This window comes from Pelodiscus sinensis, chromosome 1 (assembly GCF_049634645.1).
Source record: "Pelodiscus sinensis isolate JC-2024 chromosome 1, ASM4963464v1, whole genome shotgun sequence".
Taxonomy (NCBI): domain Eukaryota; kingdom Metazoa; phylum Chordata; order Testudines; family Trionychidae; genus Pelodiscus; species Pelodiscus sinensis.
Window position 1 is genome coordinate 283697742 of NC_134711.1, and position 68508 is coordinate 283766249.

Below are 68508 nucleotides of genomic sequence, written 5' to 3' on the forward strand. Positions count from 1 at the left end.
ACTTAGCCCAACTCCTCTGTGGAAACTGTTCAACTTTCTTTCCCTTTAGCTTGTCATAGTGAAATAATACAGACATTGGTGCCTCAAATGGGATAGCCTGCCATGCTATTATAGTTCTACAGCTAAGGAGAGCTTCATAAGCCTTTGATACAGTCTGATCTTTGAAACCTTTCCAAATCTCCTCAAGCTTATGCTAAATCCTATTTGGAACTTTTTTGCCTGCCTAGTGCCCAAGGCTCAAGAAAGCCACTTGGGCAGTGACATGCATACTAAAGCATCCAGGAATATCTTCTGAAAGGCAAATTACAGCTCTGATCACAGGATCTCACATGAGTAAAACACAATTATGTGCACAAATTTGAATAAAATCAATTTTCAGTTAATCCTTCAATCTCGTTTAGGGGCTTGCTCTGATGATCAATACAGAAATCAACGGAAAGGCAATCAACCCCGCTATATATGCATTGAGCAGCACTTTATTAATCTATAATCATAGGCTGGGGCACACAAAGTACACATTCACACTCACAGGCAACCCAAGCAAGCTATTTCTCTGCATTTTTAAGTTACTAGCTCAGAAGAGCAGATATTTGCACACAAGGCACCTGTTCAACAGCAGGGTGCTGTAGTGGTACAATTAACAAAACAGTCCGCGCATTTTACTCCACGCTCCCCGTGCCAACTCATTTGCAGCTCGCCTTCAAAAAAAAGAGTTAAAGAAAACAAAGAAGAGATTCCCTAATTTTCCTTTCTTGTTTTCCTCTCTAAGCCTTTTCCACATTAAAGGGATTTTCTGGGAGGCAGTGTGAAAGGAGAGGGGGAGAGAGAGAGAGAGAGAACAGTGTGAAAAGAGCGTCTGCCATTGGCTGCTCGGTTCGGTAAAATTTGCATATCCGCGTCTATTTAAAGGTCTTCAAGCGGCGCGCTCGGATTTAGAAGCTGGATAACTCAGCCGGGCGCCCCGGCATCGCTGGCACCTCTCGGGCAACCGTAGGCGATCGGCACATTTGCCTCGCAGAGCAAAGCAGAGCATGCATGATCTGCACCGGGGAGCAGGAGAGTCACCCTCCCATCTCCTCCTGCTTTAGGAGCTGACTCGCTCCCTACCCGCTGGAAAGCCGCTTCTCCGCATCCTCAGCCCCTTTCAGGTCAGCAGCTCGGTGCAGGTGCCATGGGTCCCGCTAGGGAAGGACGCAGCCTCTTCTCTCCGCCGCGCCTCTTCTACCTTTGCTGGCTGCTCTCGGCCGCCCTGTGCAAGACGGTGCGGTACCGCACGTACGAGGAGGACCCGCCGGGCACGGTCATCGGCACTTTGGCTGAAGAGCTGCACGTGAAAGCGCCCGGCGAGATAAGTTTCCGGCTGATGGAGCAGTTCAGCAACAGCTCGCTGGTGCGGGTGCGGGAGGCGGACGGGCAGCTGAGCGTGGGCGAGGCGGGCCTGGACCGGGAGCGGCTGTGCGGCGCGGCCCCGCAGTGCCTGCTGGCGTTCGACGTGGTGAGCCTGTGGCAGGGGCAGTACCGGCTGGTGCACGTGGAGCTGGAGGTGCGGGACATCAACGACAACGCGCCGCGCTTCCCCCAGGCGCACATCCCGCTCGAGGTGTCCGAGAGCGCCGCGCCCGGCACCCGCCTGCCGCTGGAGCTGGCCCTGGACCCGGACGCGGGCTCCAACGGCGTCCAGCGCTTCCAGCTCTCGCGCAACAGCCACTTCGGCGTCGAGGCGCAGGCGCGGGCGGACGGCGGGAAAAGCGCCGCGCTGGTGCTGCTGCAGGAGCTGGACCGCGAGCGCCAGGCCGCCTACACGCTGGAGCTGGTGGCGCAGGACGGCGGCAGCCCGGCCCGCGCGGGCACGGCCACGGTGAGCGTCCGGGTGCTGGACGCCAACGACAACAGCCCGGCCTTCCCGCAGGCCGCGGTGACGGTGGAGCTGGGCGAGGACGCGCCGCGCGGCTCGCTGCTGCTGGAGCTGGCGGCGGCCGACCCCGACGAGGGGCCCAACGGGGAGATCGTCTACGGCTTCGGCAGCCAGGTGCCGGCCGAGGCGCGGCGGCTCTTCCGGCTGGACCCGCGCTCGGGCCGCCTCACGCTGGAGGGCCCGGTGGACTACGAGCGGCAGCGGACCTACGAGCTGGACGTGCAGGCGCAGGACCGGGGCGCCAGCCCCCTGGCGGCCACGTGCCGGGTCATCGTGCGCCTGGCCGACGTGAACGACAACGCGCCGGGCATCAGCGTCAGCCCCCTGAGCGGCGCCCCCGCCGGCGCCGGGGTGGCCTACGTCAGCGAGGCGGCGGCGCGCGACAGCCTGGTGGCGCTGGTCAGCACCTCGGACAGGGACTCGGGCGCCAACGGGCAGGTGCGCTGCGCCCTCTACGGGCACGAGCACTTCGCGCTGCAGCGCGCCTACGCCGACAGCTACGTGCTCGTCACCGCCGCGCCGCTGGACCGCGAGCGCGTCGCCGAGTACAACCTGACGCTGGTGGCCGAGGACCTGGGCGCGCCGCCCTTCAAGACCGTGCGGCACGTGACGGTGCGCGTGAGCGACGAGAACGACAACGCGCCGCGCTTCACCAAGCCCGCCTACGAGGTGGCGCTGCTGGAGAACAACCCGCCCGGCGCCTACGTCGCCACCGTGGTGGCCCGCGACCCCGACCTGGGCCGCAACGGGAAGGTCCTGTACCGGCTGCTGGAGAGCCAGGTGCTGGGCGCCCCCGTCTCCACCTACCTCTCCGTGGACCCGGCCACCGGCGCCGTCTACGCCCTCAGGACATTCAACTACGAGATCCTCAAGCAGCTGGACCTGAGGATCCAGGCGAGCGACGGGGGCGCCCCACCGCTGTCCAGCAGCACCCTGGTCAAGGTGAGGGTGGTGGACCAGAATGACAATGCCCCGGTCATCACCCACCCCGTGCTCACCAATGGGTCGGCAGAGATCGAGGTCTCCAGCAAGGCACCCCCCGATTCCCTGGTGGCTCAAATCAAAGCCAGAGACGCGGACGATGGGGTCAATGCCGAGCTCACTTTCTCCTTCGTAGAGGAGCAGCAGCCAGAGCTCTTCGCCATCAACAAGAAGACGGGTGAGATCGTGCTCCGGGGGGACCTGTCTGAAGAACTGGGGCAGGTATTCAAAGTCATCCTCACAATTACCGACAATGGGAGGCCCCCTCTTGCCACCACAGCCACAGTCAATTTCCTGGTGACTGCCACCGCACCCTCCAGCAGCCAGGAGATGGCCAAGCCCAGCTCCTGGGAGGGGAAGGCTGTGGAGTGGGACATTCCCCTTATTGTCATCATCGTCCTAGCCGGGAGCTGCACCTTGCTGCTGGTGGCCATCATCACCATTGCAACCACCTGCAACAAGCGCAAGAAGGAGTCCGAAATCAAGAACAACAGCCCCCTCACAGAGCAGACTGACATCTCCCATCTAGAGAAGGGAAGGCAGGAGGATGGCAGCCCCAGAGGGAATGTGTTTGAAGTGCAGTGCTTTCCCAGCAAAGCTTCTTTCACCAGCCCAACCCCCTCTCCACCTGCAGAAGAGGTCTCCTCTTCTGAGACCAGCACTGTGAATACCTGTCTCTATGAGGGTCAGAAACGACTAAGGGCGACTGAGGTAAGAGCCCATTGTATTTGTTCATGCTCTAGCTTGCGGAACTGGAGGGCGGGATGGGGCAGTTTGGAAGACGGGGTTCTTGATAAGGTTGTGATGTTGACATATGCTTTTATTTCTCCTACATTCCCTTCTTATTTCCTCCAGCCCTATGCTTCTGCTCCAAATTATAGCAAAGAGTCTGCCCCCCCTGTGGCCATCTGGAAGGGTCATTCTTTCAACACCATATCAGCCCGAGAAGCGGAAAAGTTCAGTGGCAAAGACAGTGGGAAAGGCGACAGCGACTTTAACGACAGTGATTCTGACATCAGCGGGGATGCCCTGAAGAAGGACCTCATCACTCACATGCAGAATGGTAAGGGTTCGGTCCTTTTCGCAGCACAGACTGGATGCAGTGAAAATAAAAACTGGCCCAGGAATCAAAGCAGCTAAGGTACATTGAGCTGACTGGACCAGTTTGATAGCAGTCACACCTTTTACATCTTTCCCAGGCAGTGCTCACTGCAGGAGTAGCCCTGCCAGCATTTTCACAGCACGCAGCTTAAGTATCTATGTGCATGTCAAGCACATAGTGCAAATTAGAAGCAGTCATCCTATTATAATGTTCATTTTCAAAAAGCTTTTCCTGCTGAGGCTTGCTAGCTAAATGAAATGATAGCTTGCAGAGCGTGCTTTGCAGCAGTATCCTGAAGTATTGCTTCTCCCCTTTTCTCTTCCCCTTCTCTCCTTCCCCCCCCCCTCTCCACCGTGCTCCCTCCCCTGCACTAGTTTCTAAGGTTTGGATGATAGGGACAATTACTTTTTGTTGAGCTCAGAATTATGTGGTTGTTTTCTGCAGTGAGCCATAGGTCTAACTTTTTGTTTATATTTTTAGGATTATGGGCTTGTACTGCTGAATGTAAAATCCTGGGCCATTCGGACCGCTGCTGGAGCCCATCCTGTGGTCGATCCAACCCTCACTCTTCTCCTCATCCTTCAGCTCAGCTGTCCACCTTCTGCAAAAGCACCTCCTTGCCCAGGGACCCCCTTCATAGGGACAACTACTACCAGGCCCAGCTGCCCAAGACAGTGGGACTGCAGAGTGTCTACGAGAAAGTGTTACACAGAGACTTTGACAGGACAGTCACATTGTTATCCCCTTCTCGCCCTGGGAGGCTTCCAGACCTTCAGGAGATTGGGGTGCCCCTATACCAAGCTCCTTCAACTAGATACCTGGCCCCCCAGACTGACACCACTGAGAAGGTTTAATGCAGCACGCTCCCCATCCAAACACACACATACACCTACACTACCAGGTCACTCTCAAGAGCCCTTAAGTTATTGACCAGATTCAGTGTTGTAGATATAAATATGCAAGATGTGCCTTAAAAATGAAGTTGTTGGGAAAGATTTCCAATCACGTCAGTACTGTTTGGTATTTGCAAACAAAAAATTGTTTGTAGTTAATGTAATTTTTATGAAATGTGCAGTATTTAATTTTTTTCCCTATCCCTGTTCTTTTGCTTTTAGTTCACCTCTGGCCTGTTATTTTTGTAGTGTTTTTAACCTGTATATTGTGTAATGTAATGTTTGTATATAAGGAAAATTTGTTATATTTTTATATAAGAAAAGCTAAAAATAAAATTATTGCCAAAGGACTTGTCTGAAAGACACAAAAAAATAATATCCTGAATACTTTAGAATCAAGTAAGGGAAATTCCTCCTTCAAAGTGTAATAAATAACCTAAGCAACCCAGTGTATTGAGAAGTTTGCCTTGCCAAGTGTGACTTGTATTTCTTAAGTCTGTGGTCAATTTCAAGTTAAATGTTATTTAATTCCATTTGGTTTCTGTAATCCATGTCACCAATAAACACACTAATAAAGGTTTTGTGATGTGTTTAAGGGGTTTGCTTGTGGATTTCATCCTTCAAAGATTACAGCCCTCTACATGTATACAAAATCTACATCTGGCCCACCAAGCAGGTTGATCCAGCTGCGGACACCCTGCCACTCCCCCACCCTCAGGCCAATCAGGGACTGGGGACTAGGGAGCATGTGAAGTCTCCTCCTCCCCTCCCCCTCCTTGGTGTGCAGCACTTAGAGTAAACCACCAGCTGTTCAGCTGGCAGTTCACGCTAAGCGCCACCTGCCCCTTGCAGGGCGGAGGCAGGGAGCGAGAGACTTCACACACTCCCCCGCCCCAGGTCCTGATTGGCTTAGGAGCTGGGGAGACCACGTGAAGTCTCTTTCCACCCTCCAAGGGATGTGAGTTGCCAGCTGTTCGGAATAGCTAGTGGTTCTCTCTGGAGGGAGCGGGGCAAAGACTTCATGTGCTCCCTCACCCCCAGGCCAATCACAGTCTGTGGAGGAGGAAGCATGGAACTGTTCTGGCCCTGCCCATTCCGCCTGAGGCTCCGCGCCTTCCATGGCAGCCTGGGGCCACTTCAAAAATGTGTACAGTGGTTCGCCTTTCTAAAATTATTGCCCATCCCTACCTTACTCCATATTTAGCCCCATTGATTACAGTAGCACCACTGGTGGACAAAGATGCTATTCAGTAAGACCAAGAAAGGTAGAATCTGGTCGTAACTTAATGTTTGTACAATCTGTGTCATCTCAATGGTTGACAGCCAGACCCTTAGTGATGTAAATCAAGTTACACGTTGTACCTCCCTGATCTGGCACCCTCGGGACCTGATCAGTCCCAGACAAAGGAGTTTGCCAAGCTAGGGGAGGTCAGACCCCCAGGCTTGGAGGAGAGGGGGACAGGGCACCAGTCTCTCTCCCCCCATCCCCCGTGCTTCCCTCCCTAGCCATCAATCTCTGCTGCACCCAGCCATCCTGGTCCTGGCTCCACTACCTCTGGCATTGCCCATCCCAGCTCTGCTGCTCCGCCCCCATGAGCTCCACAGATTCTACTGGCCCTGCAAGCTTCACAGCCCTACTGGCCCCCCCAGCCCAGCTCTGCTCCCAGCAACCTCTGCCACTGGAGCTCTCTGGGCCTGCAACATCAGTGGTCCAATGTTGCTTGGTCAGAGAGTCCTGGACCAGAGAGGGTCACCCTGTAGTTCCATTGAACTCAGTGGAGCCATGCTGCTTTCCAGCAGTTGAAGTCATCCTTGTCTAAAAATGGCTTAGGATTTGAGCGTGCAAACACTTACACACAAAACTAATTTTACTCACGTGTGTAACTCCACTGAATCATTGGGCTTACTCATCTGAGTACATTCCTGTGTGCTTGTAGGCTTGGATCATTTTTACAGAGCATTATTGTGAATACACTAGATTTAGAACGCAAGACAGCCCGCCATATTTGTGTGGTAATATATCAAAATATATATGTAATAAAACTTTTTTTCAAGAAAAAGGAAAGTTGTATTTCACTTTGAATATTCCCTGCCTGCCATGATTTGCATTCTCAAATTAACAAATGTTCTTGAATCTTAAATGGAATGACATTTAAGAAATACCAGGGGTGCAGAATAAGCTTGCTTTATTTCCCCTACCCAGTTGTTCAAAATGACTTAATAACCTTTAATACCAATGTTAAATTTGCCAAGGACTCTGTTGCATACTCTGAGATAAGTTATAAATGTACACACATTTTGCATCAAATAGCAACATTTTGTTTTAGAACATTTAGAAAAGGTAATGCATATTGGTTTTAGTTGGAGTTCTTCCGTTCTAAAGCATAATATTAAAGACTCTAGTCATAGTCTCACACAGAAAACTTAATGGCCTTTCAGTTAAAAATACGAAACTGTATGTCCCATGAACACAAAGGAGAAGTCATACTGTCATCAGTGTTCCTTCTCAGACTCACACAGTTCCTTTCCAGTCCCATAATGTACGTCTCTACACCAGCATGCAAAACAATGTGTTATATACTTACCATATAAACCTATTTGTGTGTTTTGAGAGTTAATACAGGTTTCATTCATTACTAGGTATGTAGATTTAATACATGACATTGCCTGTGATTTTGTAGCATTGGCTGTGACGTAAGTGAGGTGCGGAATTACAAATGCTAATGAAGAGGTTTCGCTTTAAGGCAAGGGGTGGGCTTGTTTTCAATGCTGTCATCACGGATTTCTACCCAGGGGACTAAAAGCCACTTGTGAGATGTGTGTTAAGTACAGGGGGCATGTGGCTAGAGGCAGAGGGGGCACAGCCACCACCCCCAAAATCTCTCTTCTGTCATTTTCTGAGCCACCCACCACCAGCAGGCATGCCCAGCTCAGCAGTCAAACCTCACCTTCTTCCTGGCCCTGGAACCACAAGGTGCAGGATGAAACACCATGGGGAGTAGGGGCCCCACCTACATGGAAGATGATGTATAGGAAGGGGGCATCCTGAGGTGATTTGAGGGCAGAAGTGGGGATCCTAGGGAAGAGGAGAATCCTGAGGTGATAGGGGGAGAAAAAGATCCCAGATGAGGGATGTACGAAATTGTTACTCACCTCGTGCAGTAACATCTGTTCTTCGAGATGTGTCCCCCCGTGGGTGCTCCACTATAGGTATCGGGCTCGTCCCAGCACCACAATCCGGAAAGTTTTCGCCAGCAGTAGCCCTCTCCAGAGGACTGCGCGTGCACAGAGGTGTCTCGCACCGTTCGCGCCTTTTCTGTATCACGCGGTCCGATGAGCCAGTTCCTCCTAGCCGGAACATCTGAAACAGAAAAAGACAAGAGCTCCGAAGCAGGGAGGAGGGCAGGTCGTGGAGCACCCACGGGGACACACATCTCGAAGAACAGATGTTACTGCACAAGGTGAGTAACAATTTCTTCTTCTTCCAGTGATGTCCCCATGGGTGCTCCACTATAGGTGAGTATGAAGCAGTAATCCAAACGGCTGATCATGCTTCGGAATTATCTGTGCACAGAGGAAAGGACTGCTTGAGGGACTGCTAAGTCCGTAGCTCTGAGACAATCAAGGGCATAATGCCTAGCAAACGTGGATGACGATGACCAGGTTGCCACGCGGCACATGTCTCGTAGCTGGACGTTCTTCAGGAATGCTGTGGAAGTAGCCATGCTCCTGGTCGAATGTGCCATTAGTGCACAGGGCAGAGGCCTGCCCTTAAGGGTGTAGCAGCGAGTGATGCTGTTAACGATATGCGATGATATACGTTATGACGACAGTTGCTGACCTTTAGAACGGGTCACCACTGATAATAGTAATCCTGGGGACTTCCTGGGGACTTCAGCTCTCGGTGCGGGATCGGTCATCAGTGCCGACTCCGCCCTGGACGTCTGGTCAAGTCCCGTATGTGGCAACGGTGCCGGGTGCATCGGTGCCGAGGACCACACCGTCTCTAGCTGCGGTGCCATGTGGAGATTCGGTGCCGCAGATGATGGTGCCAATTCCGGAGGGGGGAAAGGGCCAAAAAGGGGAATGGGGCAGTGCAGGGCCTCCACAAGTGATACTGTGGCAGACTCCTCCAAGTCTGTGAGCAATGAGAGTCAGTGGGTCAGAGCTGAGCCCAGCCTCACAGGACAGGAGGAGAACACTGCAGTTAGTGTGGGCAGTGGCCCAGCAGCTGTGGCCACATGGGGTCCCCTAGAAAAAAATCTGACACCAGTAGTGGATGCCCAGTCCCCCAGCCACCAGGCAGAAGGGGGGGAAGCCCCTATGTCCTGACCCCACTCCACAGCAGGAACACTGGGCGTGGGAAGCTCCTCCCTCTTCAGTGGACCCTGACCTCATTCCTGGCAGTAGCCATGGAGTGAGGGAAGCCCCTGCCTTCCTCAGAAGCCCCTTCCATCCCCAGAAGCAGCCACAGAGTGGGAGAAGCCCCACCCCACTCCAGTGGACCCTGCCACTATCCAGGCATCCAGTTTTTGAGCAGGGGTCCCGATGGCTCCAGTGGGCACTGCCTGCCAGGCTGTTAGAAGTCTGCTCATCAGTGCAGCGGGGGTTTGGGGCTAAGGCTCCTGGCTCCATTCAGATCCTGGAAGCTGCTAGCAGCTCCTGTGGCTGTTAGGGACAAAGAGGCACTAAACACTGCCCTCATCCCTCGTGCCAGCACTGCAGCTCCCATTGGCTGAGAATCATAACCAATGGGAGCTGCAGGGGCAGCACCTGTAGACAGAAGGGCAGCAAGTGGAGCTCCCTACCCTTCTACCTAGAGGCTGCAGGATCCTGGGAGGCACTTCCTGGGATCACTGTAAGCTCTGCGGGAACCCTGCACCTTCTCATCAGTCACAGCCCAGAGCCACTTCCTGCACTCCAAACCTCTCATCCCAAGCCCTCACCCCCCCCCCCCACTCCAACCCTCTGCCCCAATCTGGTGAAAGTGAGTGAGGGTGGGGGAAAGCAGTCCCCACTGCAGCCCATGGGCCATGGCGCAGAGACATAGCTGCTCCAGTCTTGGGGCTGCAGGAGGACGGGAAGGCATTGCAGGATTACAATGGGGGAGTAGGATTGGGAAGTCTCTGAATGGAACACAGGCAGGTCCTGGGGAAGAGGCAGAAAGGGGTGAGGTTGTGGGCAAGGCTGCAGGCTGAAGGGGTAGAACACTTGTGGGTCTACAGGCAGAAGGGGTGGGGAGGGCTCCCCCCTCTTGTTCTGTCCAGGCCCCAGGAAACCTTACTCCACTTCTGAGTGTGGGCAAAGCTTGCAATGAATATCATTACCAGTGAGTAAAATAGCATCTTTGTAAAGCAGATTCGAAACAGACCATTAATTCATAGCAAGATCAGGGAGGCTTGTAGAGCATTTTCCACCAAGCAAGCTCTGAATAATAACTGCCTTTAGAAGCACTCTTTATGAAACCCATCTCCTTTATATGGGCGGTTCTAGGTGGCATACATGTAGGATGTGATATATTTTAGAATATAGGTTTGCAGTCCCATATAAGGACAGAGCCAATGCTCGTAAACTGTGACCATTAATTCCACTGGCTTAAATGATTTCCAGTTGGTGGGATTTTCAAAAGAGCTCCCCATTTTCAGTGGGTGGGATTTTCAGAAGAGCTATCCCCATAGGTCTAATTCTGCTTCCAGTCTCACTGAGAACACTTAACTGAGTATAATGGAGACAAAGGTTTCTCATCAAAGCTAGTGCCCAACAATTTTCAATAGCACCAGGCCAGGCCACTAGAAAGCAAGCAAACTCTCACAGCAATGTCTACACAGCAGTGTTGTGTCTACAGACAAAGCCATTATTTCAAAATAATGGAGAGCTGGAGGACTTCTTACTCCGACTCATGGTAACCCTCATTTCACAAGGAGTAAGGGAAGTCCACGAGGAGTAAGGGAATGGCTATTAGCTAGGATGGGTAAGGAATGGTGTCCCTAGCCTCTGTTTGTCAGAGGATGGAGATGGATGGCAGGAGAGAGATGGCTTGATCATTACCTGTTTGGTTCACTCCCTGTGGGGCACCTGGCATTGGCCAGTGTCGGTAGACAGGATACTGGGCTAGATGGACCTTTGGTCTGACCCAGTATGGTCATTCTTATGTTCTTATGTTCTAAGTCGATGGAAGATTGTTCTTCCTTTGACATTCTGCTGTGTAGACCTCACCAAAACCTGAATTAAGCTATTTCGACTTAAGCTATGCAATTGACGTAGCTCAAGTTGCATAGCTTAATTCGACTTTAGCCCTCCTGTGTAGACATGCCCCCATGTCAATTTATTGCAGAATTAGAAAAAATCTACACTGAGGAATAAGGAAATCACAACATGGAAAAGGCAAACACCAAGCAGTATTTTATTTCTGGTTCTTCCATAAACTCTTCCATGTAGCTTTGAGCAAGACACTTAGGTCACGTCCACCTGTACTAGGCCACCTGTGGCATTGAATCTCAGATCCTGGGTCACTTGAATCAGGCTTAGGCTGCAAGATTAAAAATTATAATGTAGATGTTTCAGATTCAGGCTGGACCCTGGGTTCTGAGACCCAGCCCCTTGCAGGGTTTCAGATGAGCAAAGTCAACTTTGGGAGAATATCTAGAGGCATAAAATGCTTGCCTTCACTCTGTACCTATGAAGTAAACAGCTCGTTTGCATTCATGAAAAATGGGAAAAGCTTGGGAAAAGCTTGGCTGGAAACATAGAAGAGGATTCTAAGAAAGATACATTTTAATCAGGAGGTTAAGCTGCTAGTTAAGTTTAGTCCTCAGAAAGCATGTTATGATTGTGTCTGATACGTGGCCATTTGTTTCCAGTGTTCTTACGCACCATCTCCTGAATCTCAGGCCTTTGATAAATAAATTATTCTCATTTTCACTACATGTATACTCCAGTTCTGTGGTGGCAAACAAAGTCCTGGTCCCGAGCTGAATCTTACAGCCTGGCACGTACACTATTCCTCTGGGAACAGCAGGCCTGGTATTTCTGTGTTCAGTGGTTTAGGGGGTGGGCACCACAGGTAACTCTCAGAGAGGGCTGAGGGCATGTAATTGAATTGCACATGGGAAGCAAGACTTGTGAAGGCCTGGACACCGTGTATGTGCTGCCAGAAGCTAATGGCCTTGGGGAGCTGAGTTACAGCAGGCACAGAGAACACTGCTTCATACTAAGGGCAGGAAATGGTGAGATGCCTGAAAACCTGGGGAGCATCGCAGGATTCACTGGGATTCAGAAATGGAAGAAGAGAACAGAGCAAGGACCAACACACAACATATAGCTCACTGAGCAGACTTGAATTTATTTGCACTGATATATGTTACCTCTCCTTGGCAGCCCTCTTTCAGATGGGATAAAAGGGATTGGTGACCATTCTGACAATGTATATCATTATTGCTGCCTACTCTAGATTCTATAGTTAAAAAGCCAGTGGCAAAACCCAGAGGAAATGGCCTGACACTCACCAGAATAGATATAATTCCCCTCCAACAGCTGATGGCTTAAAGGCCCCTAAAGACCAATATTATTTTGTAGAACTGTCTGCTAAAAATAACCCTCAAATCTTGTCAACTTCATCTGACCACCAGCAAAGACAAATAGGCTCTATTTCTCCTAAAACGAAAAGCTTTCTTCCTTTTTATGCAAAATGAGTCAGTTACATTTGTGGACTACTCTACCTGACCCTTCCAAAATCTCTGTAGCAAACCATAAAAGCAGCTTTGCTTGACCACTAACTAAAGGCTGCATCAAAAAGCAGTAACAAACAGCAGTGTTTGTCAAGAGGCCTGGTTCTGAAACCTTTTTGCGTGTGAATCTCCCATCGGCCTCATCCCAATTGCTACTTCTGGAACTACTACGTCATCAGCATTTGCTTCCAGTCCAATTTCATTCATGCCTAAGAGGCACATTTTTGAGAGGCACAACTAGCCTACAGTGAGACTGCCCAGGGACTCCAAAGATCCCTCCAAGCTGTGATACAGAGAGCATGGATCCATTTGATTTGTGGCTTTAAGACTTGATTGTGCAAGGACACCTAGCCTCAACAGAACCCACAGATCTATCAGGAAGACCTCATCACTGGGAAAAATGTGGGACTAGGTGACATAGGAATTAGGATCCTGCTGGGGATGATGCCAAGGTTCTCTCTAAGATGTGCAGCAGCATGGCCCTGCATCTGCTTAATGAGCCCCACCTAGGGGCTGCATGGCAGGGCCCATTAAGCAGCTGTGAGGCTGTTCTGCCACACAGCTTAGAGGGAACCTTGGTTGATGACAGCTACCTTCTGTTGACTTCTGTGTATGAATTTAGCATGCTGCTGAGGTGTGCCTGAGGAGTTTAAAGCTGATACCTCCCTCCCCATAATGCACAGCATGGCAGCATGCTAAATTGAAACATTAATTAATAACATCTAGGTCTTACATAGCACTTTTCATCCATAGATCTCAGATTATTTTACAAAGATGGGTTAGTATTGTTAGCCTCACCCTACACAGGTGAATGCTAAACCACAAGAAGATTAAGTGATTTGCCCAAAACCTACTGTAGGCCTGTGACTAGCAGCGGCAGATTTAGGGCAGGGCGAGAGGGGCAGCTGCCCCAGGCCGCGCACTTCCCGAGCCCCCGCGCATGCGCCGTGGCGCCACAGAGCATGCACCGTGTCAAAGGAGGGGCCCCGCGAAATTTCGCTGCCCGGGGCCCCATGGCGCTGCCCTGGGCCCCGCAGCACTTTCATCTGCCCCTGGTGATTAGAACCAAGGTCTCATCATGTACAGGCCAACATGAAGTCTACTGGGCCACAATGCAGCCACAACCGAGAATAGAGGCAGTTGGGTCCACCAGAGAATTACAACATGAAACAGTAGCAAAGGGATTTCTGCCCTCTTAATCTGAAGAAAAGAAAAGACCATCCCCATAGCATGGTCCAACCCAGCTAAGGTCACCCTCAGAAGCTCTTGCTCTCTGCTTGTTCTCCTAGACTTCAGTTTTACAATCTGATGCTAATAGGCATGTTTAGTCTAGACATTCAAACAGGCTTATAAATTCTGTTCTGGACCCCACTGTGGTTAAGTCTTTGGTAGATTTTATCAACTCCACATGACCTGATTTTTATTGGGAGTTGTTTTTTTTTATTTATTTAACTGCAAAACTGATTATCCATGTAACAACTTTAATCAATTATCTGTGGCAAAGAACTTCTATGCAACTTAATTAGCAACGTTCTTCCCTGACCTAGCTGTATCTGATTGCATCATAGAAGAGCTTAACTTTGAAATGGCAACACACTTAATTAAAAATAACTAATAGCTTCAGGGTTTAAATATGTAAATGTTCATTTTCTTAATGAGAAAAAAAGAAGTGGAGACACACAAGATTCTACCTGCCTGTATTCATTATGCTAAGAACACATGGGATGACTCACATTTGCAAAACTCAAGTTTAATTAACAGGCTTATTTTACAATGATATTTCTCATTACACTAAATTAAATGTTTAAACATCCAGTGCAAACATTTTGATCCAAGACAAAAAAAATTCTTGCATGGTGCTAGTTTAAGCACTGAATTTATTATAATCCTTTTCATAGTAAATGCCTTAGAAGTTGGTTTTTGCACCATGAAAGGCCATTAGTATTATTTCCTCTGGTCATGTTTAATCCAAAACAATCAAAAATGTTAGGCGTGAATGAAATTGGACTGGAAGCAATGATGATAACTGAGATAGTAAAGGCATTTTCCTTCTTCATTGGCTGCTCTAAAGCCTGTAGCAGGTGCCAGTTTTGTAGCTAAGCTAAGCTCTGGCAAGCTTTGTTGCCATTGAGAGATCAGACAGAAATTAATCAAATAATGTGTGTGAGTCAAAACTGTGTTTTTATTCTGTGATCTCTTACCTTCACACCCATCTACCCTACTTCTGCTTCCCATGGGGACAGTTTCGGGAGGTGTTCTCATTCAATTAGTTTGGTTTATTTTAAAACTCTGTAATCAGTAAAATTCCAAAAGGGCTAATTTGATAGCTGTAAATCGCAATGAGACAAGAAGCACAAAAAAGCAACATCTCAGTAGTGGGGGTCCTGGGAAGGAATAATGTTGCTATTGGGCAGATGGAAAAACCTAACCGCCCCGCTTGCTCCTTTCAGGGATACACAAGCCACTAGGTGGTGCTGTAGTGCTTGCAATTTTTCACCCATTTGACAGGGACAGTCCAGGACACAAAGGAGGTGAGAGGGTTTATAACTTACAAAAATAATAGTAGTAATAATAATTGAAAAAATGAATAGAGACGGCGTCATGAGACTTTTGCAAATTCTACTACATGAAAGCTGAAAAGCAAAGTCATAGGTTATGCAAAAGCAAGTATGTTTTATTTTTATTATGTCTTCCCTTGACTGAATTTGTGGGAGATGCTAGACAGACTGTAGTGAAATCAGAACCCTCTTCGGGCCCACAGAACAGATGTAAGTTTCCCCTCAGTGCCCCACAAGTGTGTCTTCATTCCTGGAGATATCAGCACTAGATCAGTCTCTTTGTTAAGTCTTTGGTCTTTCTCGTGTGACTGCTGACAAATGTGATCGTTTTTTCTGTGTGTGATTTGAACACCTGAGTCCCTTGACTGTTATTGACTCAATCGCCTGTTTTTGCACAGGCCACCAGACAACTGGATGGTAACAACTAGAGAGAGATCAAACCAGACCCTTGGTTGGTTTGGATAAGACAGGCCCCAGATCTGAACCAAAGCTTCTTAGCACAGCTCTAACACAAACATCTGGTCACTACCAACTTGGCTTGAAGTTGTCTCTTAAACAAGGGTGCTATTTCGAGTGGGGGGGGGGGGCAGCAGTTGTAAATCAATAATAATTCAACTGAAGTTCAAGGAGTTTCCCTGGGATAAAATCAGTGTAAGTGGGATAAGTACCCAAGGGGAGAATGCTCAAATGGAGTTAGGAGCCTAAGTAGGAGTTAGGAGTCTAACATCAATGGAAGTTAGGATCCTGACTCCTTTTGAACATTCCACCCCAAATTCCTAATCTTTGTCTGTAAAGTGCCATACACATCTGCAGCACCCTTTCCTCCAGGCTCCAGGAAGGGTGTTTGACAAATCCAGAGTACATGCTAAGGAAGAAACAGACATTGGACAGGCAAGAGTGAACTGGCAGGACATGCACTGCCTTCCCCACAGAGATTCCCAAGAAAAGATCACACGTGAGGGCAGAGATCGATGACCTCTCAAGGTCCCTTCCAGTTCTAGTGTTCTATGATTCTATGATCTGAACTCTGCTGAGCCACCCCATTCAGCCATGAGGATACAATGGATCCAAGCTACCCGGAGCAGGATAAGAAGAGAAGCAAGGAATCAGTTGAGCTGAGGAATATAACCTCAGATGCCCTACTAGGTGCAGGAGGAGGCCCTGAGTCTTATTTCATGGGAGCAGGAATCTCCTTCATCCTCTAACAGATAAATAGCGGAAGGAGTCAGCAAGAGAGTCCTCATAAGCCCCTTTCTTGTGAAATTTCTGCAAGAAAGGGTGATCTGGACCTTACACCGCAATGCCCCATTGGACCAACATCAAGCCATAGCAGTGCCAACAGAAAGAACAGTGTCATTTATCAAATATTTCCCATTCAAGGAAGGGTAAGTGTACAGACATGAGGAATTTAGCTAAAGGTTAATAAGGTTCTTATATGAGATTCATCAGACAGTGAAATACAGTGGGATTAAAGCTGCAGAAGAGAGATGTGAAAGTGTGTTGGGGATCTAGTTTTGCTGCTGATACCATTTTCTGGTTTTCTATCCCATTTATTATTTTCATTGAGTTTTGCAAGCATAGACCATGCAATATTATGCAGTCATGTCAAGAGAACGACCAAAAACTGATCAAACAACTAACTATGAGACGCTATTTTTCCAATAAAATATTAAACTGAGATAGGCAAATGAAAGCAAACAACCCAGGTTTCATTTTATAGGAAAGATAACGGCTTTGACCAGCATCATTAATTCATGCTCTCTCTTTCTCTTCCAATATATAGCCTACAGCCACAAATAAACTGGCACTGATGTACATAATTCTAGCTGTGTGTAGTATTTTGGTGCTGCATAAAACCTGCTGAATTTGCCTGCAAAGTCACTCCAGTTTAGTACATTTTTAAAAGGTTCACAATCAAAATTAATTAGTAAAGCCCTTTAGAGAGTCTAATTACATTGCAAAGAGCACTATCAAAATGCAAGTTGTTGACCTATTTAATCAGGTAACAATAAACTAGCAACCAGTCAATTAAGTGTCTAGTTCATGGTGAATTAGCCCTCAGTGAAGAAGAACCAAATAAATCTTTCCTGGCTTTACCTATGTTAAATGATTACACACCAGAGATGTCGGGTTTCTTCGTTTGTTTTAAACAGACATTTTAAAGATTCAAATACAAAACTACTCAATCTACCCAGACTGCAAAATTAAACTCAGGATCTGTTTATGATTCAAACAAATATTCTTCCAACAGATCTCCATTTATTTTTCATTTCTTTATGCTTCATAAATCAATGCTTTAAAAAAACTAAGGAGATTAACAAGCTGATCCCTCTGCTTAACTAATTAATTGGGAACAGCAAAAATACATTCAAGTTGGTAAGACAGCCATTATAAAAATATCATTTGAGGTTGAAAACTGAGGGTACAGATTTTTTTTTCCTCAGATACTCAAAGGGCAACTTTATCTAGGCCACAAAAGGCCTTAGGTATTTCTTAGTGCATTCAGGTTTATTCATCTATTGTTTCCTTTATATAGATGTTCAGCATATCTTTCCAGCAGGCAAGAAACTGGGACTTCTGTGTACAAGTTTCATCTGCTTAGACAGAGAAAAAATACCTTTAGTAACATTCTGGTATAGTAGAAGCAAAGTGTGAAACACTCCAAATATGTATATTTAAAAATAAAACAAACACCTCTTTCTTCCCTACAAGGTATCTGGGAAGATGAGTGGGCTACAGAAGGTCTAGACTTTGATTGTTGAGTAAAAAGAAATGGTGCCCTGGGGTCATTTTAATCAGGTTGCAAGTCAGCTAGCAAAATCTCTAAATTAGCTACTGCTTGAGGAGATAAAGATGTTTTGATTTCTTGAAGAATGCAAACAGATTGCTGTGACATGTTCTCAGTCATTATGACAGATCAGATCCACTCTTTGTGCTGTAAGTCTGGGGAAAAAATCAGACACTCTGGTGATTCCCACTGAGATTTGGGTATCTCCCAATTTGTACGAGATGTTGATGGAGCTTATAAAAATCTTTCTGAAGTTGAAGTTTATATGCAAAGACTCTGATAAAAGAGGGATTGACCTTAATTGGGTACCAAGTTTCTTTCACATTTTTATTAACCTCCAGGCCTTCATAGCAGTCTGATGAAAGGGAAGTTGTGAAAGAAAACAATCTGTATTTATGAAAAAATTCTATCATATCTTGAGTTGTGCAGAAAATGGCAAGAAACCACTTCTGCCTGTAAAAAAAAGGGATTAATTTGTCATTTTCTTACTGACTTTGTAAAAACAAAATCTTGTGGGTGGATTTCAAGTGAGCCAGGGTAGTTTAGTTGATAGATTAGCCAGTCTCAGGAGTCATAAGACCTGTGTTCTGTTGTGGACTCTTCCCCTTATCCAGTGTGTAGTCCAATTTTCATCTGCCTTACTGAAGAACCCTAGGTCTATATTTTCAAAAATGACCTGTGACTGGGGGTATCCAATTTGATATCTCATCCTGAGCACAAAATCTGAGGTATCCACATTTTTTAAAGCTGCGGCCCATGTCTTAGGTTCTCAGTGCAAAATGGGGATGATGATATTTATATACCCTTACAAAGAGCTTTGAGATTTATGGAGAAAAGTAGAAGGTCCATGTCAATCATTATCATTTGTTATTATGTATTTGATTTTTCTTTTGGGTTACTCCTTTCACATGTTGTGCTCCTATCCGTGTATAGCTTCCCTACAATTAGCAGGGAAATAAGTTGTGGGGGGAAAAGTATGTTTTAATCACAAAGGGCAAGGCAAGGAGGAAAGTCAGGAGTGGTAGAAGTGGCTATTTTCAAGTATACTACTAACAGACCACACTGATGGGGCAACAGAGTGTGAGTTCAGGATTACAGATTACAACTAGTTAACCAAGGGCTGAGTTCTGACTCATACTACTGTATGTACTTATGAAAAGGAATAAAAGCCTCTCCCCTTATGTCTCTACACAGGCCATAGGTGCTAGATCTAGTGTGATGGTGGTGCTGCCGCACCTGCTGGCTTGGACTGGTTTCTATTATATACAGGGTTCACGGGTTGGTTCAACCCCCACTACACAAACTGTTTCAGCACCTCTGGAATCTACCCAGAATCTGGGTTTAAGTCTGTCAGAGAGAGCAGGCCTCAACGCATTTGCCCAATTACTCCCTTCTCAAAGCACCTCAATGGGGAGGTGCAGAAATGAATGGGGAATGGACAAAGTCTTGGCTCCATCCACTATCTCAGGGATGAGGAATTTATGGCCCACAGGATGGATTTGGCCCACAACTTGCTTTGATCCAGCTCACGAAGCTCAGAGCTTCCCCTTCCCGTGTGGCTAGGAAGAAGCCTCAAGCCTCCCAGGCCAGATCTATACAAGCCGCAGACTGGATGAGGCCAGTGAGCTCTGCCTGGAAGCAGGGAGGAAGCATCCTGTGTGCTGCTGTTCCCCCTCCCACTCCAGCTGGGGGAATGGCAATGAAGGGAAGTTCGGTCGCTGTGCTGGCCTGCAGGCTCCCTCTGGCTAGGAATCGTGGCCACTGGGAGCGGTGGAAGGGGCGTACCTGTATGTGTACAATGGCATGGAGCCACCTGGGAGCTGTGCCAGGTAGGTGCCCCAGTTCCCTGCCCTCTTCCACCTCTCTCCTTCCACCCAGATCCCACATTCCTACCCCCAGCTCCTTTCCTCACCCCCCCACCCAGACTCCACATTCCTATCCCAAACTCCCTTCCACACCATTCCTGTCACCCAGACCCCACTCCTGCACCCTACCTCCTGCCCAGACCCCCCCCATCCCCATCTCCAGCCTGTTTCCCAGCAGACCCCTCCCACACACTGAACCCCTCATTTTGGGCCCACAAAATGACTAGACCCAGGCCCCCAGAAGAGTCAATTTGGCCCTGAGGAGAAGCCCTGAGCCTTGGCGTGGAACCATGAGGTTGGAGTGCAAACCCTGGCACCCAAGTTGCATGAGTGAGGTGAGTGTCTCTCTTTTTTTTCTGCTTATTAGTTGTGGTACCTGAAAAAGGTTCTGCACCCCTGCTGTATATGGTGGCCAGAGCAGCTTTATTGTACTGCGACCCCCCTTCTGACAACAAAACTTACTACCTGACCTCAGGAGGGGGGCCTGAAGCCTGAGCCCAACCAAGCCCTTCTCCCCCATGTAGCAGGGGTTAGGCTGAAACCTAAAGGTTTCTATCCAGGTGAGGGGTGAGGGGCGAGGGGCATGTAGCCTAAGGCCAGCTTCCCAGGGCTGAATCATAGAATCACAGAACACTAGACCTGGAAGAGACCTCAGGACATCATCAAGTCCAGTTCTCTGCCCTCACGGCAGGACCAAGCACCATCTAGATCATCCCTGAGCCTCGCAAGTCTAATGCCAGCCCTGGCAACCCCATTAAAACAGGATAGTGACCCACTTTGGGGTCCCAACCCACAGTTGGAGAACTGCTGATGTAAAGAGATACACGTCCTGGGTATCTTCCTTGGGAAAAAGCAAGAAGCAGGAGAGGAGTTGTGATGCCAAAGTGTGTTTGAAGCATAGTGCATCCTGGGAGAAGTGAGGTTCTACACTACTCTTTGCACAGAGCTACGTGAAGCCATAATCTAGCCCCAAGGAGGGAGAGTGCTACATGGAGGGATAGTTAGAAGTAATACGATTCAATTAAGAAAAGAAAAACAAGGTACCACAAAAAGGTTACATGAGTGTGAAACGGTTGTATTCCGTTATCAGAGCCATGCCAAACAAGTGGAATAAGCATCATCCTTTGGGATTTTTTGGAGGCGGTGCCAGAGAATGTGCTGTGGAGACAAAACCACATTGGATAAATAGTCCAACAGATTGGTGGTTAAAAAATCTCAGTGGAGTAACCATGGGTATGTCTACACTACAAAGTTAATTCGAACTAACGGACGTTAGTTTGAATTAACTTTGATAGGCGCTACACTAGCGCTCCGCTAGTTCAAACTTAATTCGAACTAGCGGAGCGCTTAGTTCGAACTAGGTAAACCTCATTGCACGAGGACTAAGTCTAGTTCGAACTTACTAGTTCGAATTAAGGGCTGTGTAGCCCCTTAATTCGAACTAGTGGGAGGCTAGCCCTCCCCAGCTTTCCCTGGTGGCCACTCTGGACACCACCAGGGAAACGCGTATGCCCCCCTCCCGGCCCCGGAGTCCTTAAAGGGGCACAGGCTGGCTACAGGGCCCGTGCCCGGTGCAAGCCTGCCAGCACCCAGACAGCAGACCCTGCACCTGGCACGCCATGAGCCAGCCACCCGATGCCCCCCAGCCCTCCGCCTCTTCCCGGGACCAGGCTGGCGGCTCTCGGGAGCCTGGCCAGGACCGCAAGAGGCGGGCACCCGCCTGGTCTAGTGCAGACATCGTGGACCTCGTCCATGAACTCCGCACTAGGCACAGGAAAGTGGCCGTCTAGAGCAGGATAGCTGCCAGCCTGGCCACCCAGGAGCAGGTTTGCATGAAAATCAAGGTGGTCCACTGAGATCCCCCGACCCTGAGCTTACAATGGCCGTACTGGGTCAGACCAAAGGTCCATCTAGTCCAGTAGCCTGTCTGCCGACAGCAGCCAACCCTAGGTACCCTGAAGGGGATGGACCAAAGACAGTGACCAAGCCATTTGTCTCGTGCCATCCATCTCCAGCCTTCCACAAACTTTGGGCAGGGACACCATTTCTACCCCCTGGCTAATACCACTCCGTGGACCCAACCTCCATGACTTGATCTAACTTCTCTTTAAACTCTGTTCTAGTTCTAGCCTTCACAGCCTCCTGCAGCAAGGAGTTCCACAGGTTGACTCTTTGCTTTGTGAAGAATAATTTTCTGTTACTAGTTAGAAGCCTGCTACCCATTCCTTTCCTTTGGTGTCCTCTAGTCCTTCTATTATGGGAACTAATGGAGAACTTTTCTTTATGCACCCTCTCCACACCACTCTTGCTTTTATAGACCTCTATCATATCCCCCCTCCATCTCCTCTTCTCTAAGCTGAAAAGTCCCAGTCTCTTTAGCCTCTCTTCATATGGGACCTGTTCCAAACCCCTGATCATTTTAGTTGCCCTCCCCTCTCCCACCTCTTTTTCCCAGTCTCCCCCAGTTTTGTTCAATAAAGAACGATTCTATTTTTGAACGCACGTTTTCTTTATTTTGTACATCAGGAAGGGGGGCTAGGGAGGGGTAAATGGAAGGAGGTGAGGGAGGAATGGGGTACGCGCCCCCGATGGGGAGGACTGGGCTGGCTCTGCGGGCTTCTCGGGGTGGAAGCTCTCCTGCAGCCCCCCCGATTGCCCCCTCCCTTTGGATGGCAGCCCGTGGCAAGTGCAGCCAGGGTGATGGCCGAGTACTGTGATGTTCCGCGTGTGGGCACTCAGGGCACTCCAAGCCAGGACTGCTTTGCAAGTGGGGAACCCTGAGAACTGTCTGTCTGGGGTGGGGGTTGGGTCCCTTTAAGCACAGCCCTCGGCTAGCCTGAGACAGCAGCTCCACGCTCTAAGTCCTCATCTGATGCCCTGCCGGCACTGCTTCCGGCCATCCTTAACCTCTGTTCAGGGTCCACTCTGTGTGGACATGCTAGTTCGAATTAGCAAAATGCTAATTCAAACTAGTTTTTAAGTCTAGCTGTGCTAATTTGAATTAGCTTAGTTCGAATTAACTAATTCGAACTAAGTTAGTTCGAATTAGCCCTGTAGTGTAGACATACCCCATGTTAGACTGTAACTTCAGAAATAATCAGTGGTCCTGTGATGAAGTGGGTTTTGCCCATGAAAGCTCATGATTCTCTCTCTATTTCTTTGGGTTAGTCTCTAAGGCTATACGGAGCCATGTAAAATAGTTTATTCGGCATAGTCAAAGAAGCAGGGATTTAAATAATCCCCGCTTCATTAAAATAAAAATGGCTGCCACGCTGTGTTGACGATCAGCTGATCCGGTACAGCGCGGCAGTCTAGATGCGGAGCAGTCGACAAAGGAAGCCTTTGTCGACCGCTCTGGTAAACCTCATTTCACGAGGCTTCCTTTGTCGACTGCACCGTGTCTAAACTGCTGCGCTGTGCCGGATCAGCTGATCGTTGGCACAGTGCGGCAGCCATTTTTATTTTAACGACGCAAGGATTATTTAAATCCCCGCTTCTTTTACTATGGCAAATAAACTATTTTACATGGCTCTGTTGACAGAGCCATGTAGTCTAGACGTAGCCTTAGGGTGCATCTAGATAGCATCACTATTTCGGGATACTTCTAGTATACCAAAATAGTGTTTTCTGCATCTTGACAGTGTGCCCGTTATTTCAAATAGCTTTCAAAATAACAGGTGTGCTATTCTGACATCCCTGTAAACCTCAGTCCATGAGGATTAAGGGACATTTCAGAATAGCACTCTATTTCAAATTTAACTCAAAATAAGCTACCCAATTTGCATAGCTCAAATTGTGTAGCTTATTTTGAACTAAGGGTGCAGTGTTGACGCAACTTATGGTGCCACAGGACCACAGGTTGTTTGTTCGTTTTTCCATTTTTCATTGTTTCCTCCTGCTACAAACTGCCACTTGCTTTCTCCCAAAAGCCCTACCAGGGACAGCAGAAAATCCTCTTCCATGTTACAACAGCTTTAGGATTTTTCTTTGGCTTTCTGCCAACGTCTCTTGTGGGAACCTAGGGCAATGAGGAAGTGCTACAACCCAGATGTCATTAATTCAAAGAGACAGTCCCCTGGGGTAAGAATCCTGCTGAAAGTTCTCCAATTAGGAGACTTACCTTATACTTTTGCCTCTGCAAATCCATTTTGGAAGGTGAACCTAAAGCATTTGAGTCATTATGTGTTGTCGTTACATTGCTGGAAAGCGTGGGATGTGGGGAGAGGTTACAAGTTATACAATATAGTCCAGCACTCTGACTGATAAAGTTTTGCTGATAAAGTTGCAAGATAAATCTTCTGATTCTGGCACTAGCCCCATGAAGCCCTCTGATGTTGAAGTCTAGTGACTGGAGCAAGGGTTTGGGAACAGAGATCCTGGGTTCAAATTTTAATGAGTCTCCTCTTCAGTGTATTAGACCTCAGGCACTTGTACCAATACCTACTTCATTCAACTCAGCTGTGAAACTGACTATAAGGTCGACCTCATGGAAACCAGATGCTGCATCTGAGTGGAGCCTGGAGTTCAGATTTTGTGAGTAAATAAAAAAGAAAAATCAACCATTTTAATTTAAGTCTTTAGTGACCCTGATACAGTGTCATTCTAGTGTCAGTTTTTGCCATTTCAGTGGTAGTCTTGGAGGGGGGGGAGGCTTTCAATTTCAAAATAAAATTAAGTGATCCGAGAAAAAGCTATAAAAGAGTAAAAGTAAGGTTACATAAAACTGCACAGACAAGGCCATACAGGATCCTGAGCTTAGGCCACCTTGTGCCTAAGCGTTTCTGCACGTGCAGAGCTCAGTCCTACTCTGCCCAATGCAGAGATGAGCAACAGAGGTGGAACAAATTCCAGTATAAAGGGAGTCTGGGATACAAGTTCAGCCTCCTGTGAGCTTCATCCAACCCATTCCCAGTTACTGCTCTGCTCCTGCCCTGTTGTTGGTTCTTGCCTTGCACCTGCTCTGTTCCTGATCTTTGCCCTGTCTCTGGCTCCCACTCCTGGCTCCATTCTGACCATTGGCTACCAGTCCTGGCTCTGATCCTGTCATAGCTTCTGCTTACCAAATCCAACTTAGCTCCCAACCACTTAGCCCAGACCTTCGCATTGGGACAGACTGCCTACGGCCCAGTTCCTAGCATTAAGTTTCTACCATGAGAGGACCTGACTTTGTAGAAGTCCACTCGGGGCAGGGGAAGGGGGAGAGAATTTCCCTGCAATGTTACACAACATACTTTGCTGAGGGAAAGAGATCTTCATGATTCAAGGGGAGATCTCGGAAGGACAGTTGCATTAGGGACAGACTTATGACTTAGGGGAGTCCAGTCAAGAGAGAGGCCTCCAACCAACCATGAACTGACTCCTGATCTACTTTGGCTACCAAAGCTGGGTATGTTTGGTAGTGAGATAATTCTTCTGCCTTCTGCCCAAGGTAATGATTGGGCAAATGGCATGGGATGTGGGTCCTGCCAGTGCCCATCTCCTTTGCTTATGCTTAAGATTATCCCCAAGTTTAATATAAATATGGAGATATACCTATCCTATAGAACTAGAAGGGACCTTGAAAGGTCATTGAGTCCAGTCCCCTGCCCTCACAGAAGGACTAAGTACCATCCCTGACAGATTTTGCCCCAGCTCCTTAAAAGGCCCCCTCAAGGATAGAGTTCACATCCATGGGTTTAGCAAGCTAATGCTCAAACCACTGAGCTATCCCTCCCCCTTTACCTAACACATGGGCTACGTCTACACTGGCCCCTTTTCCGGAAGGGGCATGTAAATTTCACGAGTCGTCGTAGGGAAATCCGCGGGGGATTTAAATATCCCCCGCGGCATTTAAATAAAAATGTCCGCCGCTTTTTTCCGGCTTTTAAAAAAGCCGGAAAAGAGCATCTACACTGGCCCCGATCCTCCGGAAAAAGTGCCCTTTTCCGGAGGCTCTTATTCCTACTTGAAGTAGACGTAGCCATGGAGAGTGTCTCTTACTAGTCATAGCTCCTTTCTGATCAGTATCCGCAGTTTCAGTGGGGGTGAAAGGCCTTATTCTGTCCTCTCCTGAAGGTGGCTAGCAGTAGCAGCAGCAGTTACAGCAGGAGAGATGTATTCCCTCCACTGCAGCCCATCAGTTCAGCCTTGTATCAAATCAAGGCAGTAAAGAAGCGGGCTCCATGTAACAGGGTCGCACAACATCTCAATACAGAACTGATGAATATTGTAATTTTTAAACCTCTCCCGGGTCTCCTTTGCAGTCTGTTTAGGCCACTGCCATATAATGGCTAACCTGTTAGAAAGCTGTCAGGGCTATGTGTGCTTAAATAACACATCTGTTTGGAGAACAGTAATCATTCTCTTTCAGTACCTAGGGCACATGTATTAGCTACAGCCGGAGTCTGTGCCCCTGGTTAGCATGTGTTACTCAGAAACAGATGTGAACAGGCAGCTAATTCTCTAGAACAGCTTGCTTCCTATTTAACACCTTCTAGGTTTACTGGCTGAGAAAGTGAGCTAGACCATTGGGCGAGACGTGTCCAGCACCTGTCCACTACAGATGAGGAAAATCAGGGGTATTTTTTCCCCAAAGTAAAAAACTTGCTAAACATCACGGGCCAGATTCTGGGCTGGTGTACATAAGCCAGGAGGATTTGGCCCCTTTACTGTTCGAGAAAGCAGAGATGCTTCAGCACGCATTTAATTCCACACTCATGGAAACTGGAGGGTTGTTGATTTCAAAGGGTGCAGGATCAGACTCTATTTGTCCTGTTTGACTTTCCATTTTGGCTTTGGAAGTCGTAGAATTTAGGGCCAGAAGGAACCACCAAATCATCTAGTTTCACATCCCATGTAGCATAGGCCACTAAACTTCATCCAACTGCTCTCCCACCCCCAAAGCCCAGAAGCCAGAATTAGATACAAATATTATTGCCTTCAGGAGACTAAACTATTGTTTGCTGCAGGCAGTAAACAGGAAGGACTGAGGTGCACAGTTCCCGGAGACCCCAGCAATGGTAAGGAATTGATTAGACGAGATACACCCAGCTGGCTCATGTGACCCCATGCCACTTGCTGCAGAGGAAGGGGAAAACACCCAAAGTTTATGACCAATCTGGTATGCAGAAAATTCCTTGCTCTCCCCACATATGGCTATCAATTAGGCCCCACGCATAGGGGCAAGACACACCAGTGAGTAATACTTTGCAAAACAGTATTGACATGGTCAGTCAGATGAACCAGACACAGTAGCAGTGGTGCTGGAAAATTTTTAATAGTGGGGATGTTGAAAGCCAGCCCTCTTACCCTTGAGCCCTCCCAGAGCTGGGGTCGGGGGCAGGGCTGTGTCTCTGGGAGGTGGGGACTGGGAAAGGAATAAGGAAGCCAATAGTGGGGCCAGCAGCCAGAACTCTGGATAAAGGGCTGGCAGCTGGGAAACTCAGGCACAGGTCCAGAAGTGGAAACCGTGGTGCGGGGCTGGTAGCAGGACTCTTGGATGCAGGACCAACAGCAGATCACGGGAACAGGACCAGAAACCACGACCCTATATGAAAGGCCAGAAACAGGGCACAGGGCCAGGAGCCAGGATCCTGCTTATGGGGCCAGAAGCAAAACCCTGTGTAAAATCTGGGGGTGCATCAGTACCCTTAGTTCCTGTCCCTATGCCTATTAGCTCATCTGGTTCAAGCACCTGCCAGTGCTGAATTGTTCTCCACCATTCCCTAGAGCTTTGCCATAGTCTAACATTGGTTGGGCTGGATTTTGAGATTGGGTGAGTAAGGTCTCTGTTTTAATAACCCTCCTCTATATCAAGCACAAACCAATTACCCACAGCTTATTAGTTGGAACATTTAGGCATCATAGAAGAAGTAGGGCCTGAGGCTGGATTAGAAGGAAAACAGGCAGGGCTATGTCCCGTAGGCATGCTTTGGGGTTGGAAAGATCAGTGTTTGCTCTAATTTTTCAGCCTGGAATGAAAAAGGATCAGTGTTCAGTGCTTGTGTGCAAACTGAGTCCCTTGCCACACAATGGAGAACTCTGTTTCTGCTGTAAGGATCCTTCTACAGTAGCTTTACCCTCCCTCAGGGAAAATATTTGATCAAAGTTTAAATAATTAAATAAACCATATAACATGAAAATCTCATACTGATCTTTCAAATGCATTATCCAAAGGAACTGAGAAAATTCTTTCTACTGCTCAATGCTTTCCACTTTCTGTGCCCTGTACTGACATTAACTGATTAATTACATAAAGGAAAGAGACCACCCTGTTGCATACCAGAACCATCGGAGAAAAAAGAGACCGGTTTCATCAATCTTTCAAACCAGTATTACCACAGCTGGGGGCCAGATTCCTTCAGAGTAAACAAGGGAAGGCAGAGAAGAAAACAAAGCCCTTTTCATTACACTGAGCTGGTTTTGTGAAGGGCAATTCATTCACACAGGGGCTCAGTTCTGCTTTCGAGCAAAGGGTAGATTTCACTTAGTCTGTGTAAGGACCAAATGCAGGCCTGATATAATCAGATGTGGTTCCTTGTAGAAGAGTGGAGTTGTGTTCACTCACACCAGGACTGAATTTAGCTTGCTGGGATTCTTGTAAATGGGGAACTCAGCAACCTAAAATTACTGAGGTCTCTGCTGAAGACAATGTAAAACTACAAGGAAGACCATAAAGAAGCTGGAGCGGGAGGTAAGTCACAATCCAGTGAGCTCAGTATGGCTAGTGGTCTATCAGGCTCTTTCCCAAAGCAACCCAGCTATAGAACTTCACTGTCTATTCAGTCTTTCTACTGCTCAGACAGCATGAGCCACTTCAGACAGCATCTCCAGTTAGTATCTGGAACAGCTACAGGGAAATTGTCTTACCTGACATTTTATTAGAAGGAGGCTATTGTACTTTATGGCCAAATCCAGCATTAATTTGCCCTCTATCTGGCCAGCCACAGCACTCATATAATCTCACCAAATCCCAGCCACCTAGCATTTGTTCATTTGAGCTTCCAGTAGCTCTTGCAAAGGGGAAGCCATGCAGGATAGCCACTGTCTTCCCTCTTACAAAGGGGATAGCCATGCAGGATAGCTACTGTTTCCCCTCTCACAAAGGGGATAGCCATGCAGGAGAGCCACTGCATTTAGTTTGGTCACACATCAGCATGTTCTCTGTTCCTTGGCTCCCTTTCCAAGCCAGGCGAGGGTGTTAAATAGCTAGTTCTGAAGGAATTTATAAAACATAAGAGCTGCCATACTAGGTCGGACCATAGTCCATCTTCCCTAGAATCCTGTCTGTGATAGCGGCTTGTACCAGAGCTTCAGGGGAGTATACAGAGCAGGGCAATTATAGACTCATAAGACTTAAAGGCCAGAAGGGATCGTCATGATCATTTAGTTTGACCTCCTGCACATTGCAGGCGACAGAATCTCACCCATGCATTCCCGTAATAAATCCCTAACCTCTGGCTGAGTTACTGAAGTCCTCCAATCTCGATTAAAAGACTTAAAGTAACAGAGAATCCATCATTTTCTCATGTTCACACCAGCAAGTACCTTACCCCATGCTGTAGAGGAGTGACTATGGAGTGATCTACCTGTCTTCATTTCCTGATTGCTGCCAATGAGAAGTTTAGGGTCATAAAATCATAGAATACTAGGACTGGAAGGGACCTCGAAAGGTCATCGAGTCCAGACCCCTGCCCTCATGACAAGACCAAATACTGTCTAGACCATCCCTGATAGACATTTATCTAACCTACTCTTAAATATCTCCACAAATGGAGATTCCACAACCTCCCTGGGCAATTTATTCCAGTGTTTGACCACCCTGACAGTTAGGAACTTTTTCCTAATGTCCAACCTAAACCTCCCTTGCTGCAGTTTAAGCCCATTGCTTCTTGCTCTATCCTCAGAGGCCAAGATGAACAAGTTTTCTCCTCCTCCTTATGACACCCTTTTAGATATCTGAAAACTGCTATCGTGTCTCCCCTCTTCTCTTTTCTAAACTAAACAAACCCAATTCTTTCAGTCTTCCTTCATAGGTCATGTTCTCTAGACCTTTAATCATTCTTGTTGCTCCTCTCCTTGAGGGTCACCCTGAACATGGATTGAATCCCTAAGCAGCTTGGCTAACTACCACTGATAGACATCTCCTCCAAAAACTTGCCCAGTTATTTTTTTAACCCAGTTATACTTTTGGCTTCCATAGCTTAATTATGCATTGTGTAAAAAAGTATTTCCCATGGTTTTTTTATTAAACCAGCTGCTAGTTGTTAGCTTCTGGTGACCCCTAGTTCTTATGTTATGGAAAAGGATAAATACCACTCTTCTACTCACTTTCTCCACACCATTCATGATTGTATATATCTTTATCAAGATTATGATACATCTTCCATCATCTCTTTTTTAAGCTGAACATCCCTAATCTTTTTAGTTGATCCTTGTATGGAAGCCATTCCATACCCTTGATCGTCTTTGTTGTTCTTCTCTGTTCTTTTTCCAGTTCCACCATATGGCTTTTGAGATGGGGAGACCAGAATTGGACACAGTATTCAAGGTGTGGGCACATCATGGAGTTAAATAGTGACATTATGACATTCCTTGTATTATTTTCTATTCTTTCCTTATAGTTCCTAACTTACTGTTAGCCTTTTTGACCGCTGCTTACTATTTGACAATCTCCCTTGAATGATCCAAGAATGTCCTGGAACTACAAACTCATTTATGAAGGAGCACTGGAAAAACTACAAGAAGCTAGGCCTGTGTAGATGATTTTCTGGAAGCTGAAGTGATGGAATCCTCCCCAGGGAAAGGAGTCCCAGCTCAGCTGTTACTTTTAGCATAGGCGTGCGCAGCACATTTCATTAGGGTGAGCACCCAAAGAATTTTTTTAAAATGTACTTTGACCCCCCCCATTAGCTATACCCCTGACCCCTGTTAACCACGCCCCTGGCCCCCCATAAGCCACGCCTCTGGAGGTAACCCTCTCTGGGCACGATGGGCACATGACCAAAAGTAAAAAGTGTTATGTGACACCCCCCCTTGGACTTTTCCCACCATCCTCCGACCAACAGGGATTAGTTTGGCCCCCACCAACCCCTCTCCCTCATGCAACTATCCTGCAATTGCATTACCCCAATGTGTGTGACATTAATGCAGGGGCGGAGAGGCTGGGGGAACTCTAAGAGTTTCCTCCCATGAACAGAATGAATTTTGTGTTGTGCACCAGTACTGAATTCATGGGGCTTGTTCGGATGTGCCACTGTGGCATCCAAGTTATTAATAAATATCTCATAAACCTCTACCTTTTCCCTCTGCTGCCATGTCTCCTCCCCTTGCTCCATCAACTCCCCTGGTGCCTGCTGCCCCACAATCCCTCACCCTCCTCTGCTGTCCTGCCCTTCTCACTGCCCTCAGCCCTCCTGAGACCTGCCCCCCTCCATAAGCCCTTCTCTCCCCCTGTGCCCACTCCTCCAGTAGCCCCACTCTGATCATGTGAGATACCCCTCCTCATCCCCTCATCCAACACCTCCCTCACCTCTCTCCTCTGGTGCTGGTCCCTCCCCTGCAGGTGTCTGCCCTTCTGCTTCACCCCAGAATCCCCTGGCACCTGCAACTTCCCTTACCCCTGCACCCTCCTGGTGCTTCCCCCTTCCCTCACTGCCCCTGCCCCCTTTGCCCTTTTTTCCCTGATGCCCACCCCCTCACCACCCTCTGCCCTCATTCCCCTCATGCCCTTCTGCCCTCACACATGACTTGCTCCAACCCCACCTTCCTCATGCCTACCCCTTCTGTCAAGCCTTCTCCCAGCACCTCCCCCTCCAATCCCCAATGCCCTTCCCCTCTCCTCTTCCAGCATCACCCTGTCCCCCCTCCCACTGACACCTCCCCTCCTGCCCTTTCCCTCATTGTCTCCACTTCCCCCCTAACATTTGTGTCTCCTCTACCCTGTTCCTTTGGTGCCTTCCCCTTTCTTCCCCCTTTCCCCTTCCCCTCCGTACAAGCCCCTTCCACCTCTTCCCCTTTCTTCCTCCTCCAGCCTCCTCCACCACAAAAGCCCCTTCCTCTCCTACCCCTTCCTCTTATTTCTTCCTTACCTTCAGTTTTTGCCTTACAGCTTGCGGGGCTGGAGTCAGAGCCAGCCCAAGCTGCAAGGCCGGGGAGGGGCACCCCCGGGGTGCTGTGCGCTGCTGCAGGGCTGGGTGGGGGTGCCCCCGGGGCACCGCGTGGTGCTACAGGGCTGGCCGCCGCGCAGTGGTGCCGGGACAGGCAGGGGCGCCCTTGGGGTGCCACACGGTGCTGTAGGGAGGGGCTCAGGCTGCAAAAATGGCTTGGGCCGCCATCTGTAGTCGGGCCCCAGCTACTTTTGGAGCTGGGCCGCTAGGTTTTAAAGTTCCCGGCGTTTCCCCTTTCACCTGTTGCGCAGCATTTGAGTACGCCACACATGCGCTCTCTCTGCCCCACAGTGCCCAGTAGATGGCTGCAGGGAATTTAAAGTGAGGGGCTGTGGCATTCTGTCACAAATCCCCCTCTTCCTCCAGGAGCTGCTGGCTGGCCCCAGACATTAGGGTGTGCCTGGGCACACCCGGCACACCCTGTGTGCACGCCTATGACTTTTAGCCCATGGGCTGCAGTTGTATCCCACCTTCCACTCGCTTTGCAAGAGTGTAGGCCAGCAATTCCTCGTGGTTGTGCAATCATTGGCACTTTCCTCAATATCCCCCTCCTCTGTGCCCCAAAACTCTCCCTGCTGTTCACTGTCAAGAGGGCTGCAGAGCCCTCCATGTGGCCTCTGCACTGTCCACCTTCTCCCTGCTTCAGCAGTGGAACCCAAATGGTTCTGTTTAAGTAGGGCTACCTGCTTCTGCAGAAGAGGAACTGAATTTGACTCCAAATAGCTAAATGTTTTTTCTTGCAAGGCCAGGACAATGTCCCAATTACTGGTGGGTTATTATAGTTGGAGAGGAGACAGCAGAAGAATTATATTTCTACCTCCTCCTCTCACCCCTTGCCTCTCAGAAGCTGGCCACTGAGAGATAAAGAATAACCTATTGGTTCTCAGGTAATGGCGAGTGGGGTTTGGAAAGTCTGGCTGCTCATGCTGATTTGATTTTGGAGGGATCAACTGACAGTGCAAAACAGAACAGACTTGAAGTGAGATGGGACATGATTTGGAAAAATGATTAATCACAGCCTGTCTCCCCCTTCACCATCATCTCTCATTCACTATCAAGCTCTTGATGCTCACCTCCAATCAACCTTCATCACTTCCGTTTGTTACATCTTCAAATAAGCACCCTCATGCTTTCTCCCATGCTCCCTGTAAACACATGCAAAACTAACGCATTAGCCTGTTTAAAACTCTTCATTACCATGATGCCTACAAAAACCTTGATACCAGCTGGCCTTAGCCACTGACCAATGCTGACTCATGATTTCCTTGTACTCTAGTCTGTCTGTATCCATTTGTTCTTTCTTGTCTAGTACTTAAGAGTGTAAGCTCTTTGGGGCAGGGACAATCTTTTTGTTTTCTACAGCACTTGGCACAGTGGGGTCCTGGTTCCTGACGATGGGTATTAAGCACACAGTCATACAGATAATAAATAATATTTTTATTTATATAGTGCTGGCTGGAGAGCAGCCATCCTGACCAATATTTCAGGGATTGATCTATGGACCTTTAGAGATAAAAAGTATATGTTAATATTGCTGCATGGGGTCTAATTTCGAGACATCCTGAAACTCTCATTGACTTTAAGTGGAGCTGTTGTTGGTGCCTAACATCATCTGAAAATCAGGCCCTAGCTGTCTAAAAATGTAATCACACAAACTTAACAGCCACCTTTGAAAACAAGGACCCATACAAATACAAAAGAAGGGATGTGAAGTGATGACAACTGAGGACTGAGTTGTGAAGAGAAGCACACAGTAGTTCTGTGATTTTAATTGGTCTGTTTTTTTAATTGTCTCGTTTCTTAATTCCTGTCTGAAGGAAGTTCTGGAAAAGAAGGAGGGGGAATAGAATGGTGCTGTCTAATGAAAAGCATAGCCAACCTTGACCTTGCTATTGAGAAAAAAAAAGAAACTTAAAACGTTCCCCTCAAAACATAAGAAGCCTGCAGGAAAGGAACAGATTGATACCTCTAAGTTGTTTGAGATAACTACTACCTCCCAAGCACAAAATCAAGGTTTGAGGTTAAGGAGGAGACTAGCCTACAAGCAATTTACACAGAATTGCTAGCAAACAGAACATATTGCATTGTCAAAGGCAGGAATAGAAGCATACAATGTCAATCAGTTATTTTATTTTATATTTTTGGTTCAAGGAAAACAGAAGGCACAGCTACAAGCTAAATTTGAGGACATAAGATGACATACGGGTTGCTTTGATTCAACCTTGGGGGAAACAAATCAATCCTTAGAGTCTCAGAGTTAAGAAGAGCATACTTTAATGTTTGATACACCATATGTTTCTTTCTTGTCCCATGAGATGAGAACAAGGTTTCAGGTTTCTAATTGTCCTGAACCAATCTAAGCATCTCTTATTTGACCAATACTTTAGAATGTTATTACCACAGTATATCGTAGTTTTTCTGGAGAATATTTTGGATCAATTGTATCTCCAGAAACTGAACCTTAGAGAACAGTTCTACTCATAAGAGCAACAGTAACAATAACATTATACGGATCTCTCAGTACGTTCCAAATATATTTTTTTAATCTTGTAAGAAAACAAATGTGTTTTTATTCTAACTACCACTTATCTTGAGATAGGTTTACCCAGGTTTCACGACCATAATCCTGATGCGTTATAGTTGTATGCCCCACTTGCACCTTTACACTCATAGTACATGAAAATTATAGAAAAAGAGACAAATGAATAGAACCAGAACAAAAGGGAGCATGAGATCTCTGAGAAAAATGATAGACTAAGGCAAAGGGGAAAAGACAACATAATGTGGGAATTAGTAAGGGGTGGGTGGATAGGAGAAACTGGGGTTAATAGAAAAGAGGAGGAAACAAGATGCTGCTTTTCAAAGACAGGAGGAGAGTCTTCTAGACCAAAGGAAAAAAAGGAAAAAGAATGATAATGAAAGGGAGTTACTTACAGTATCTCTAGACATTGCCATGTATGTAGTCCTTTCTCACAGAGTTTTGCTGCATGCTGCAATTTTAAATTTTCCTTAAAATCCTTTGCACGGCACTATCTAGGCACAAGAAGGATTAAAAAATGGAGACATGCTCAAGCCAAAATTTTCTTATAACTAATCATATTTTCTCCAATGAACCTGAACAGTTTATTTTTGAAGTAATTTTTATAGATGACACAAGTCCCCTAATAAACTTGGTCAGTTCTCTCCATCAAAAGGATATTTTCACATTATGTGGCTTCAGACACAAACTATTGACAAAGCTTTCTCAGGCATGTTTTGTATCCCTCAAATACCCAAAGAAAACATTGTGTCATAGATTTTTCTTACCCCGTGAGACTTAGCATATTTCTAGTCATTCCAAGGTTACTTCTTGAATTATACAATTTGTACAGCACCTAGAACAAATGGGGAAATCTGGCCTTTTGCACTAAAAATGTCTCTGAGAATCACAACACTCCTGAGAAAATTAAATATATTTATCTTCCTTAGTAAGTTATAGGGCCTGCATCAACACATTCATGTTGGAACAAAGCCACTGGGTAACAGTGATTAATCATGCACTCAGTTGTCTCATTGAAATGTTTGTTATGAATCTAATGTAGATTTCAAACATACATATGTGGCATTTGGAACATTAGCAGTAATATAAACAAAGCTACAACAGAAATACAGCTCACATGAACTTGCCACCATCTATTTCTCATGTATTATGCTTCTCCATCCTCTTAAACTTTTTATAGGTCTGAAGAAAATGGGAAAATATGTTTCCTTGAGATGAGCCAATACTTTCAAATGAGCAACATCATATTCATTGTTACATTCTAAATATTCTGGAATGCTTTTCAGTCTAGGGGATAATGGTATTAGACTATCAAATGACTCATAAAAGGCTATATTATGACTGTTAGTCTGAGAAAGTTGGTTTAATCCAGCTGAGCATACACACATTGTTTAGAAAGAAGACATTAGTGTCATTACCTTCTTTATTTCAAGTGAAAGATTCATCAGTAAAGACAAGTCACGTTTTTGTACTAAGCCCTGCAAACACTCTTTGTCACACTAGTCTTTACATTCCACAGTAAGCATGCAGGGTTGTTGAACGGTAAACTATTTGTACTGCTTTAACAACTGTGCAAAATCCTGTTTTATCTGTTGTCACCTGATCAGTCATATGGCAAAAAATGTGTTCCTTTATCCTTCCTTGAATGGCACGTACAAACATAGCATTTCAGAGCCAAGGTTATACGTAAGGCCCTACCAAATTCATGACCCATTTGGGGCAATTTCATGGTCATAGGATTTTTAAAGTAATAAATGTCATTATTTCAGCAATTTAAATATGAAATAACACAGTGTTGTAGTTATATGGATCCTGACCAAAAAAAGGAGTTGGAAGGGGGTCACAAGGTTATTGTGGGGGAAGGGAGTTGCTGCTGCTAGCAGCATGTTGCTGTCACAGCTGGCGAGTGGCAACTACTCACTGGAGCCCAGCTCTGAAACCAGTGCTACCATCAGCAGCAGTGCAGAAGTATGGATGACATGACATCCTTACATGTGCACTGATGCCTGCAGAGCTGAGCCCTCAGTCAGCAAGAGCCACTCTCCAGCTGCCCAGTTTTGAAGTCAGCAGTACAGAAGTCAAAGTGGCAATTCTGTGATCCGCTTCCCTGCTAAAATAACCTTGCAACCCCTTTGCAAATCACTTATGGGTCAGGGCCCCCAATTTGAGAAACACTGGTGTCCCCCATAAAATCAGTCTAGTATAGAGTAAAAGAGAATTTGTAGAGCACTGATTTAATGGGGGAGACCAGATTTCACAGTCCATGAGAGGTTTTTCTTGGCCATGAATTTGGTAGGGCTCTAGTTATAAGTCTTGACTAGAGATGATAAGCAATGGGACCTACAGTTATATTCTTATATCTGCTTGAAAGCAGTTGCTAATTTTTCTGTGTGTAACTTTGGAGAAGGAAGGATTCTCTGAAGGAAACCAAACAAGTCAGTGATGCTTCCATTTTTTCAAAAGGACCCCAAATTGTTTCTCAGTGTGAGGAAAATGTGTGTGCAGAAAACTGGAAACTCTGCAAAAGCTGCCATTATATTGATCCATCAGGGAGAATGGGCTTCACACACCTCCTGTGGAATTCAAACTTACAAAGGGAATAAGATTTTGAAGTATGGAAGGAAACTTGTGGGCACTGGAGAGTCCTGGCCACAAGTATTTTGCCCCAATTCTGATTCCTTCAGAAAAAGAAATTCCCTTTAAAAAGGACTCTTCATAGGCCTGCCATTGCTGAAGCTGAAGAAAAGCATTCCCAGTTGGGGTCAGGTGATGAGGCCTGCATATTTATGTACATTCACTGAGCTAGCCATAGGCACAGGAGGTAGGGTTGCAGGGGGCAGGGGCATGCTGAAGCACTCCCAGGCTTTATGCCCAATATGGCCCCATGCTAGTGTCCCAGCTGCTAGCCTGCACCTAGGGGCCCCATTGTCACCTGGGGTCCTGGCTGACAGCCAGTGGCTCCTTTGTGGAGTCCTAGCCACTGGCCACAAAGCTCCAGAACCACCCCAAGCTGAGGCCCTAGCGGGGGATGATGAGGGACTTGGTCAGGGGTAAGTGTGGGGGTGATGCAACTCAGCACCCCCATCTTAAAAATTGTTCCAGCACCATTGGAGCAATGGCATCAAACATCCTTCATTACCATGGACAGATTATTCCTGCCCCAGCAAGGCTAGCTAAGGGCTGGGGCTTTGGCTGTAACTTTGACTCTAGAGCAGCGGTTCCCAACCTTTTCCAGATGGGGACCCATTTTGACAATTCAGGAAGACTTGGTGACCCAAGGCAATTCAAAAACGGGGGGAGAAGGGAGGACAGAGCCACCCGGGGCGACCCTTTTGAAATTTAATGGCGACCCATATTTGGGTCCTGACCCATATGTTGGGAAACCCTGCTCTAGAGCCTACTTCTGTTTGCCCAGATCACCTCTGCTCCTTCCACCATGCTGCTGGTTCCATGCTGCACAAAGGAATTCAATCAGAAGCCACTGATCTTCCCAGAGAAATTCTAGACTACCAGTCATTGTTACACAGGTGGTCTTTAAATCAGTCTGTTTAAACCAGCGTCTAAAATGGAAGTTTAAGATCAAAGGCTAGAATTCTCAATTTTGCCAAGATAGACATATCAGTGTGCAAGATTTTGGGGTAACAAAATGCTTGCTAATTATGCTTATTAGCAGCACTGACCTATAATAGGATGTCATCCAATAAAAGGCCAAACTATGCCCTAGTTTTAAAATCATATATCATACTGGGTTTTTGATCTAATAAGCTGTGATTGTGTTTATTTACAGCACCATCTATGCTTGTCAACATTTTTTAAAAATTTGATTGATAATGACAGAAATTGACAGTGAGAATCAGCCTGTGTTTAAGGAAAGGGAAAATTCTGATCTAATCTCTAAGATTCATTTCTTAACAATATGGTGGCATAATGCCAAATAGCGCCTGAATTTATTCTAATTTTGGACAACTTCATATTTGTGAAGCTACTGATCATGGCAGTGATGAGTTCAGAAGAAATGAGAAAAGACAAAGGTTTGTGCATTTATGGAGCAAGAGTCAGAGAACAGAGGCTAATTGCAGGGGCCAGAGCCTGCTGTCCCTTTTGCATACAGAACTTCTGCAGGCTACAATGGGGATCACAGACATGGAAGGACTGTATGATGTAGGCTCATGTGTTCTGATTGGCTACGAGCTTAGGAGGATTAGAAAGTTGCAGTGTTGTTTGCCAGGATGTTGACTGTGCATGTCATGGAGTTTCTGTAGGAGTTGGAGAGATGAAGGGCTCATCTTCAACAGTGGAACTAAAAATCACCACCAGGCCTGCCGAAAGGGGGAGCAAAAGGAACAATTGCCCCAGGTCCTGGTGAATCAAAAGGGCCAGCAAAAGTAGCAGCAGCTGGAGCTCCAGTCTTTTTAAATCACCAACAGAGCACCGCGTGATTCTGGCCGCTCAGAGCTGGCTGACCTCCGCCCCTTCCAGGAGTACAGAGTTTCCCTCCCCCAAATCTTGGCCAGGGCCGGCATACAGTAATAAAAGCCCATCTTGCACCCACCATTTTCTTCCCAGGAGAGGATAAAATAGAGTGAAAAAAGGAACCACACAAGACAGATCTTAGTCACATCGATTAATGCACTACTGGAAAGCCCTCGAATATTACAGTGCCATGAAAGGTATAAGAACCAGTACATAACAGAATCTTCTTGATTAGAAGACCGTCTACTATATATTTTAGGGACTTTGATCAAAATTCCCATCTTCTCCAGTATAATTAATGATTTCTCATGCGGAACTGTATATAATTCTGTATTAAAATCTAGGTAGATTAGATCTACTGCATTTCCTTTGCATAAAGAAAAATCAGCTATCTTCTCAAAAGAAAGAGATTGGTTTGGTCTGGCACACGCCGTTTTTGGAGTCAGTGGACCCATTCTGATTTACACCAGCTAAGGATCTGGCTTATTAGCATTTACAGGGCATCCCTGCTATAAATTGCCCTGTAACATCCGTTCTACACTAAAATTGTTGGAAATGATGCATTATAAGTCCTTCCATTCCCTGCTCTTAAGTTGTGCAAAAAACCCAAACAACAATTTGCAAAAATGGAAGTCAGCCACGGGAAAAAAATTCCCCTCTTTGTTTCGCTATAAATCCAAGTTTTTTTGGAATGTATCTTGGACTTACAGCAAGGATGGACTGTAATACTTTAAATCCATGGGTGGAAGGATGGAGCCTCCCTTAGGGGAGACTAACTCCCAGCTCCATGCCTGCCCACCCCCAGCAGCCAGAGAACCAAGACCCCCTTTTCCCGTGTCTGGAGCTCCAAGTCCCTCCTGCACCCCCATCTGGAGGCGTCCAGAGCATCCACCACCACCTTCGGCCAGAGAAATTTCAGGCTAGTTGAAACTCTGAGACTTCCCTCTCCCTGCCCAGTGGAGCCCCAGGCAAGCTACAGACTCTCTGTGCCTTCCCTCCTCAGACCCCAAGCCATATGCCCCATGCAGGTTGCAGAGTGGTTGAGGAGGAGGTATTTGCTATTCAGTTTCCTGGGTTTATCAGTAATCTGTCTGGAGTCCAAGGAGATCACTGATGATCCCAGGAAGCTGGACAGCACATACTGCCTCCTCAGATGTTCCAGAACCTGCATGGGGTATAATAAAGCAAAAACTTCCCCCCAAAACCACACAGCCAGGGTCCAGCAGCATTGCCAAACAGGAGCATACTGGCAATCAAAATAGGCCTGGGAAATGGGTTGAGAACGGCCCTCCCCATGATGTCACCCCTGTGTGCCCCTCAAGGCCTGCCCCCTGTGTCATACAGCGTGGACACAGAGCCACTCGGAGTGAGGGGCAACGGCATGTGGACATGACAGCCCAGCGGACGACAGCTCACCGGGCAATTCCCGGTATCCGGCCAGGCCAGTCTGCCCCTGGTGCCAAAGGAGGCAGACCTTCTCCTGGCCTGTTACACCTGCCACCCATGTTTGCACAACTATTGTCTGTCAGTACATAGTCATGGTGTACCCTGCTCAATTCTCTGCCCTGGTGTCAGTTTTCTTCCAAACTTTGCTCTTCCACCGTCATCATTATTATCACCAGTAACTAAGACTAAGATTATGTCACAGACCCCATGACTACCTGCCCCTCTGAGCCATGGTAAAGGGCCCCCACAGCTCCCCGCCACTGCAGGCAGCAGGGGAACCCAGAGCTGTCAGCCACAGAGGCAGTGGATGCTGAACGACTCCCCGCTCTCCTCCGCAGCAGGGTTTGGGCCTGCAGCCCCCATTTGACCTATTTTGTCTGTTATTTTTACTAAAAGTCAGGGACAGGTCAGCAGGTCCCCTGAAGTTCTGTTATTGCCCCTGCCCTGCCTTTTACTACAAATCACTGACAAAACCCAACAACATCCTAGCCTTGCCAGTAACCTTGGTCTGGTGGAAAGGAAGGGGGCTCAACTTCTCCCCTGGGGCCTGTGAGGCTTTTACCCACCTGTTTCCTTTTGATCCCTGCCCCCAGACTCCTGTTCCCCGTTCCCATGTCCCTTAATCCCAGCGCTGAGGGAATGGACACAGCCTGGGCAGGGTGAGGCTACCTCGGGCAGTTCAAGGAGCCCCACAAAGTTGTGGACCCGCAAGGTGTCTCCCCTGCTCAGGAGCCCGAGCCCAAGCCACCGCAAGTGACAGGGCCAGCGCCAGGCCTACGCAGACTAAGCAATTGCTTAGTCCCCCCTCCCCAGCCGCTCCTGGGGCCCTCTATGACTAGGAGCTGTCGCGTGGGGATCTGACATAGCCTAGGGCCCCAGGGGAGCGCGGCACTGGAGCCCCGGCCAGCGCTGAGGAGTGCCGGGAGTGTGAGTGAAGGGGACCATTGTATCCCGCTCCTGGCGCCCCGGCGGGGCGGGGAGGGGCTGCGGGCTCCACGCCTCGCCCGGCCTCTCCCGCGGGGGCGCAGGAGCTCCGGGCTCAGACGTGCGCGGGCAGCCATGGCCGAGAGCTCGGAGAAGGAGCCGCTCGCCCTGGCGGGGCCGGAGGACACGGAGTTCAGCCTGCTGCCGCCGGTAGGTACCGCTCGCGGCGCGGCGGCAGGGAGAGTGGCGGGCTGCAACCCGGCGCGGGGGGTGGCGAGGTCCGGCAGGGGCGAGACCCGCCAGGCGCCAGCGGGGAGGAGGGGGGGGGGGAGGTTGCTGCTTTGCGCGCTCACCGACCCACCCAGTCACTCCCAGGCTTGCCTGCTCTCCCGGACCGGGCTTCGCGGCAGTGGCGTGGGGGCCGGGAGAGTTGGCAACCCTGCGGGGCTCTGGGCTGCCTGTCCCCCTGCTGTGCTGCAGGCCTACACGGCGGTGCCGCTGAAACCCGCCGGCCCGGGGCGGCTGCTGAAGATCGGAGCCGGGGTGCTCGTCGCCGGAGCCCTGCTGCTGCTCTGCGGGGCCATCGGAGCCTTCTACTTCTGGAAGGCCAGCGAGCGGCACGTGAGTGGGCGCGGGCCGCGGGCGGGATGGCGCAGCGGGAGGCAGAGCCGCGAGCACGTTTCTTCGCTGGGGGCCCCCGGGCTGCGCGGGGCTCCGAGGGACCCGCTGGCTGCACGGCTGGGAAAAGCGCCCCCCCCCCCCCCCCCGCAGCAGGCAGCAGGTGGAGTGGGTGTGGGAGGAGGGCGCGGGTGCCTGGGTGCGTAGCGCCCTGTGCAGCCCTAGCGGTCTCAAGGCGCTGCGCTGAAAGCGCTGCTCAAGGACCAAAATGCAGGACAATGTAGCACTTTAAAGACTAACAAGATGGTTTATTAGATGATGAGCTTTCGTGGGCCAGACCCACTTCCTCAGATCAAATAGTGGAAGAAGGTAGTCACAACCATATATACCAAAGGATACAATTTAAAAAATGAACAAATATGAAGAGGACAAATCACATTGCAGAACAGAAGGAGGATGGGGGGGGAGGGGGAGGAAGGAAGGTAAGTGTCTGTGAATTGCTGATATTAAAGGTAGGGAGAGTGGTTTGTCCTTTTCATATTTGTTCATTTTTTTTAATTGTATCCTTTGGTATATATGGTTGTGACTATTTTCTTCCACTATTTGATCTGAGGAAGTGGGTCTGGCCCACGAAAGCTCATCATCTAATAAACCATCTTGTTAGTCTTTAAAGTGCTACATTGTCCTGCATTTTGCTTCAACTACCCCAGACTAACAAGGCTACATTTCTATCACTATTCCTCAAGGACCAGTCTGTGGAGTGGCTCTGGTCCCGGAGAGCTCCCTGACGGAGTTCAGGAAGGCAGCAGCAAGCTGGTCCCTGCTCTCGAAACGGTTGGGAAACTGGCCTGATTAAAGAGAGAGAGGGGCGGGGGAGCGGCTGCCGGCTGGGCCGGGCCCTTGCTCACTTGCTCAGGTTGAGAGTTAAGATCCAGAAAGCTTAGCTACAAAAGGCGATTAGAGTGCTAAACGAGCCATCTTCCCCCCCGCCCCACACACACACACATTCAGACTGCCATAGGCCACTGGTGCCCGTGGCTGGGGAGGAGGGGACGTAGGGAGGGCCATCTAGAGGGTGAATGTTCAGAAATGGGTGAGGTAGAAAATCTAGAGGAACAACACTCAGGGGAAAGATCAGTCTTGGAGTAGTGAAAACTGGATCATCTACAGCTAGCGGTGACTGGAAGGGGAGGAGAGGCAGAGGCTACTGGCCACATTACATCCTCCCTCCAACTAGGGGAAGGACTGGGAATGGGACAATCTCCCTCTGTCCCGTCCCGCCTCTCCCTGCCCTTCCTCCACCCTCTCCCCACTTCTTCCCTGCTTTTGCTCCACCCCTGCTTCCCTTCTTCCCCAGCCAAGGCGGCCTGGGGACTAATGGGGCTAGTACGTAGGGTTGCCATATGGTTTCAACAAAAATACCAGACACACTTGACATTACATCACAATCTACATTACATCTTATTTAGAAAATACCAGACATTTATATTTTCTCAATTTGTTTCCCGAACAGAAAGCTCAAATACTGGACTGTCTGATTCAAAGCCTGATACCTGGCAGCCCTACTGGCACTGGCAGAAGGGGTCCACTGTCCCTCCCCCCACATTACTGTCAGCAGTGGGGGAAGCAGAGCACGGTGACTTCAGGTGCTTTGCTCCCTTAGCTGCTGCATCCCTCCATTTTCTGCCTAGGAGTGTGGGGGCAGTCCTGTCCTCTCCTCCAGAGCAGGGAGAGCAAAGCAGTTGGGGCCACCTTGCTCTGCTTTCTCTGTTGCTACAGGTGAGTGTGGGGAGGCCAAAGCCCTTCTGTGGGTGCCAGACCCAACCCCACTAATTGTTTGAGAGACACGTGACCCTTTGTGCATCCTCTCTACCCATCACCTACTTCGAGTATTGCTAGCTGGGAAGGCAATAATTAAACAAAGGTAGGCAGGAGATTTCAATTATAACAGTAAACTCATCTGTTTACCAGGCAGGATAGTTGCAGTCTTGTAATAACCTAATGCTGCACTGAAGTTTTTAAATCTGGTTTAAAGTCAAGTATGAGATGAACTAGATGAAACAAACACAATAATTCTGTGCCCAAGTATTTACATTTTGTTTCCAGTAAGCCAATTTTTAAATTAACTGTGTGAATTTAATGAGAATCACAATCACATTGGAAATATTTCTTGATTGGGGGTTGCTAAATTCTGTAAGTAGCATACTCCTCCCCTTTCCCCCAGAATAAAAACTCTTTTCTTTCCTGTCCACTTGGTGTAGCATGGTGGAAGCTGATTTTAGGAATAAATGTAAAGTGAATCCTTGAGTTCACAGAAAAAAGATACATTTACTTTTGCTCAAACATCTTCAGAACATTCACCAATCCTTTCCCAGGAGATTCACATAATGGGCAAATTCTAAGCATCAGGACAAAATGATGGTGAAAGAAATACATTAATTTTACATGCCACATCATCTAAATGCTGATTGCAGATCGTACTTTGACACTTAAATATGTGGTGCAATGTGCTATTTAATCTATTTGTAGGTTTGATTAAAGACCAACATTATTTCACTATTTTCCTGGTAGTTTAAATGTGTACTGAATATGGACACAAGAGCTTGTAGCATATTAGTTGCAAAATTATTTTAAAAATCTTGATAATTTATATTTGAGTGGAGAGAACTTTTCTGAACTTAGGCTACATGACAAAATCCTGTGTCAAAAAGGGTAGCATTGGAAACTGGGGTGGTTAGTTTCAAGAAGCAAACTTTCAAGATGTCGTGATCATCAGACTGATTCCAAATATTATATTTCCTTTATGATTTCAAAGATTTTTAAAATATGAAATGCCAGATTATGTGAATTTTGGTTTCACTTGCTCATCAGTGACAAGAACAATGAATCTCCTTGAATTTACCAAGGAGCCTATTCTGCACTCCTGATTCAGGCAAGACTCCTATTTACTTTGTTAGGAGCTTGTCAGAGTAAGGAATGCAATAGATCCCTTAATTTGTAGGCAAAGTGTTTGTCTGGTGTATATTTTAGCCTGGAGGGAACAACTGTTGACATTTAATTATTTTTGTAAAGACAATTTATAGCAAACCCAAAAGCTAGAGAGAGAAGAAAGAAGTTACATAGTAACAAGACAGGCAGCTTCCGGACACAATGTAAGATCCATTTACTTTTCCAGGCTCTTGAAAAGGGAAAGGGGCATGAATAGGAAGACTGGCCAAAGAGTGGCTAAAGTATTAATAGTTGAGGTTGTGCTGGTATTTCTGATAAATAGCTAGTAGATTGATTATAGGACAGTCTCTCATCTTGGCCTATTTAGTTTTGTAACACTTGCATTATTTTAGCAAATATTTGCTTTTCGATCAAATAGATGCATTAAAAGTATCTTATTAGTAAATGGGTTTCTGTTCCCTCACCTAAGATTCTTTTCCCATGTCAGGAAGCTGATAGTAATGTCATCACTTAAGAACTGAATCTTTAAAAAAAACAATTCAAGCATATTCTAATTAATACAGAAACAGATAAAATGTCAACCTTAAGCTGCACAATCAAACCAAGTTGAGAAGATTGGGGCATTAAGAGCTATAATTCCAGACTGCCCTCAGACTCAGAAAGCCAATGCTTTGGTGATTCGCATTTGGAAGATTTTCTTTGTCACCATAAGATTTATGATTTTATATATATATATATATATATATATATATATATATATATATATATAAAGAAACCTAGAATTCTACTGCAGTGAATGGGGCTCACAAAAAAGTATTATCTTATACCAGCTCAGTCTATGAGCTGGTATAAGATAATACCAAACTGGGTGGGGTTGCGACTTCTTTGGAGGATAGGGACATAATTCAAAATGACCTTAGCAAGTTAGAGAAATGGTCAGAGGTAAACAGGATGAGGTTTAATAAAGAGAAAAGCAAAGTGCTCCACTTAGGAAGGAACAATCAGTTCCATACATACAAGATGGGAAGCGACTGTCTAGGAAGGAGCATGGCAGAAAGGGATCTAGGGGTCATAGTGGACCACAAGTTGATATGAGTCAACAGTGTGATGCTGTTGCCAAAAAAGCAAATATGATTGTAGGTTGTATCAACAGGTGTGTTGTAAGCAAAACTCGTGAAGTCATTCTGCCTCTCTACTCTGCACTAGTTAGGCCTCAGCTGGAGTACTGTGTCCAGTTCTGGGCGCCACATTTCAAGAAAGATGTGGAGAAATTGGAAAGGGTACAGAGAAGAGCGACAAGAATGATTAAAGGTCTAGAGAACATGACCTATGAAGCCAGGCTTCATGAACTGGGCTTGTTTAGTTTGGAAAAAAGAAGATTAAGGGGGGACATGATAGCGGTTTTCAAATATCTAAAAGGGTGTCACAAGGAGGAAGGAGAAAATTTGTTCCTCTTGGTTTCTGAGGACAGGACAAGGAGTAATGGGCTTAAAGTGCAGCAGGGGAGGTTTAGATTGGATATTAGGAAAAAATTCCTAACTGTCAGGGTGGTCAAATATTGGAATAAATTGCCAAGGGAGGTGGTGGAATCTCCCTCTCTGGAGATATTTAAGAACAGGTTAGATAGACATCTGTCAGGGATGGTGTAGGTGGAGCTTGGTCCTGCCTTGAGGGCGGGGGGCTGGACTCGATGACCTCTTGAGGTCCCTTCCAGTCCTATGATTCTATGATTCTATGATTCTATGTTCCTTGGATATAGAATTAAGTAGGGCTGTCAATTAATATGTGTTAATGCCTGTGATTAACGCAGAGCACAATTAATGCATTAATTTTTTAACGTGTTAATTGTAGGCATTTCTGCAGCACTGGCCCTTTAAAATGCCACCAAGAAGTTTCAAAGGGGCAGCACCTGGGGTCAGCTGTGCGGCACTGCCCCTTTGAAGTGCTGCCCTGGGCTTTCAAAGGGGCAGCACAATGCAGCCTGGCATCAGCTGGGGATTAATCAGCATGTGATTAATCATGATTAAATTTTTTAATTGCGTGATTAATTGTGATTAATTGTTTTAATTGCTTGACAGCCCTAGAATTAAATACTATATATGTATAGACCCAATCTTGCATTCCTCATGCAAGAATTCAGTGGAAGTTTTGGATGCATGAATAATACGGATTGAATCTCTGTTTATAAAGGACAATTACCTTCAGTATCTTAATTTTTTTCCCTATCAAAGAGTTACAAGTAGGAAAAAATTGATTTCTAGGCTATATTGTGGACTTTATTGAAACTTTGTTTATATTCAAACTTTTTAAGAATAAAAGTAAAATTCCTTGTGGTGGTACTGATGACAGTATTGTATAATGAAAAAGAATAACCAAGGGCTGGCAACTGCAAGATATACTGTAGCTTTTCATCATTGCAAAAGGTAGGAGCAAGCATTTTATTTGATACAGTGTGAAAAAAATCTATATGATATTTAAACAAAGCTCACTTTACTAAGAGACAACCACATGCTGCCTGCTGAATTCAAGAGACTCTCTAAGTACCTACACAGTATCAAATGATTTCTCCAAGCAAGAGTGGATCCCCACAAATCAAACTTAGGAGGACAGTGGGTATGACCTCTGGGGGGAAAGAGCTCTTTCTTTTCTTTCCATACAATATGATTTAGACCAGTTCCCAAATCCCATGTAACCCTGGAACCAAATTATTCCACATGCAGTGTGTACGGATGTAAAGCTGTCATTACTGATATTGCCTGAAACCATCATAGTCTGTTTTATGATCTTGACCGCTGGGGTTCCTGTAATAAAAGTGTAAGCATGGATAAAAGCCAGGAACTGAAGATGGACATGACAATCAGATTGGCACTAGGGATGTAAAAGGTTAACAGATTAACTGTTGAGCCTCACCCTTAACAGGTGAGGCTTATCAGTTCTGGTTAACTAATAGGGGCTCGAGCAGCTCCCCACTTGCCCTGGGTAGGGGGCTGCTTGAGCTCCATGGGGCCCACTGGAGCAGTCCCTGTTCAGACTTAGACCCCCGCATTCCCCCGCCAGAGGTTACACGCCAGCTCCCAGGGAGCCAGCTGCAGAGCCCGCAGTGAAGCCTCTCCCGGAGTAGTGCTGGCAGCAGTCCTGCCCCCGCTCCTGGTAAGACTTTGCTGTGGGCTCTGCAGTATAAAGCTTATTTAAGATTTATACTGTGGAGCCCACAGCACATGTAACATGGAGTTTTAGCGGTTACATGGTTAAATTTTTAAACACATTTTTACCTCCTTAATTGGCACTAGACTCGTGCTTGATGTTAACTTGGAAGATACAAAGATGTGTGCTAATGTTTTGTATTTAATTACAGATTTACAATGTTCATTATACTATGAGTATTAATGGAAAAGTACAAGAGGGATCAATGGAAATAGATTCTGGGAACAACCTAGAGACCTTTAAAACTGGAAGCGGAGACGAAGAAGCTATAGAAGTTCACGATTTCCAGATAGTAAGTACATTGACAGGTCTTTCAGATAAGATATTCTCCAGTGTTGAGCTCTGAAGGTTTGTCTACACTGAAGTTACAAACCCACAGCTGGCACCATGCCAGCTGACTTGGCCCTATGAGGCTAGGGTTAAAGTGCTGTTTAGTTGTGGGATAGACCTTCAAGCTGGGGCTGGAGACTAGGCTTTAGGAGCCTGAGAGGTGGGGCTCAAACATCTACACCATAAACAGCTCCTTAGCCTGACCCCTGCAAGCCTGAGTCAGCTTTCACGGGCCAGCCATGGATTTTTAATTGCAGGACAGACATATCCTAAGGGGCCCAGTCCTACACTCATTGAAGTTGATGGCAAAACTCTCATTAACTTCAAAGGGAGCAAGGTTGAGGCCTACATGAGGTAGAAGCAGCATCTAAAACAAAATAAACCACTATCTACAGGTAGCGTTGGTGAGGGAAATATGTGGGTCTTCTTGGCCTTGCTCTTCCCCCCATCTATTGGGTCCATGACTAAGGAGGTAACTGGATTATGATTCTGCACAGACCTGGGAGATCAATGCACACACACACGTGTGATGCATAACCCCCAAATCATCTGACAGCTGCTCTTCAGCCGTTGTAAATCTTGTAGTAACATCAAGTTAACAACATTATTGGCAACTGGATTAAAATGTCTTCACTATTCTACATCTGCACAGAAGTCTCAACTCAGTGGAGAGTCAATGAATTATTCCATTCTTGTATCCTTATGACAACTTATGAACTGCTGGATAAGTGCAGCCAAAACATTCCACCACAGACACCAAGCATGTTGTGCATTAGGCTGATGAATGCGGCAGAAGAAACAAGCAGAAAATATTATAACTGCCTTGAGTTGCTGAGTGCCAGGTGTCAAATATCAGGAAAGCAAATGGACCAAGCACTTGTCATGGTATAGCTCGTGCATAAAAATCTGTTCACCTATTTCCTCTCAAGAACAAAATGGTGGATAGGACAAGACAATTGCTGAGATTGCAGGAGCAGGCTCTCTGCATCTTGTAGGGAGAACCAAACCTATATGTCAGCACAGAAAATGCTACATTTAAATTGGAGGGAGAAGACTTAGGCTTCCCAATCTCAATGAATGGCCTCCAATTTCAATATGTTTGAAATTCAGAGACTTTGTGTCATTTATGTAGCAACTCCGTAATTACAACAACACTGGAATTCTGTCTTGGTTCTCCTTTCATTGTGAACTTGTGTATATAAAAAGTATCACTGTATCAAAAATATCAAAGTTGAATGTCTAAAGTAAGGCACCTACACACATATCTGTGGCACCTACTAGTAAATATGGGACCTGATTTTTCATAGGTAAAGTTCAGAGGTCTGTCTAGACTAGGAAGAAGTTACTAGGATACAGCCCAAGCAGCTAACTTGATTTTAATAATGTTAACCTACATCAATATTTAGATGCTAAATGATGTTTCAAATTATGTTAGCAAACTCCTTTTTTCCTAGTCTAGACAGGCCCTCTCCAGTGGAAGTTGCAGTTGTTCAGCACCTTTGAAATTGGGCCACTTCTTTTGGTGCCTAAATTCAAATTCAAATTTTGCCCTGTTTGTTTAATTTTTTTACAGCTAAAATAGTGATACAACAGAATTTGGGTCAATTTTAGACTTATTTTTAAAAAACATCAAAGAACGTTGTCAGTTCTGATTGTTATTTTTTTAACAAATTCAGTGACTACCTTAATGTTACATGAACACAGTTTATATTGTTTTGTTTTAAACAATTGGATGAAATGTCAATGTCTGTAACCCCAAAAGGACTATTTTGTAGGGCATCACTGGAATTCGTTTTGCTGGAGGAGAGAAATGCTACATTAAAGCACAAGCTAAAGCTCACATCCCTGATGTCAGTACCATGACTAAAGAAAGCCTCTCATTTGATCTGGTAAGGAGCAATTTTTAAAACCTACTTAACCCCACATAAATATGGATTTTAAAGGTCATTTAAATATCAGTATCAAATGAACTTGTACAGGTTGGACCTCCTCAATCTGGCACCCTCGGGACCTAACCAATCCTGGATGAGGGATTTTGTGGGACCAGGGGTAGTCATTTCTGGCCTCCTTGCTGCCAGCCTTCCCCCCCAGCACTGGACCAGCCATAGGCCTTGCTAGTCTCCACCCGTCTTTCCCCCAGGCAGACCTGCTGGGGCGCACTGAGCACCCAAGCTGAGCAGCCACACTGAGGTGTGCCAAGTTCCCGGTCCCACCAGGCAGACCCACTAGGGCGTGCCTGGCTGCCCAGCTGTGGGGATCTAGGCTTCTGGCCCCACTGCCAGCAGCCTACAATCCTGCCCGATCGCAGGGCTCCTAGGCACCAGCCCTCCACTGGGACTCTGATCCTGGAACATTCATGGTGCTGTCAGACCACAGATGTTGCCAGACCAGAGAGTCCTAGTTTACAGAGGTTCAACCTGTAGATCTTATTGACACTGTGGAAGGGAGGAGGGAGTGCTTCTGGGGGTGGGGTACTGCTTGGCACTGCTTCTGCTGTTACTGGAATGGGGGTGCATGAGAGAGAAAGACTGTAAATATCTTACTGGGACACACAGAATAATCATCCCCCCACCAAAATTATCAGGACAGGAAAAAATCATGGTGTACAAAAATTATGGAACCTCTAAAATGAGGATGTTCCAACTCTGCCTTTTTGTTGTACTCTAAAACAGTGTTTCTCTAAGTGGTCCGCGGACCCACTCTGAGAAAGCTGCTACCAGGCCGCTCTGGTTTGTTTACGTACTGGCTCTGTAGCCATAGAGCCTTGCAGCTCCCAGTGGCTACGGTTTGCCATTTGCAGCCAAAGGGAGCTGCATGTGACCTGGGCTGCTGCTTCCTGCGGCTTCCCTTGGCTGCAAATGGTGAACCACAGCCAATGGGAGCCACAAGGCTCTTTGGCTGCAGAGCTGGTAAGTAAACAAACCCGAGTGGCCTGGTAGCAGCTTTCTCAGAATGGGTCCGCATACTACTTTGAGAAACACTGCTCTAGAATATGCTAGAATTACTACTCACTTACTTAAAAAGAAAGACAATTTTCTAGAGCGAACAAGGAAAGTGCCAGAGGTCATATCCAAAGTCCACTGATGTCAATTGGAAAATTTCCAGTGACTTCAGTTGGCTTCAGTTCAGTCCCTAGAGGTAGGCACCAAGCAAGCCTCTATCCACCCTCATTATTTTAAGGATATATGGTCTTCATGGCATAACTGGAATAATTTAATATAATTAAGCACGGGCAATTTCTTTTTATTGAAAAATAAAAGGACACATCATCGATCCAATGTTAAATGTCCACTGTTGAAAAATATTTGCAGTCAGGTTTGCAAAGTTAAGGTTCTAATTTAATATTAACTTGGTCACATTACAGATGTGTGGTATGTTCTGTTCCTGCTTTCTGGGTAATTTTTAAAAGATGTATTAATTTTGCGGTTTCTGTCATAAAACATGCATCAAGTAAGTATATGTGATGTGCAACCCAACACAACTTAATGCTGTTGCTAGAACATTAAACTTTCTTTGCTGTCTAATTTTAAGATTTCTGGTCTAATGCATGTTTGATTGTGACCAACACTGAATATGAAAAGGTCAATTAAAATAACTTTACAGCTATCTAAAGTATATTTGCCCACAAGTTTGAGGTAATTTCATTTAAGATAAACAACTGGATTCTTTTTATCTTCAAAAGTTAGCTCCAGTTAAATTATTTCAGGTGCTGGCAAAAACCCATATGGGAGGCTATAAATGATGTGCTGCTTTCACAGGGTAGTGAATTTAGATGACTCAAGACATTCTACAAAAATCAATAAATACATTAAAGGAACAACTTGGCAAAATAAATTGATCTAGTGAGTAATCAATCCAAATATCAGATAATTATATGGAGGCAATTCAAAAGTTTTACTTCAAAATCATATTGATTTTCTTGATGAACTGGTCTTTTTAAAGATGCTTCATTGCTGCTAAGAAATAGCTAATATGTTTTATGTAAAATAATACTTTGAACTATAAAGAATCAATTGCTGACATTTTCCTATATTACTTTGAAGATATGTACCTAAAACCTGCAAAATACATTTCAAAATGAGGGCTCCTTTAACTTCTGGCTTTTGGTCAATTCAATTGCTATTACTGAACAAGACCTTTAATCTGACCCATCATATTAAATTAAAATTGTAGCTGCATACAGACAAACTTTCATTAACTCTCAGGAATATGACTTGTGTCTATCACAGAAGTATCCTAACATTTATATGAAATCAGAACAATGCAAACAAACATACCTAAAATATTGCGCCAGATTCTTAGCTGGTATAAATCAGTATTGTTCTGCTGACATCAATGGATCTACACCAAAGTACACCAGCTGAGAATCTGGCCTCATGGGCTGACTACTAGCCCCATTACAGATAATGGGGTGAAATCCAGGTTGTTTGGCCATTTATTGCAATGGTGCAGAATTTCACTCAAGATGTTTTTTCCGTTGATTTCCGCAGGACCAAGTTTTGGCTGCATGTGGTTCATAAAACAAAATAGCACCCTTTAGAACAACATTTCATATCAGTTCCAAATGAACTTCTATGTTTGGCTACTAACAGAAAATTACATGTACAGAATACCCAAAACTCTTAAATGAACTAACAATGGATTTTTATGTTGCATACTTATAGGAAGATGAAATTATGCCAGTTAAATTTGATGAAAATTCCCTTATCTGGGTGGCTGCCGACCAGCCTGTAAAAGATAACAGCTTTCTAAGTGCCAAAATTTTAGAGCTTTGTGGAGATCTTCCTATTTTCTGGCTTCGACCAACATACCCAAAAGGTAATTTTTCTTTCACTTACAAAACGCGCTGCCCCAGGGATGGCCCTGGTGGTGCTCTAAGGGTAGAGCTCTCAGCTGTACTTCTCAGCTCGGGCAGCCATAAGTGCACTAGCTCTGCTCAAGCTGAGGTCTAAAAATAGCAGTGTGGCCACTGCAGTATGGGCAGCAGCTCAGACTAGCTGCATGACTATGTAGCCAGGGGCTCAGGCAGGACTGTACTCAGATGGCTGACCCAAGATGTCAGTGACTACACTGCTATATTTAGCATGCTAGTTTGAGCAAAGCTCATGTATGTTCATCTGTCCAAGCCGAGAATTATACCTCTCGGCTGTTTCGTAGACATACCCAGAGGTTTAATACTGAGATACAAAGTACTGATCAGAATTGCACATACAAAATACTGATTAGAAGAGTGAAAGAGGTGTTAATATTGAGTATTTTGGGGATAAATCTTGCTTATATTTTCCATAACAAATGGGAGCCAAATTTGCTTGATCAAAGTTTTCCACTGGCTTTGCACAGGGCCATTATGCATCAAAAGAGTACAGATAGCCCCCGATTTACGAACGAGTTACATACCAAACACTTGGTCATAACTTGATCTGTTTGTAAGTCGGACTCCATTCATTTAAATGTGACCGCGCTGTTCGTAAGCGCGGATCTTGCGTTTGTAACTCGGGGACCGGCTGTAATGCGCTTAATGGGAGGTTGGTTGTAAGTCTGAACGGTCATAAGTTGACAAATTCATAACTCGGGGACCACCGGTACTGTCAAAGTTGGCCACGAGTGTTTTAAATCATTTTTAAAATAAGGGCCTTTGCGGCTGGACAGAAGTGTATATTCTTCCAAATGTTTCTTTTTCTGTCAAAAATGCACATGAACGGCAGGAAGGTGGTTGCTCTGGTTGAGTGCTGGCAGGAGCTGTTAATTTCTTTTAGCATCACTGGCCACTCACTGAGTCAAACCTGTTCTTTTGGAAAAAAGACAAATCTCACATGCATAGAGTGTGAATTATATAGACTGCGTATGAAACAGGTGGAAAGACAAGTAGCTCCCATGTGAAGTCTAATAATCTTTGCAAAACTGCTGTGCAATTCCACTTTCATGAATGTGTAATAATTCTACTTTCATGAATGTCCTTGAATCAATGGAAGAAGGTGTTTAGAAAACCCATGTACTCCTCTGACTGTTTTTTCAGATAACCAAAGAAGGAAGCGAGAAATCAAAAGAAAAATACGTCAGGCTCAATCAAACTTTGATCTGGACCAAAATGAAGCCACTACTCAAGTAGTAAATACCAGGTCACCTACTACCCAGCGTGTTCAGAGACCTGAACACCAGCCTAACACCACTGGTCCCAACGAGCAAGATTCTAGGTCAAACTTTAATCCAGAAAATCCGTATCATGTGAGTACATATATATTTGATCTAGAATCCCCTTTCAAAGCATTTGTAGGTTTGTAACATTTATTAAGTAACTCATGCCTAGCTACCCATTCATTTCAAATGGAATTAACAAATAATTATAGTACCAGTGTGTTGATTTAAACTTTCATTTGGTAGCGCATCCGTTTAAAAATTCCACTCACCAGAAGCAACTAAAATATAGTTTGTTTGGTTTTTGTTATCATTAGTCCCCATAGTATGGAGAATAAAGTAGATATTGTGTTTAGGTTGGCGCATTTAAGATAATTTTGTAAGATTGCTGTAGCGAGGACAATTTAATACAGAAAACTAGAAATCTGATATAGTTACCATAACTACAGCAAATGTACTCTGCCCCAGGCAGACAGCTGACGATGATCATTAACTGATAAAAAGAAAACGATAAAGCTGAGTCAGCTAATCAGAAACCTGCTTAGTCATGAAGTGTGGGGGAGGGGGAGAGTGGAGAGCGAGCGAGCATGAGCATCTTTTGGATAAAATGGATTGTGACTAGCCATACCTACAGTGGGACAAGTTCTGTTGCCACTGACTTTTCCGAGCTCAGAATCAGGCCAAACACGTCTGTCCTGGAAGCTGTGGTTATCAGACATTTCACAGAGCTCTTTCTAACAGTCTGCAGAGTGGAACCCTTCTAAAGCAATGTGGTGAAAGAACTTCAAAGAGGACAAGTCCATGATAGAGTTATTTTCTGTCTGTCTCATATGAAGTGTCCACAGAATGAGTCCCATGGCTGAAAGCCCATCACCGTAGTACAGAACTACTAACTGTATAGTGAGTCACTTCCTCTCTGCTGCACCAGCATCAGACAATTTACTTCATCACTTGGTACAGCAGGGATGAAAGTTATTTTAAGAGAATGTTGCCACAAGATCAATGTCTCCTGCTTTGAAAATAAGTCACAGCTTTGTCCTGACATTTATGTAACAGCAGGTGATCATTATCCCGTGACAGTGTTCTTCTCTCTTGACATTTTTTAATGAGGCTTAAGCTAATCACTCCAAATAAAGTAGAACTAAATTGACTTTATTTCTTATTAACTCAGTTAAGGAGAAGCACCACTGGCTCCAAAAGCAGCACTAAACCCTGCCATTTGAGGAGAGGCGCTAGTTAGGAAATGACAAGCCAAGTAGTGGGAAACCTGAAGTCCACAGGCCACATACAGCTGGTCAAGGTAAGCAGGTAGCAGGCCACTAGACAGGTTGTTTACCTTGCATCTGCAGGTATGGCTGTCCACAGCTCCCATTGGCCACGACTTGCTGTTTCTGGGCAATGGGAACTGCAGGAAGTGGCACAGGCCACAGAGACTTGCTGGCCATCACTTCCTGCAGCGCTAATTGGTCTGGATGCTGGACTGCGGCCAATGAAAGCTGCAGATGGCCCTACCTGCAGATGCAAGGTAAACAACCTGTCTGGAGGCCTGCCAGTGGCTTATTCTAATGAGCTGCATGCAGCCCATGGGCCACAGGTTGCCCACCATTGATATAGGACCTGAGAGGTAAAGCCATTATCCATCTGCAGAGTGGGAGTAGTACACCGGAGCTACGTCTACACTGGCCCCTTTTCCGAAAGGGGCATGCTAATTTTACAGGTCGTAATAGGGAAATCCGCGGGGGATTTAAATATCCCCCGCGGCATTTAAATAAAAATGTCCGCCGCTTTTTTCCGGCTTTTAGAAAAGCCGGAAAAGAGCGTCTACACTGGCCCCGATCCTCCGGAAAAAAAGCCCTTTTCCGGAGATCTCTTATTCCTACTTCAAAGTTAAAAAAGGTTCTACTTCAAAGGTCCTACTTCAAAGTAGGAATAAGAGATCTCCGGAAAAGGGCTTTTTTCCGGAGGATCGGGGCCAGTGTAGACGCTCTTTTCCGGCTTTTCTAAAAGCCGGAAAAAAGCGGCGGACATTTTTATTTAAATGCCGCGGGGGATATTTAAATCCCCCGCGGATTTCCCTATTACGACCTGTAAAATTAGCATGCCCCTTTCGGAAAAGGGGCCAGTGTAGACGTAGCCCGGGTGTAGGGTTCCTGCAGAGCTCTCTCCAAAAGTCTTCCTGCCAGTGGGAACCTTTTTTACCCTAAAAACAGAATAGCTCACCCCAGAGTAACTCACTTAGGCTACCTCTACACTGCACAGTTATTTCGGGATCAGCGATTCCAAAATAGTACGTCTACACTGCAGGGAAGCCTCACAATTAGTCCAAGGCAGGCTTCCCTAATGTAGATGTGCTATCTTGATTTAGAGCCCCAGGAGGAATAACTTAGAATGGCCCTGGTGAGGGGCTATTTCAAAATAGCAGAAGTGAAGAGTCTACACACGCCTTATTTCAAAATAACTTTGCTGTGTAGACACACCCTTAGTGCCCCTTTCTGGGTTTATTAAAGGGCCCTTCAAAACAACCCATCTATTAAAGCATCTGTTCTCATCAGGCATGGGTCTCCCAGGTGGCTCAGGAAATAACAGGACGACACAGATAGCCTTCCGATAAATGACTGATGCAAGCAGTCATCTTTCCAACACAAGGCATCTTTTTATTGATGCAAACAAAAATCCTCAACACAGTAACAAAAATCCCCAACACAATAGGCTAAAGCATCCCATGCCACAAAAACATACATGGTTACAATCACTTAACATGATTGTAAGTGTCTGAGCCCCACTTCAGAATGCCAGTCTTCACAGCTCACTGGCAGCTGACAGGTCTCATCTCCCTCTAGTCTCTGTGTCTTCTCTCTCTCTCCTGCATCTCGGCCTCTACACTCCTCGCATCGTCTCCTCAGCTGTCTGTGTCTCAGATACTCTTTACATACTCTGTTGACAGGCTTGATTGACAGTTTCTACTTTTCTTAATATTTTCCTGTCAGAGATCTGCAGAGTGCATGCCACATAGCAATGTTATTTTTAATGTACCCAGCATCCTTCTCAACAACTGCCTCACCACTGTTTTCGCCGCATATTTCTTAGTGCCACGCAGTGTTCCCTCTAATTTTCCATGTGTGGATTTTTTCTAACCCCGCGAGGAATAAATTTTCTATGCACTGAGAAATGTGAACCACCAATAGAAACAAAAAAACCAGCGGTGGGCACTCTGCTGATCAGAAACATGGCATTTGAATCTCTTCTGAATGGCTGAACAAGCACACAGCTTACAGGGAACACTGGAGCCCTGTGCTGCTGTTTACAGCTAATGGTAGTGAAGTGGTACCTCAGTGATGTGCTTGCCTAACCCAACGTGGAGGCAAGGAGACCAAATGGAGTCCCTCAAGATATCCTCTATCACTTACTCATTTGGTATAGGATCCACTGGAAGATGTTCTCCAACATTTCTGTTAGGCATTGGGAATCTACACCACTGGTTTACCAGACAGATGCATAGTCTTGATGTTAGCTGAGCATTGTCATTCTCCTCTTTTCCCTTCTTTCCTCTCCTGGGGAAGTTTGGCATAACAAATAGGGGGCAACCTTGAGCAAGTTACTCCGCATTCCTGTACCTCAGTTTTCCAGACTCTAAAATGAGGGAAATGCTACTTTACTTCCTTTGTGAAGTACTCAGAGAACAATATATGAAAAGTGCTTTGCAAGAGTGAGGCATTCTTGTTTGATTTGCCCTTGTTCTTCTCCTCTAATCCCATTGATGAAGCACTAGAGCAGAGCTACTCAACATGTGGCTCATAGGCCACATGCAGCCCGTGGCCCGTTTGTTTGCAGCCCGCAGTGCAGTTTGAGTTTATGCCGGGCTCAACACAGCCTGCAGGTGGGAGTCAAAACAAAAAAAAAAAGCCAATATAATGGTCTTCTGTTGATATGTGTTTTAGTAGTTAAATTCCTGGACTGTCATTGCTCATTAAAAGTGCTGTCATATGGGTGGAAACTGGGTAAATATTGCATTTTATTAATATCAGTAGAACTGACTTAAATGGGGCCTGCGTGTTGTGTAGTCTTGCCTGAAGCTTTGTATTCAGGCCAGTCAGTGTGAAAGAAGCTATTTGGATATATATTTGCATGTATATGCAATCACACTTAAGTTGCGGCCCTCAGCATGTGCTGTGAGTATCATTGTGGCCCCTGGGGGCTTCCAAAGTTTAGTTGCCCTACACTAGAGGGAAAGAAAGAATTGGATTCAAAGAACTGAGAACTGTGCCTCCTCTCCTAGAAAACATGGGGCTAAGAATTGTGAGAGGCTAGTCTACCTTGATATCCTCTGCCATTCACTGTGTGGGTAACTCCTTGCCTGCTGGTAAGATGGTGCTATTATGTTAGTTGTCTAGAATCCATTACCAATGGGAAAAGAGGTGGTTAAAGTCAAAGTAAATTTAATCTGAATATGGGGAAAGCCTGCAGTAACAGGCTGTCAAACAGTCCTCTTGGGAAAGAGTTGGAAGTGTCATCGCTTGGGATTTATTTAAAATTAGACTGAATAGAGCATTAGACAATGTAAAGTAGGCCACAATCCCACACGCACAGGATGGATTGGATAACTCAGTTCTTTTCCATTTCTTATTATTGTAACTCAAATCTTACCACTATTAAACTCTCCGTAATTACAGCTTTACAGCAAGAGAGTAAAATAATAATGAAACTCAGACAGCCTGATGTCTGGTTGTGTTTTATATGGGGAGTCCAGTGTAAATGTGGAATGAAGTAGTCGGAAAGCAGGCGTCTGAAAGCTTGACCTTGAAGTCAACAGGAGTTTTGCTATTGACTCCAATGGGACCAGTATTTCACCTGCTGTCTTTCGTGAGGATAATGTGAACTCCATCTTCTCTATTTTGTGTTTTACATTTCAGCAACTTGAAGGCGAAGGGATGACGTTTGACCCAATGCTGGACCATGAAGGCGTGTGCTGTATTGAATGTAGACGGAGCTACACCCAGTGCCAGAGAATTTGTGAACCTCTCATGGGCTATTACCCTTGGCCCTATAACTACCAGGGGTGTCGTTCTGCCTGCAGAATTATTATGCCCTGCAGCTGGTGGGTTGCCCGTATTTTGGGTGTCGTGTGAGATGGAGTCTTCAGATCCTTGAGGAAATAAGCGGGAGCCAGAAAAACTGATAAAAGACTACCGCGAAAGCCCCATTACCGATCTCAGCTTTTAAAAAACTAAGTGTATGTCAATGTATCAAAATGAGGTCAGTCCTTCTAGATGTAAATAAATAAAACCTTTAATTAATATTTCATTAGTTTTACAAATGCAGAGCATAACTTGTATTCTTCTAGCAAACTGTACACTAAAACCTATTGAATGTGGAATTTAAGACTCCCTAAAACAGATTATTAACTGTGCTTATGATTTAGCTGAAGAGTATACACACTTGCTTATAAATTCAAATTCATGAGAGAACCCTCTCTGTTCTGAAATAAATGTGAAAATTTACATCCAATTAGGTGACTAGCTACACTTGCGCTCTTGAGAGTACCTTTCAACCATGTCACTCTCTTAAATAAATCACAAGTTAAGTTGCTCCCTGTTGTTGTTCATACAGAGTTCCCAGATCATTATGAACAGTTATAGACCAATTACAGCATACCTTTCCCACAAAGTTGCCCCAGGGGATGGAGAAATATGCACATTATGTCAGAACCAAAAACAAATGGCAAGAAAAAGGGGCTGCTGAATGGAACGTGCATGGTGAGGAAATGAAAATGCTTTGTACATCAGAACTTCAAAGAAGCCCTCCTGTCACAAATCTTGTATCACTGGTACCACTGTACTGTCTAACAAGTGTCAATGCTATAAGACTATTAGAAGGCAATTACACATAGCCGCAGACCAAATAGCCTCAAGGCACTGTATAATCAGAACTCTCAACAGCCACAATATGTATACATCCTCAGACGATAAACATTGAGGGCAAGGCCGTTTGTGCATTATCCCCTCCCCTCCACCTTCCAGAAGCAGTTTCTCATATGAGTAGTTCCATTGGCTTTACTGGGACCACTTATGCAAATAGCTGCTCACCTCTGAAAATAAAGGACTCACTGTCTAGCCCTCAGTGTTTGCAGGCACTGGGCAGCAATAGGGCTTGCTCCTGCAGGGTGCTAAGCATCTCCCTACTAAAGTTTTGGGAGCTGAGACACTTGCAGGATGGGCAGTGATTTATGATTTTTATTATGCCTTTACTCACAAAGGGGGGTAGGACTCAACAGTCCAAGCAAAGTAGATGGGACCATTCACAAAGTACAATACTCCCTATCATGAAGAAGGGGCACAATCTTGCCCTGAAGTTGATGGCTGAAGTAGTAGTGGTTGCTAATGAACCTATTCTGACATGTAGCTAACCCAGTTCTTACACTGCTTGCTTTGACATACTTGTGGTTCAAAAAAACCCACATGGAATGAAAAATAAGCTACCTACCTAAAAAGCAATGTTAAATGAGGAAGGTTGAATGAGTACAGAATACATTCTATATTTTTGACTACTCCAATGATTACTTTTTACATTAACTCCTCTCCCCTGGCTTAATATGGAGAAAATAGCATTTTTTATTCAAACAAATTCTGTTCTCAAGATGTAACTGAAGATTCTTTCATGGAATTTTAAGGTCTGTGAAATTTGAGGTTGGCTTTTACATCAAGATCTAACCCTGATCTAGTGTGTGTTTTAAAAGTATAGCACACAGGTGTTCTACACTGCTCTAGAGAGTCACAGATGGGCAAGCTGCAGCCACCAGCAAAAATAAGTCCAGGAAGAATTCCACAAACGTTTCCAATTGACACCAAGGCCTCAAAATGGAAACTGTGGGAGATACTATGACACTCTGTACCTCAAGCAGCTCCCTGGAACTCCCTATTCAACACTGTGATAGTATGATGTTTTTGTACAAAGTATGCCTTATAAAGTTGTCATTTTGTAAGTCTTCATCTGTTGAACAATAATAACCCATTGGATTGCATGTACTATCACTGTATGTGATGTTATGCAGTATTGCTATGTGTAACTGTAATATGTTGTGAGGCTGGGAACATCCACAACCTTAGAACAAAGGATTAGCCAATAGCCATCAATAGTCAGGTGGTTATTAATGGCTCATCAATACACAATCCACTATTCCAAAGGCTTCTCAGAGAAGACTGGTACACAATGGAGACTCTACACCCCATCACAGCAAGGATCTTTCTAGTAGCTGGAAGAAGGTATAGAGAGGAAGAGATGTCATCACTTGGCCTCTTCTCCTTCCCCCCACATCTCAACACTTGGGCTAGGTCTACACTATCGTCTTTTTTCAGAAAAAGCTATGCAAATTGCGCTCAGCAATTTGAATAGCTTTTTCCAATTGCTTTTCCAGAAGAGGCTTTTCCGCCATTTGGCCCTGTCTAGATGGGGCCAAATGGCAGAAAAGCCTCCTCTTTCAGAGGAGCCCATATTCCTCATAGAATGAGGTATATAGGGCTCCCCGACAGAGCTTGTTTCCTTTTCCACATGAAAAAGCGGAAGAGCAAACGCGTTCTCTGGATGCAGCGGAGTTTTTCTGGGATACCTCCAATATTCTAGAAAACCCCCGCAGTCTAGACATACCCTTGAAGGAATGTCTGGAAGAAAAAGACTGAATTGGGAAAGAGTGGTCCCAGACTTGGCATATTGAGGAACTGTATCCTGTTTGTGCCATCAGTCAGGTGAAGAAAGCAGTCCAATTCAGCTCAAGCTTAGACTAAAAGTTTAGGATTTAGAAAGCATGTTTTTTTTTCTAACAGTAATTAACTCTGACCTTTATACTTGCCACTTATAATCACTTAAAATCTATCATTCTGTAATAAACTTATTTTAATGTTTTATCCTTACCACTGAGTGGCTGTGTCTAGACTTGCCAGTTTTTCTGGAAAATCAGCCACTTTTCCGGAAAAACTTGCCAGCTGTCTACACTGGCCACTTGAATTTCTGCAAAAGCACTGACGATCTCATGTAAGATTGTCAGTGTTCTTGCAGAAATACTATGCTGCTCCCATTCTGGCAAAAGTCCTTTTGCGCAAAACTTTTGTGCAAAAGGGCCAGTGTAGACAGCTCAGATTTGTTTTCCGCAAAAAAGCCCCGATTGTGAAAATGGCGATCGGGGCTTTTTTGCGGAAAAGCGCGTCTAGATTGGCACGGACGCTTTTCCACAAAAAGTACTTTTGCGGAAAAGCATCCGTGCCAATCTAGACACTCTGTTCCGAAAATGTTTTTAACAGAAAATTTTTCCGTTAAAAGCATTTCTGGAAAATCATGTCAGTCTAGATGTAGCCATTATGTCTACAGTGGTTGGGAAATTTGCTCAGGTTACAAAGGCTGATGCATGTCCTCTCGCCTATGAAGAAGTGATGAACTAAGTAATAACCTTACACTGATCATCATGCTTATGACCAGTATAAGACAATCCAGTGCAATTCTAGGGGAATTGGATGGAGCCTCTCCCGTTACTTCATGAGTGTTTGGCAGATCATTCAGGTAACTCAGTTGGGTTTGTCCCAACCTGTGGATGTTTCTGTAAGTGCAGCACCAGTCAGAGGCTTGTAGCTTGACAACAGCAGCACAATGTGATGAATACAAGTTGGTGGGTTTTGTAAAGCTCTGCACACCCCTATTCCTGGTTGCACAGATACCCTTTAAGATACAACTGTTACCAGGCAATAGAGAGATAGACAGGAAACAACTGTGGATGCAAACTTGGCCCACCATGTAAGAAAATCAAGTTTCCCCACAAAGTTTTCCAGACATCCAAGGAAGACAGATGATTCTCGCTGAGAATTCAATACTCAGAAACAAAAAAACATTCTGCAAGGGACAGGCAGACAACGGGACAGTACGCTGCCATCCTGGAGCCATGCTAAGATTAGATATGATTTTGGAGTCAACAAGAAGGATTGGTTCACATCAGCACTAATGACACTGTGTTGCGTGGTATCTTGTAGATAATAGATGGTTTTGGGGTCTCGGGTGTCAAAGAACAATCTCTGAAATCCTTCCCCAGTCCTACTAACAGAAAAAGACACACGATGCTGGAAATAAACCAGTGTGTAGGTAAGTGGAGTAACGTATGTGGTTTCATGGAACACCTTCTATGAGGAGAGCAAGCAGTATAGTTTGGATGACCTCCACCTCAATATAAGGGGTCCAATCTTCTCAGCGACAGGCTGACTAGTCAGGAGAGTGTTAACCTAGTAAGCCAACATTGTGCCGATATTTTTTAAAAAGGTAAATGGGACGACACAGATAGTTATAGGCTGATCAGTCTGACATTGAACCCAGGTAAGATAATGGGAGTGGTTTATGCGGGACTTGACTAATACAGAATTAAAGAAAGGCAATAAAACCAATACCAATCAACATGAGTTGATTGAAAATAGATCCTGTCACAAGCACCTGATATCTAGTTTTAAATGAGATTTCAAGTTTAATTGATAAAGGTGTTGATATATTTAAACTTCTGTATGGCATTTGACTTGGTACCGCATGACATTTTAACAAACTAGAATATACAATTAACATGGCACTCATCTTAAATAGATTAAAAGCTAGCTACCGTAACTGATGGCCTCAAAATGTGATTGTAAACAGGGAACCAGGAATGTGTTTTTAGTGGGGTCCTGTTGGGGCTGGTTCTTGGCCCTATGATATTTAACATTTTTATTAATAATTTGGAAGAAAACCTAAAATCATCATTGATGATGTTTGCAGAGGACACACCAACTAGGAGAGAGAGTGGAAAATAATGAAAAGGGCAGGTCATTGCTACACAGTTATCTGGCTTGTATCGTACACTGGGATTCAGAGCCCAACCTTCAGCCTGATCTGTAATGTCTACACCACTGTTTTTAGTACACCAGGGCTATGTCTACACTCGTGGCTTCTTGCACCAGAAATATGCAAATGAGCAGGGCTTGACAAATCTGCTTATCTACTCACCCGTGGCGAAGAGATTTCAGCCGTTCGCCCCGTTTACCGGCGGTTCGCGCATGCGCAGTGCAGGGCTAGTGAGTGGTTTTCGCCGCAATTGTTGAGCCCTGCAAATGAGGCTAACCGTGGAATATCTCTGAGCCTCATTTGCATACCTAATGAGCCGCCATTTTTTTCAGAAGAGGCTCTTGCGCCAGAAGGAGCTGTCTACACTGACCCTTCTTGCACAACAAAAACCCTCTTGCACAGTGTCATTATTCCTGAAAAGTAATCGGCATAACGGCGTTGCGCAAGAGGGTTTTTGTTGCACAAGAAGGGGCAGTGTAGACAGCTCCTTCTGCTGCAAGAGCCTCCTCTGAAAAAAAATGGCAGCTCATTAGGTATGCAAATGAGGCTAGGCAATATTCCACACAGCCTCATTTGCATATTTCTGGCACAAGAAGCCGCGAGTGCAGACATAGCCTAGCCCTGCTACCATGAGTTTGTGGACCTGGGCTGGGAGGCTCACTCCCAGATTCAGAACAGATCTCTCTTACATCAAGTGTGGGCAATAATACTTGATGTGGTGGGGGGAAGTGTCTGGGAAGGTCTTTGCGTAAAGGATGGGGTTGTGGCTTGGGGCAAGGGATTGGGGGCCAGGGTCTGGAATCCACAGGAGAGGATTCTGAGCTGGAGGCGGGGTGTAAGAAGGGGTGTAGTTTGAGAGGAGGTTATGGCCCAGGACGGGTGCAGGAAGGGGGCAGATGGTTAGGGGAAGGGAGGTACTGGGTTGTAAGGTGCAGGCTCTGGCTGGGAGGCGATTACTTAGGTGGCTCCCTGCCAGAAGGTCCCTTAGGCAGGTTCCCTGCCTTCCATACCCCCCACACACCACTCAAAGTCTCTGGCTATGGGGGGGGTCATGTACTTCTCTGAATGCCCCGAGTTGCATGTGGTGCAAACATGACCCAGGAAACTCCCATTGGCCAGTTCCCTGCCCCATCTCTGCACACTGTTCAGAGTGGCTGGCTGAAGGGGCCACATGCTTCTCTGAGCGTTGTGAGCTGGGGAGACGGGGACTTTGTGTGTTGCCCCTACCTAGCCACTCTGAACAGTGTGCAGAGGTAGGGCAGGCAGGGAACGTTGCCTGAGGCTCCTGATGAGCCTCATGTCAGATTTTGCCCACCCCTGCTTTATACATTGCTGCCAAACTCCTCCCACTGGTGTTGCCCTGTCTATAAGGTATGTGGGGAGTAGGAATACGTCATTCAGCTCATTTTGCAACAAAAGGGAGAAACCAATGCAAATTAGAAGACCCAACCTGTTTGGGGTACCAGATCTGATCAGAAGACCGTCTCTTAGGGAGAAAACTATCAGTTTCTTATACACAAATAAAGGCAGATTCTGGAGAGCTGCTGTCTGGATCTGATACCCTCCTATTGTCTTGCTACTCTAGTACATTGGGAAAAATACATCAACTATAATCCATTTTCTCACTGTACAAAAAAACCCACCCCATACTCAAATATCAATTTGTATATTTCTAAAGATCAGATGCTATGTAGGGCAAAGTAGCAATCTGCTATCATGCTGCCACTGGGGTTGGTGGTGTTGCTACATTCTTATTGAACAAAACAACCTAAGATGTTTAAAAAGAGTTCATTTGTCTGTACTCAGACACAGACCTAGTACTTTAGATTGACAATCCTAGGTCACAAATTGAGATGGATAAGAGAACTATAGCTTGCTCACTTACAAGAATTATCCTGAGGCTAAACCATTAAATTTGCAGTATACAAGACTCAAGGGTGTATAAGCACCAATGCATTTTTTTGCCTTCAGCTAAGAAAGTGTGTTAACTCCCAAAGTAGTGAAACTGTACTCAGCTAATGCAGAGAACATCTTAGGGGCTCCTGTCTCTACTTTCATTTAATAAAAGCCCGCAGGGAGGTTTTTATCAGCCAAAACCAGAAATATCTTGAAACTAAGTCCTAGAAAAGGACAACTTGACTAGTAGGAAAAATCTCTAAAATTACTTTTTTTGGGACTCAATTTTTAAGGGCTTATATAATTTATTTAGCTTTTTTCCCCCAGCAACACCTATCAAAGTCTCTAAATGCATTTAGGAGGTTATGCATGGTCCATATGTAATGCACATTAAGAAGATATTCAAATATAATAAGCCTCCCAAGCTCTTCCTCCATCATGCTCTCTATTTCACCTAGCCAATCTCTCCTGTCCCCAGAAAAACTAGGGCCAAGGCTTAACCAGCACTTCACAGCTCTAACTTTCTGGGTCAGGGGTGTGAACCCTCCTTGCTCCTGCCCAAAAGCAGCAAGTTATGGCGCTGTAAAGCACCAGTGTGAACCAGGCAACAGCACTGGGAGCCGTACTGCCTGCGTTGTTAGCTACCCTCCTCTCAGAGGTGATTTACACGGAGAGCTGGGAGCTCTCTCCCAGTGCTTGTGTCATGGCCACCCTTTCAGATTAAAGTGCTGCCACAGCTGCACTTTAAACTGTTTAGTGTAGACAAAGCCTGGGAGAACAGGTGACTATAAGACTATCCTGAAGATCATCACATGCAGATTCTGAAAGATTTAAGTGGAAGAGTGAATTCCAAAGCCAAGGACTCCGTCTGAGATTAGCCTGCTGCCAAGTTTATTGTTGTGAGCTGGTATGACCTTTAACAAGGTGGTACCACCCTTCGTTTACATCTATGGTAGACATGTAAGTCAAGACCAGTTCATTCTTCCACAACAATTGCCATATATTTGCCAAATTCCAAATAAAGGTTTTCTCCAAAAGTTCAATATACTTTGCTGCTTCTGAGCACGGTTACTAAGGCCCAATCTACAGAAGGGGAAAATGTGTATTTTTGTAACACATTAGCAAAAAATCCTAGTAAACTGGCAGAAAATTAAAAAAACCCCACCAATTATATGCTAGGAAATAAGGTACAGCTAAGAGAGTTAAAGTTTCAGTTATCTATGTCATTAGAATAAATTGCTACGTCTTACAGATTTTTGTGAATGAATGCTGGGACACCAAGTTGCTGCCCTACAACTGTATTCATCTGGCATATTGGACCTACCATCCCATGAGGCTGCCATTGCCCATGTGGAATAGGTTTTAATCTTGAATGAAGGATACTTCCACCTTGGCTTTATATGCCTATAAAATTCCCCACCTAATGTATCTGGATAAGGAGGCCCTAGAGGCTCTTGGTCCCTTAAGTCTGTGATGTATTAGAATAAATGAAGCATAAGTTTTTGGAGGGTCTTAATATAAATTGTCCTCCTGATGTGTGTCAAAGGTGTGCCATTTCCTTTTTTCCCCCCAAATGGTCTGGATTGGGCAAAAGAAGGGGAGTGAAACCTGGGACTGGTGAAAAAAAGAATGTATTTTAGGAGTGAATGATGGATCCATCATTATGGAAAATACAATTCTGAAGGAAGACAGAGGGCTCTGAACTATAAGACCCTTCATGAGTAACTTTGAAAAGTAACTTGGAAACAAAATACACATACGCTTTGGACAGAGGTTCGATTGGTGAAATTTAGAACATATTCAATACTAGGGAAAGATCTCATGAGGCTATGCTGTGAATATGAGGTGGTCTGATTAGTTTGGAAAAAATTTTTGATGTCAGGGTGATGGGATAAGGGAGGTTGACTGACCCTTGGCAGCCATTACGGAGTAGAAAACTGTTGTTTGCATGGGGGCATCACATGAATCCTCAGAAGGAGGAGGAGGTGCAGGAGCTACTGAGGTCACCGTGAATTGCTTAAGTCGAGGAGGCCACAGAAGCTGCCCTAAAAAAATCAACCCTGGACCTTCACTCTGGTGGTAGGTTCATGTGTCCAGCAGGGACACTGTATCAGGTCCTGCCAATGAAGAGGCCAGAACCTTACTGTTGCCAGAGGCACAGCAGCCTGGCAATGCC

General features: G+C 45.8%; 2 protein-coding genes across 2 annotated transcripts; both read left to right on the forward strand.

The window, feature by feature from the left end:
* The first annotated feature begins 392 nt into the window (after positions 1–392).
* Positions 393–5472, forward strand: LOC102449209 (protocadherin-8). The gene is made up of 3 exons (XM_075918936.1): positions 393–3607; positions 3752–3959; positions 4479–5472. Exons 1-3 carry the CDS (start codon positions 1172–1174, stop codon positions 4850–4852), a joined length of 3018 nt encoding a protein of 1005 aa, XP_075775051.1. The 5' UTR covers positions 393–1171; the 3' UTR covers positions 4853–5472.
* A 35940-nt stretch (positions 5473–41412) lies between these two features.
* On the forward strand, positions 41413–60179 carry CNMD (chondromodulin). Its single transcript, XM_075918937.1, has 7 exons — positions 41413–41567; positions 41838–41978; positions 48280–48420; positions 50234–50347; positions 53123–53276; positions 54475–54683; positions 59504–60179. The coding sequence occupies exons 1-7, from the start codon at positions 41493–41495 to the stop codon at positions 59717–59719; spliced, it is 1050 nt and encodes a 349-aa protein (XP_075775052.1). The 5' UTR covers positions 41413–41492; the 3' UTR covers positions 59720–60179.
* The last annotated feature ends 8329 nt before the right edge of the window (positions 60180–68508 follow it).

Bases quoted from the DNA above. Each gene is read 5' to 3' on its own strand.
- LOC102449209 (XM_075918936.1), top strand. From the start codon at position 1,172: ATGGGTCCCGCTAGGGAAGGACGCAGCCTCTTCTCTCCGCCGCGCCTC. The intron at 3,608-3,751 runs GTAAGAGCCCAT...TATTTCCTCCAG, and splicing joins AACGACTAAGGGCGACTGAG to CCCTATGCTTCTGCTCCAAA. The intron at 3,960-4,478 runs GTAAGGGTTCGG...TTATATTTTTAG, and splicing joins CATCACTCACATGCAGAATG to GATTATGGGCTTGTACTGCT.
- CNMD (XM_075918937.1), top strand. From the start codon at position 41,493: ATGGCCGAGAGCTCGGAGAAGGAGCCGCTCGCCCTGGCGGGGCCGGAG. The intron at 41,568-41,837 runs GTAGGTACCGCT...GCTGTGCTGCAG, and splicing joins AGTTCAGCCTGCTGCCGCCG to GCCTACACGGCGGTGCCGCT. The intron at 50,348-53,122 runs GTAAGGAGCAAT...GCATACTTATAG, and splicing joins AAAGCCTCTCATTTGATCTG to GAAGATGAAATTATGCCAGT.